The sequence below is a fragment of the Sparus aurata genome, chromosome 13, assembly GCF_900880675.1.
Source record: "Sparus aurata chromosome 13, fSpaAur1.1, whole genome shotgun sequence".
In the NCBI taxonomy this organism is placed as follows: Eukaryota; Metazoa; Chordata; class Actinopteri; order Spariformes; family Sparidae; genus Sparus; species Sparus aurata.
Window position 1 is genome coordinate 30,058,194 of NC_044199.1, and position 51,345 is coordinate 30,109,538.

The 51,345-nt window shown below is 40.9% G+C and overlaps 4 protein-coding genes and 1 long non-coding RNA gene across 5 annotated transcripts; 2 read left to right on the forward strand and 3 right to left on the reverse strand.

Annotated features, from left to right (window-relative positions):
• Positions 1–2,295: 2,295 nt before the first annotated feature.
• On the reverse strand, positions 2,296–2,871 carry LOC115593599 (histone H3). Its single transcript, XM_030437183.1, has one exon. The coding sequence runs from the start codon at positions 2,755–2,757 to the stop codon at positions 2,347–2,349; it is 411 nt and encodes a 136-aa protein (XP_030293043.1). The 5' UTR covers positions 2,758–2,871; the 3' UTR covers positions 2,296–2,346.
• A 5,773-nt stretch (positions 2,872–8,644) lies between these two features.
• On the forward strand, positions 8,645–9,049 carry LOC115593611 (histone H4). Its single transcript, XM_030437199.1, has one exon. The coding sequence runs from the start codon at positions 8,685–8,687 to the stop codon at positions 8,994–8,996; it is 312 nt and encodes a 103-aa protein (XP_030293059.1). The 5' UTR covers positions 8,645–8,684; the 3' UTR covers positions 8,997–9,049.
• A 580-nt stretch (positions 9,050–9,629) lies between these two features.
• On the reverse strand, positions 9,630–10,082 carry LOC115593604 (histone H2B 1/2-like). The gene has a single exon (XM_030437190.1). The coding sequence runs from the start codon at positions 10,041–10,043 to the stop codon at positions 9,675–9,677; it is 369 nt and encodes a 122-aa protein (XP_030293050.1). The 5' UTR covers positions 10,044–10,082; the 3' UTR covers positions 9,630–9,674.
• Positions 10,083–12,394: 2,312 nt separating this feature from the next.
• LOC115593587 (uncharacterized) lies at positions 12,395–18,058 on the forward strand. Its single transcript, XM_030437171.1, has 2 exons — positions 12,395–12,693; positions 13,806–18,058. The coding sequence occupies exon 2, from the start codon at positions 13,884–13,886 to the stop codon at positions 16,539–16,541; it is 2,658 nt and encodes an 885-aa protein (XP_030293031.1). The 5' UTR covers positions 12,395–12,693; positions 13,806–13,883; the 3' UTR covers positions 16,542–18,058.
• A 22,681-nt stretch (positions 18,059–40,739) lies between these two features.
• On the reverse strand, positions 40,740–41,289 carry LOC115593613 (uncharacterized). Its single transcript, XR_003986337.1, has 2 exons — positions 41,165–41,289; positions 40,740–40,906 (listed from the first exon to the last, which is right to left on the reverse strand). It is a non-coding gene; the product is annotated as an uncharacterized LOC115593613 (long non-coding RNA).
• Positions 41,290–51,345: the final 10,056 nt, after the last annotated feature.

The following is a 51,345-nucleotide window of genomic DNA, read 5'->3' on the forward strand; positions in this document are numbered from 1 at the left end:
TAATAACAGAAATAATGTAAGGATTGGCCAGCCTCCGGAGTGGAGAAGAGCCTCTCCATCCTCTCTCTGTCCTAACACCTCATCCATGAGGACAAACCAGGGCCAGGCAGCAGCGCTGGGCCTCCCGCTGACCCCCTCTCCTGTCCCTGGATATTTGCAATCCTAAGGCAGTGGAAATCAATCACATCAGCACTTTTCAGCAAAATATTTATGAACTTGCATGGGTAGGCATGCAGACCCATCTACTCCAGAATTGTTTGAAACACACAGAGAAGCAAGAGAAAAGGTAAACACAAGATCACATTTAAAATCACTTTTAATCAATTCACACCAAGAAAACGTATCGAGTAAACATCCGGTCTGTGTTTTTCAAACATGCCATCAAATGTTGTGTTACTTCTCAACTCTAAAGAGTTAATCAGCTAGATGTGACTGGCTGACAGGCACATTTATCGGGTAAAAACATTCAGAAAGGTCTGTTAGTACTGGTAGTGTAAGTCTCATGTATACACATTGTGAATTAAATTTTGTTTAGCTCCACAATGACATGGTTTTAAATCTCTGAACTATAATGGATCCTGCTCAGATCTGTTAGACATATAGGAGCTCAAATCTGGAACATGGACTGAAGTCAAAAGATCAGCTGTTTCATATTGTGACACCTGCATTGGATTCAGTATTTCAGACGCTTTATTTTAACCTAACATCACTGAGGGTAAAGGACCTTACAGGATACTGGGTCATGTTACATACAATCCATTAAATGAGCATTGACATCACTATGTTACATGAGGTATTTAATATAATCATATTATCTTTATTTACCAAAGCAAACTGAAAATCAGGGGGAACTAAATTTTTTAAGTCTTTTATAAGGTCATGTTGTTATAGACTTAAGCATTATACAAGTAAAGTCATAGTTTTCCTACCAACATATTATTCCCCTTTAGGAAATACATTTCTATATTAACTGCAGTTAAAAGTAAAATGTGTAAAAAATATGTATGTATGTAAATATGTAAAAAAACAAACAACTTCCTTGAGAGGAAAGTTATTGACATACAAACTTGTATCCCACTTTACCTGAGTTCCGCCATCAGACAGCTGCTCCATTTTAGAAGTGATGGCACGCCCCTTCCGGTTTCTCTCATGGGACATTTTCTTTTTTTTATTCATGACCCTCAGCTCAACAACACACAGTGCTTATTAGAATCTAAAATATCTACATTTTCAATGGAAGTCATGATTTAAAAGTTTGACAGGAGGGGCAGTCTTCCATGCCACTTCAATTTATGCATGTAATATTTAGCCCCCCCCCCGCCCCCCCAAGATATATATATATATATATATATATAATAATCAGGGGACAGTTTGGACTCTCAAATATTGTCTTTTACAGGATTGTACCTATGTGCAACTTAAAAACATTTTGATTCTATTCGGAATTCTATACTCATATAAGTATGTAAGCCACCTTTATTTACATAAGATCAAGACGATTTCTAATAAAAATATAAGTGCACTTTCTATCAAGTATAGAAACCCAAACAAAAAACAAACGACAGAATAATGACATAGAGGACAATTGGGAAAATTATCTTTTAAACTGACAAATATCATGCTTGTGATTCATGACATGTCTGTTTCATTTTGTTTAATATTCCTGAAATATTGTCTACAGTGAAGTTAAAGTGTAATAGGCTATAAAGCAAACCTCTTTACATGTCTTTCTGGTAGTATAATTATTGTGTGTATATAAATATCAAAGATTTTATTTATTATTACACTAATATACACTTCACCAAATTACATAGGTATATTGGGTTATTCTTGCTTGTCGCTTGATTTTGTACTGTGTTTTGTGAATATTTTGGTCACCAAAAATAATAATAATGCATATCGATGAACACACACACACCCATATCCCTAGATGGGTAGTGAAGTTATGTATTTTTTCCCAATCATTTTCTGATATGCTTAGCTGTGTTTTGTATTCTGGAGGGTGCAGATGTAATTTAACCAGTTCTTCCTTTGGGATCAATGAAGTTCCTTTTGATGTCTATTAACCACCTCATTAATGTGCTTTGAGTTATGCTAGACTAAAGTCATGCTGTGTTACAGGCTCATTTTAACATACATGTCTTTTATGTAGTTTATAAATTTGGCTGACATGTTGACTCTGTATAAGTAATAAAAAATAAAAATACAGTGAGGGAATCAATACTGCTGATTTATGTTGATTCTGATCGTATCGTTAATGTGGTCGTAAAGGACATGTTACTCTCACAGTGTAAGTGTGTGGCTCTTAAAAGAGCCGTTGTGTTGTTAAACAGATGTGGGGTCAGTTTAAGCTCTCTCTCCACGGATGCGGCGGGCCAGCTGGATGTCTTTGGGCATGATGGTGACCCTCTTGGCGTGGATGGCGCACAGGTTGGTGTCCTCGAACAGGCCGACCAGGTAAGCCTCGCTGGACTCCTGCAGAGCCATGACGGCGGAGCTCTGGAAGCGCAGGTCGGTCTTGAAGTCCTGGGCGATCTCCCTGACCAGGCGCTGGAAAGGCAGCTTGCGGATGAGCAGCTCGGTGGACTTCTGGTAGCGACGGATCTCTCTGAGAGCCACGGTACCGGGCCTGTAACGATGGGGCTTCTTCACTCCGCCGGTGGCCGGGGCGCTCTTACGGGCAGCCTTGGTGGCGAGCTGCTTCCTGGGAGCTTTACCTCCGGTGGATTTACGGGCTGTCTGCTTGGTTCTCGCCATTGTAGCTCAACTGTCTCCTCTGTGTTCACAGATAAAGAATCGATGCTGTCTGACGGCAAACAGCGGCTTTATAAAGACACCGCTGGAGTGACGTCAGCACCGAGAGACTCCCGCGCTGTAAGCTGATCAACTATTGGAGAGAACATTTCAAAGTAACCAATCCTACACAGAGAAAGTTACTCTGTGAGTGAGGACCTAACAGACAGGAAATGATTAACATTTCTGATACCAGTGTTTAAAACAGTTTGTCCGCCATTATCAAATATAAGTCCTGCACATGGTATAAGGCCTGTTTGAAGACAAGTCCACCTACACTACATCACCTAAATCAGAAATGTTAATGAAGTTATCTTTGTATACAACTTCCAGAAACATGTATGTACTGTGGACACTGTATGCTGAAAGTCTTTGCTGCTTATTATATATAAATTTTTTTGCATATTTCTAAAGTGTATATATATAGTATAGATAGTGTATATATCTATTTATTTGCACTAAATTGTCCTGTTCTTGTGCTGTCTTTTGTTGTACTGTTGTTGTTATGTGCGGTGTCCTTGAGTGCTTTGAAAGGTGCCCTAAAAAAAAATGCATTATTATTATTATTATTATATGTTGTTTTTATGTGTTCAGCTTTGTTTTTAGCCAAAAGTTGATTTCCAGATTCCTGAGATTTTTAAAACGTATTTTGTAGTCAATTATGATTCTGATCATGTAATCAAACATTTTTTAAGGGAGTCTCGTTTCCATTTGCCACTGTCTTCCTCCTCCAAAGAGGTAGCCTATATTACTTACTGTTTACTAGATTTGTAAAATTTGACATGTTCACTGTCAATATGCTTTATTCTGTCATACATTTGATGTATGAAAATCATTTGAAAATGTGTGTTCAAACAGCTGCTTGAAGGTAAGGTGCATATCAGACAAGAGCACACAGGATGCACTTTTAAATAGGAAAACAAGACAGGCGTTTACATTGATGCCGCGAAAACTGACCCTTTTTACAAGGATAGGACAATCTTAATGTATTGTACTTAATGCCGAATTTACAAGAAGGCAGCAATGATATAACATTTGCCATTGCTGTTTCACAAAGTTGGTTAAGTTTCTCCTCATGATGCAACGACTCTTAAAATGGCTCGATTTGTAAGTGAGACTGGGATAATGACGTTACAAGACATCACTTTTTTTTCTCTCTCTCATTCTCTCTCTCTCTCTCTCTCTCTCTCACACACACACACACACACAGCAGTATTACCTTTTGCAACAACTGTGTGAAATAGAGGAAACAACAGTTATTTTCATTCATCATTTATAATGTGAAAAGGTGTGAGATATATTTTTTAAGGGAGCCAGAAGTGAGCATTGCCCTGGTTCCTTCAACAAAAATCTTTAAAAAAAAATTAATTGGAGTTTGGAATATTAGAATTGGAATACTCGTGGCAAAGACATGTTTTTGATCATTTTTTTGTTCAGCAGGTTCTCTTCACAGATGAACACCAACTTTGTGATCTTTGAAGTACAAATTCAATCTCTAGCAGTAAAAAGCTATTGTTAGGCTGTAAACATAATGAGAAGTATGAACTTGCTGTTGATCAGTGTTGTCAGAGTGGGACGAGAAAAATACGCAAAGATCCTTGATATTCATGTGCCGTTTACACACAAACACATCTTTATACTATTGGTTGTGCCATTGACTTCACTGGTTGAAGTTCACCAATGTTGAAGTCAGCATAGCCAACACAGCAATTTATTTATCCACTGCACATGTTGAATTTGTGTTTGAGAGAGAGCAAAATAAAATAAAGCGCTCATGTGTATTTAGTGCAGACTTGTATGTCATAAGTGATCTATTCCTGTCATAAGTGACCTATTCATATTTATATGTTCATGTGTCAGTGTGAGTGTTAGATGGTCTGTGTTGTGTGTTTTGTGTTGAGTTACTCGGCCATAGAAGAGAGGGGGATCAGGGGATGGAGAGGGGGGGCTTCAGCTGGAGGATGAATGACAGGGGGGTGTTGACAATTTGTTTGGCTTCTTGGATGGTTCTCTGGAGGGCAGGGTTGTTTATTGCTGTACTTAAATATCTTAGGACTATTACTTGGTGTCTCTGTCTGATGGTCTGGATGCCGGTTATTCTGTGAATGTAGTGGTTGCTGATATAATTTGGGAGACGGTGAGCCAGTTTTAGTGCTTTATTTTGTATGACTTGGAGGCGTTGTATCTGGTTGTCAGTGAGGGTGATCCAGGCGGGGACGGAGTATTCAAACAGGGGTCGGATGTAGGCTAGATAGACTTTGATTATTGTTCAGAGTGATGCGCCATGCTTTCCGCGAGGGCTTTGAGATGGTTCAGTCTGATGTTTCCTTTTTGTTCCAGTTTTGTGATGAATTTGGTCCAGGTCATGTTGCTTTGAAAGGTTACTCCGAGGAAAGTTGCTTCGTTGCTGATGCTGATTTGTTGGTTGAATAATGAGAGGTTGTTGTTGAGCTGTAGGTGTTGATTTTTGGTGAAGATGACACATTGGGTTTTGACAGGGTTAAGTCTGATGCGCCACATGCTTGACCAGGTTTCTATTTCTGTTATGCAATGTTGGAGTTTATTGGCTGCTAGTTGTGGAGATTTTGAGCTGGACCAGTAGCAGAGATCGTCGGCAAACTGAGAAACTTTGGCTATGGTGGCTGGCGGGTAGTAGATGTCTGAGGTATAGATGAGAAACAGAAGTGGACTGAGAACTGCGCCTTGTGGTACTCCTGCTCGGGGGGTGAACGGTGTTGAGATAGCTGAGTTGACTTTGACCTTGATGTGGCGGTTGTTGAGGAAGTTGGAGATGATGGATTGGCAGGGTTTGGGGAGTTTGAGGTTGGTGTCCAGTAATCTGTATATGAGACTGTTATGCCATACTTTGTTAAATGCTTTTTCGATGTCGAAGAATATTGCTAGGGTGATTTGTTTTTTTAAAGCTTCTGTAGATGTCTTCGGATAGACGGAGAATGTTGTCTGTTGTTGCTCTGCCTTTTCTGAAACCTCCCTGATGGATACCGATGAGACCTATTGATTCAATGTGATTGCTGAGTCGGGAGGTGATGATTCTTTCAAAGAGTTTTCCGATGTGGCTGAGGAGGCTAATAGGGCGGTAGCTGGTGACATCGTGGGTTTTTTTTTCCGGGTTTGTGGATCATGGTGACGAGTGCAGTTTTCCAGGGTGAAGGGAAGTGGCCGGTGGTGAGGCAAGTGGTGTAGAGCTGTCCAAGGTGCGGAAGATAGTGATGGTGTCTTCTCCCAGTGCTTTATTTTTCATCAAGTGCAGTTGTATTTCTTTGGTGGTGACAGGCCTTGTGAGGAGGTGGTGCTCTGTGGGGGGGTCGATTCTATTTGTCTGTGATGATTTGTGTTTTGTGATTTCCTTGTCCACCAGGGGCCCGTTGCACAAAAATAGGATTAAGACATCCAGGATAAGTGAGTGAGCTGAGCTCAAGGAATCCAAAACAAGAGCGTCCAGGCTTAATTGGTTGCACAAAGACCAAGCCAGGATGAGCAGACACGGATTCATCAAGCCAGGTGAAACCAATCCTGGATAAGTGCGTGCTCACGGCTCCCTCAAATAGACCCCGCCACCGATCACAGATTCACTGATTCACCATGGCAAGTAGAGCGGCTTACTTTTCCCCGCCAGAGGCAGAAATCCTCATAGAGGCATACGAGGAGGTAAAAGACATAATTAAAAAGAAAGGCAACACCGCCACAGTGATAAAGCAAAGAGAAAAAGCATGGCAAAGTATTGCTGACCACCTGAATGCGTAAGCAGTGCACAATTACACACTCACTGCTCCGCTGAAACATCACAATTACAAAACACAGTTGTATTCTGATTATGAATCAGTTGAATTTTTATTGAAATGGACTGCAGATATGAGTGAAACTGTGTAAATGTAACTCCATCAGACTGTATAACTCTTTGATAAATAGATGAGCTAATAATAATAATAACCACCTCCGGCGCCAAATACAACTGGCAGATATAGATATGCAGTACAAGAAGAAAAAGATGGAAAACCTTGCACTGGAGTCCGAAATAAAAAAGAGGACAATTAGAAAATTAGACCTTAGAATAAAAAAACTTGAGCGGGAGGTGAGTTATGCCTTCAATGCACACTGTATGCTGACTGTAACACACATGTATTAATCATTATTCTCCTTTCCTCCCCCCCAGCTCCAAGAAGATGACACATCTTAAATAAAAAAAATGGAAGGTCAATCCTTGTAAAGTCAAGTGAGCATATAGCCTGTAAGAAGGCCCAACACGTTGTGTTCCTTTCTGCTCTGACAATGGGGAGTGAAGGACCAATATGTGTTGAATTATTTTAGTTAATATGCAGGCTTTAAATTTCAGTTAAATATGTCCTGCAGTGGTAGAGCAATTTGTGTGTTTTTTTTAATTTTATTTGTTTTATTATTAATTTAATTTAAATTGATTTGGCTTCTTATGATGTTTGTGCTGTATACTGAAGCTTGCAGGGAGGCTACTGCATCCATTCATTTGTCTGTTAATTTGATGTGTATGGATTTGTCCTGCATTTATTTCAGTGTGCAGACATGTGGGGTGTATTATATACAGACCTTTGAATGTGTATTTATCCTTGTGTTGTATAATGTGTATTTATCCTTGTGTTGTAAAATATGCTTTGATTCTGTGCTTTCCATCTTGTAGAGTCACTGTGTGACTTCAGTTTTGAAAGGAGCTGATGGTTTACCTGTTTTGCTTTGTCCTTATTCAATAAAGGAACATAATGTTACACATTGATGTGTATTTATATTTATATGGGATGTGTATTTTATACGACAGAGTATTCGGGCCACACTGAGGAAGAAAGAAAAAGTCATACATTTATGAGACTGGTTCTTTCTGCGGAAAAGATGCTTTTCTTTGCATATTCTTTTTAAAGTCCCGATACAATGTGATGCTGATGTGCTCCACAGCCCTCATTTTAACAACTCTCCTCCTCTAAAACAACGGGTTACAATATTATGACTTTATTCTTGTAAATGTATGACTTTATTCTCGAGGGCTGTGATTGTTTTTATTCTTTCTCTGTGGCCCTAATATTCCGTCATTTTATATATAGCTTTATAGTCTATGGGAAACTGTAAATTATCTAATGATAGCAACATCATCTAAAATCATAATTTATCCAAAATGATTGAAATTAATGATCACAAACGTTTAAATAATGACAGTGGGTCTAGTTATATGTGATAACAATGTGTAGTGGGCAGTGGAATAACTATTGGTTTCCATTTGTGGTGACTGCTGACTGAGATAAGGGATAAGATTAAATAGATCCTGGAACTTAGCCTGGTCTGGAGCAGGCTAGCTCCACAGAATAAATCTCCATGGTAACTTATACCATTATCCTACTGCCCCCTATCCCGCTTTTGTGCAACCGGATCACGGATAAATTGAGCCAGGATAACCAAGATATCCCGGCTTAATCCCTTATCCTAGTTTTGTGCAAGGCCCTAGGTCTTTCCATGTGTTGTCGAAGTGAGTGTCTTGGGCATGAGTGGATGTTTTCAAGATGGTTACGGAAGAGTGTGGCCTTTTCTTTATCGTCTGTGATGATTGTGCCAAAGGATTTGAGTGGGGGGGGTGGAGTTACTTCACCTCTAAAGTTACACCCCAAAAACACCGGTGGAGTTTATATGACCTACATTAACTCATTTTCTAAGTATTTAAGTTATAGATATGAAATGTGAGGACGTTCAAAAGGTACTTTCACTTTCAGCTGCTGAGGATGTAGGAAGGACCGTTGAGTCTGGCCCCGCCCACCAAACCTACCCTCCTTCTTCCTTTACGTCCGCAGAAACACTTTAAATACAGAGTGCCTTCAGCCCAGCAGCACATTCGACTTTGTTGAATTCTAGCAAACATGAGCGGAAGAGGAAAGGGAGGCAAAGGACTCGGTAAAGGAGGCGCCAAGCGTCACCGCAAAGTTCTCCGTGATAACATCCAGGGAATCACCAAACCAGCTATCCGCCGTCTGGCTCGCCGCGGTGGAGTGAAGCGTATCTCTGGTCTGATCTACGAGGAGACCCGCGGTGTGCTCAAGGTGTTCCTGGAGAACGTCATCCGTGACGCCGTCACCTACACCGAGCACGCCAAGAGAAAGACCGTGACCGCCATGGACGTGGTGTACGCTCTGAAGAGGCAGGGTCGCACCCTGTACGGCTTCGGAGGTTAAACCTCATCCCGACTAGTGAATCTGAAACCAACGGCTCTTTTAAGAGCCACCCACCCACTCTGAAGAGACTGTTCCCATGTACTAGTTCTCTATGAAAACATGCATGTATTATGTACAGATAGTAGTTGCACACAGTCCATAAAGCAAAACAATACGATATACCATCTTGTGGCAATTAACATATACGAGTCTCTAATGTAGTGTTCTACTGATGTTTGGTTAGTACTTTTCCTCTCCAAGTTGACAAACATGCACCAAGAAACCATCCATGTGAAGTTCTCATTGGCCCTCGTACAGAATCATAACATTCCCCAGAATGTAAAGATGTTGCATTACCTGAACCCACATAAACCAACTTTATTTGTTTTGTGAAATACCCCTAAAATTTGAGTAGGAACCTGATTTCATGTACAATATAAAACAAGAGAACCTTATGGGACATGTTAGGGGTCTTTGAAAGATTCTTTCAAACCAAAACTAGAGTCAGAATGTAGTGTCCCATCGTGTCTGTAGTACTTATTAAGTTGAATCAAGTAGTTTGAGACAGTTAACACTACAGAAATATCTTCTTACACTTGGGTTTGTTAAAACACCTGTGGTCACGTATAATCGGAATGAGGCTCTTAGAGGTTGTGTGTGGCCCTGAAAAGGACCTTTGTGTTGATGGTTTCAGAGGGTTTACTTGGAGCTGGTGTACTTGGTCACAGCCTTGGTGCCCTCAGACACGGCGTGCTTGGCCAGCTCCCCGGGCAGCAGCAGGCGGACGGCGGTCTGGATCTCCCTGGAGGTGATGGTGGAGCGCTTGTTGTAGTGAGCCAGACGGGAGGCTTCACCGGCGATGCGCTCAAAGATGTCGCTCACGAACGAGTTCATGATGCCCATGGCCTTGGAGGAGATCCCGGTGTCGGGGTGGACCTGCTTCAGGACCTTGTACACGTAGATGGCATAGCTCTCCTTCCTAGGTCTCCTCCTCTTCTTGCCGCCCTTGGTGGCCTTAGAAACGGCTTTCTTGGAGCCTTTCTTCGCTGCTTTGGGTGGATCAGGCATGATGTTTTCGTTTGCGCAATGTAAACGAGTATTACTGTACTAGTCCGACCGCTTTATATATCCGTGTCTGATGCAAACACAGCTATGCCGTTGCTCTCACGCGATTGGCTGATTGTTGTGTTCCACACTGAGCATGCGCGGACACGAAACACTCCTGAACTCTTCAGCTTTGACTCAACATCTGTTTCACATGTCAGGCAGAAAGACCAGTTTGTTACGTGACTGTGTGCCAACAAAAAAACTGCAGCTGGTTAAATTACAAAATATTCAAACTTAACGACAATAAATCCCACTATATGTTACCCTTTTTATAGCCTATACGTGTTGAATTAGTTTTACAAATGTCATAGAAATATGCTATTTATTTGCATGAAAGAGGCACTATTCAGTTTCGTAGAAGAATTTCAAACTCTGAATTTTAATATTTACAATAATAATGACACTTAGAAATACACATTTCTCTCCATAAGGGAATAAACAAGCTGTTCCCAGATGAAAATAAAGTCAAACACTGTTTGAAGCTAGAAAGGTGGCAGGGTCTGCCACATATAAACAAAGTTAAACAGTATGAAATTCTGTTGATCTTTAAAGTCAGTTTGTTCATTCAGTTTATGACAAAAGTTGATTTTTTAGTTTCATTCCCTACCTGTCAAATGATGACGCTCTAGGTTTATGACCCGTCCTATAATCACAGTGGATTCGGTTTTGACTTGTTGGCAATGAGACTCAAAAAATCTAATTATTTAACAGAAAGCACCTTTAAAAGTCTGTCCTGATATAACACCACATCAACTGTGGGTATTAGATTAGAGAACCCCTCAGAGACTCTTTAGAGGACAACAATGTACATATGTTAAATAGGAAGGACAGATGGTTTGAAAGAGGAGTGAAGGGGGCTATTTACATCTCAGAGAGGAACCATACCACAACTTAACCCCCGCCGACGGTGCCAACAATGCTGTCCAACGAGTGTGATCACATCAGCCAGGAGGACAAATGATTCTAGTGTATTAGGCCTGAGCTATTTGAAGCACTGCAGGCAAATACATTGTTCTACATCAGGGTGTGGAGGAGTGGAGCTGGTTGAAGACCAGTCAGGCTGCTGGATTGTGGATGAGCTGCAGAGGCCGAATGGTACAAAACCCAACCAGGCAAGTTGAGATGAATCATCGACATGATTTTGTTTTTGAAGATTTACTATTTGAGAAGCCTGGCTTGAACGTAGTAGCCTGGGTTGAAACCCGAACCACTAACGTTGCCCCTGTTATAACACATAAAGCAACCCGACAGCTGTTTTGTGGTCAGAAAAGTTTTAAACATTTCCTAATGACACAAAAATCACTTACAATCTCTGATTGTAAGTGATTTTTGACACAAAAAATCACTTAAAAAATCACTTACAATCACTGATTGTAAGTGATTTTTGTGTCATTGATTGTAAGTGATTTTTGTGTCAATCTCTGATACAGTGAGTGGAGGTTTGCACCTTGAAACCTGGCAGTTAACACAGAGAAGAAGAACAAGAAGAATATGGATTATATCAGTATTGTCTCAAAGGTAATCAATGCATTAGGTCCCTGGTTTGAAACCAGCTGGACATGTTTATTTGCCGTCCCAAAGTGAAATTTATGAACAGGACAAATCTGCCAGATAATGTTATTAGATATATAAATGGCTATACATACACACACACACACACACACACACACACACATATATATGTGTATATATATATATATATATATATATATATATATATGTATATATATATGTATATGTATATGTGTATATATATATATATATATATATATATATATATATATATGTATATATATATGTATATGTATATATGTATATATATATATGTATATGTATATATATATATATATATATGTATATATATATATATATATGTATATATATATATATATATATATATGTATATATATATATATGTATATATGTATATATATATATATATATATATGTATATATATATATATATATGTATATATATATATATATATATATATATATGTATATATATATATATGTATATATATACTGTATATGTCACAGCAACACCATCAAAACATCAGTTTTAATCATGATGGCACTTATCTAAAATTAGACATCCCCCTAATATAGGGATAAGATGCACACTGTTAGTTGCACAGTGTTAAAAGTACCCCAAATATATTTATACTTGAGTAAAAGTATAATGTTTAGATTTTACTCCAAGTCTTTCGATTCCATCAACATCCACCACATGTGCGTGACACTTTCCTATGTGTTCCTGAACACAGCACCGTCACATGATCGGCCCGAGACCAGACATACATGTGTTTCGCTTGTCGCTTTGATTCAATCTAATCCATGAAACAAGTTAAAAGCGCTAAATGAGCTTCATACGTCATTTGCACGTTGCTTCGTGATGCTTTCTGAACAGACCGAGTAACAGCTCATTACTGGTGTCCTCCAACGCTGGGGTTTCCGATGCGTCCCTGAAGGCGGCCTTCAGAGGAAGTTTGGATGTGTTGCAGCGCTGCAGCTTCACATGGCACAAGTTTCTGTCTCTAGAAACATCGAGACAACAAACCTCACCGCAATTCTTCCACCTCCAGATAATGGCTTTATGCTCCGGTCTTTGGTAAGTGCTCAAATGATGACACTCTTTGCTGAATGATTGATTAAACTGATTGATGAACCGCTTCTGTCCACATGCTATCGTTAGCTTTACTTTGAGGGGCTAATGTCAGCCTTAACGCCGATTTCGGTGGGTTTTTTAGTTTTGAAAACACGTGTGCAGCTTCGTTCTCAGCAGACAACACTGTCAGTAGCGAGCGGTGGTCCCGTTTCACGTATTAACCCTCAGGTTTTCATATAAACGGAGTATTTGTGGACTTCAAAACAGAAGTTGTGTTTGCGTGGCGGCCATCTTGTTGCGTCCAGGTCCAGTTGGTAAAAATGCAACTCGCAAACCTTACTGGGAAATAAAGCGTTTTTTAAACTTAAATCTTACTTTTAACAGAAAACATAATGCAAGAGTGTTGAGAGTGCGTGCACTCGTAACTGACTATGTATAGTTGACAATTCGAAATTAATTACTAAATTCAAATAGAGTGAAAGTAAACAAATGGACAAAGAAAAAAATACAATGATACAAAAAATGTATGTGTGCTCTCCAGTCTTGAGTGTTAAACCTCTCTGTCTTGAATAAAAAGTTTGTTATCCAAGTATAACGTTTCTGACACGGTTCATGCATTTTAAATAAGGGTTTAATTCTGTGTAATTCTAATATCAGTATGAATTATCAACGAAAGTGGAGTTTTAGTTCATCTATCTATTGCAAATGCACAATTTTGCTGTAGTAGTTGGCCTGATGGTCAGAAAAAGTGACAAACTGTAGCTTTTTTCACATAAAGTGATCTAATAACCCCAACTCACTCACATAACATATTTGAAATTCCTGTTGATATTGTAAAGGCTAATCTATTAATGGGTCATATGTATGTAAATGTATTGAAGATGCTTGCGGTTTTAACTATTATATATTGATAATAATATATTAATACACCTGAGCAATAGTGAGATGATTGATAAGAAATAATAAAGCTGTGCGACACAAATTTAGTTTTTCATTTCCCAATTTTTTTTTCTAGAATTCCTTCCATGTTGTTATTGTCCATAAGGTTTTAGGATTATAAATACTTCTGCTGTGTTAAATAACTAATTCAAGCTCAATGTTTCTTGTGTACACAGACTGAGAAGATGATGCAGTAACAGTCGCAGTTGCTTGGAGTCTGTTCTGAGGACTTTTGGGGGGATTTAGATATCACCATGGATGGTATGAATGACTACATCTGGCAGCGCCGCATCCAACATGGCGTCAGGTATCAGAAAGGTGTGGTCCCATTTCCGGAGTCGGTTGAAATTGGACTGGAGTTCAACGCGGCACTGGAAAGGAAGGAAAAGTTAGATGAGAGTCTGCTGTCAGCTGGCGTGATGGTGGATATTTGTGACTTTGCCAAAACAGTGACTAAGTCCGAGAAGTACTTCCTATTCGAAATGCTAGAGTTCAACTTCGACCTCGGCGTGGACAAGGACAATGACAAGCAGTGCTATGCATATGCATCAAGAATTCACAATAAAATAAAAATTTTGAAGGATCAAATCAAGTGTAAACCTCGTAGATTTACAGAAACATTTTTGCTGCCTAACCAAAACACTATTATGAGGTTCACTCAGCCAAAGAGTGGGCAAGGCTACTGCCCTAAATGGAACAAAGTTGTAGATGCGTCGGTCCTCACTGACGGCAGCAAGAACGGCCAATCTTCAGAAAATCAGATGGCGGAGAGTAACGGAGCTGTGAGCAGTTTGTGCGTCATAAAGAGACGAGGAGGAACAAAGCTAATCGGAGATGCTTACCCTTTCTGTAAAGAACTTGGTGTCACTCTGATTTTCCAGTCAGATGATCCACTGAGACAGAAACTAGACCGAAGTCTTGTGACCAACGGTGTGATGATGGAGCTTTTAGACTTTTCCAAAGTGCTTTGTGGAACTCACACTGCGATAGTTTGTGACTTGGTCAAGCAAAACTTCGGTCTTGAGATGGATAAAATGCAGTTCCGTATGTGTGTGTCTAAGCTGATGGAGCGACGATACGTCTGCATAAATACCATGTCCAGGGACGCTTTCAGAAAGGAGCCTTTTAAAGTCCCAACGAAGAAACTGGAGCAGAATTGTAGAAAGAGGAAAAAACCTGACACAGACTCTGAAGAAGTAAGAAGACTCACAGAAGCCAGCGAGGGATGGGGAACTCTGACAAACGGGGACGACGATGGTGACCTTTCATACATGTGTCCCGTTGATTTTGAGACAGAAATGCAGTCAGGAACGGAAGCAAAACCAGATAAAATGATGATTGGAAGTTGTTTCACGGGAACAGCTGCAGAACCAGCGTCTGCAGTGGCTTTGGTAAAGGCTGCACAGAAGAGACAAAAGCTTCCTCTTCTTCCTCCTCGTCCAAACAGCCACCACGCTAGTTTATTTAAACCTTGTCCAAAGACCATATCAACCCTGAGAGTCTCAGATCTGATGTCTGAAGATAAAAACGAGGAGAAACGTGTAAAAGATCTGAAACAGAAGCTGTGGATGAGGCGTGCAACTCGCTCGAAACAAATCCTTAAGTCGTGCAGAGTGAACGATTTGTTTTCCAACTGCAGGAAGATCGCTTTGGACTTCAACGTTGGTTCAGGAAACAAACAAAAAGTGGATCTGAACCTGCTCACCAACCACGTGTTGTGGGAGGTTTATAGGTTTGCCAACTCATTGAAAAAAAGTGCACAGAGTTTCTTATTAGAAATTCTGGGCTTGAACTTCAACTTTGTCCCCACAGATGAGATGCAGCAGCGTAATTTAATATCTTACATGATGTCAAAGGAGAAGATTCTTCAGAGCAACCCTGATAGATGGAAAATGGAGTTTCTCAGCAGACCCTTTCGGTTCCCTGAAGTTTACAACATAGTTGACGCGACAAGCGAGTGTCACGCGGGGATGACGCAGGAGCTGGATGTGGAACCACCGGCTTCGGCTACAAACCAGCAGATGGATGTGGAGCCACACCAGTTTTGTAACCAGTTAGGTCTCGACCTTTGGTCGACAGAACAACGTTTGGCGAATCAGAAGCTTGATCTGAATGTCCTGACCTCGGGCGCCGTGTTTGAAATATTCAGCTTTGTCAGAGAGCTTTGTGGAGAAGTCCATGAGATAGTTAATGACATCCTTGAGCACAACTTTGAAGTTGATCTTCGAAGTGGTGGAATGGCAGCTGCAAAGGTGATCCAGAGATGGTGCACAACACATCGATTCTTGATAAAAAATCGCTACAAATCACCAAACGCACAAAGGTGGTTAAACACTGTTGTCCCTCTGAATGGTGATGGGAAGATTGGTCCAAAACCACTGACTCGCAACCACCGGGAGGATCTGGATACAGAAGACGTGAAGCCGAGTAGACAGGCTTTGGATGCAAAGATGCAACAGGTGAAAAAAGTCAACAGCTATTGCATCTGCAAAAAGATTGGACTGGACCTCCAGATCAATAGAAAGTCAGAACCCAAAAAGAAACTCGATTTGCAATTGCTGACGAGAGGAGCCCTCCTGGAGATCCACCAGTACGTAGAACAGAACTCCAAGAGATACGTACCCTCTCTGTACGAGATTCTTGAGTACAACTTCGATCTGAGTCCCCTGAAACATGGGAAGGTGGAGTTTGCCTGGTCCATCGCATCTAAGGCGATCGTTATAGCAGACAAAATCAGCAGAAAGGGAGATTATCTGAACAAAGTATTTGAGTTGCCCTTCGAGGTCTCACAGTGCTCGCAGATCAAAGAGGAACCAGAGGACGAATTCAGCGAGCCGGACCTTCACGATAACTCTGGTGTCATGTTTGTTCGGGAACTGAAGGCTGTTGACATTGAAGTTGAGATTGAGTAAACTTGAAACTCGCCGCTCTGTTGAGAATATCCTGAGATGTTTTCTCTTTTTCCTTGTGGGTCCGCTCTGTCAGGAACATCGGCAAGCACCAGATGTGGGTAGATTTTCTTTGGTTGCACACTGACACATTAATGTTTGTATCAAAACAGTCCTGTAATTACAAAAAAAGTGTTATGGTGCATTCAGGCGCACCTTCTACGATGGATCTACAGGAATTGGCCACATGGGCTGTTAAAAATGAACTTTTTCTTATTTTTCCTTTGTTGAAACACATTGGGTTACATCTGTCACTACTGTTTTAGTGCGGACATTACAGCATTTAAATTTAAAAATGGGATGTTAAATCATCATTGTATCCCCTTTATTTCTCCATATTCAGACTTTAACCATATATCTCAGAAACCAATTCATTTAATTCCTAATGTTAAGGTTAAAGGGCTCCTTTTTACAGTTTTCAACTCTAAGTGTCTGAGAATCTTTCAGATCCAAGCAAAGTTGTAGTTGTAATAAAAAATATCCCAAATAAAGCCAATATTGTACTGAAATGAAATGGAAATCAAATCAATTTTGGGAAATGAATGGGGAAAGGCAGCTCTGATGGAGCTGTAATATGCCAGAAAATCAATCAAAATCCCAAATCTTGTCTTCAAATGATCTGTTTTGTCCAACCATCAGTCCAGAGCAAAGAAAAGCAGCAAATGTTGACATTTGAGAAGCTAGAAATGGATCACGTTTTGAATTTTTGCATTTAAAAATTTGATCTCTATGATTGTTTCAGCGTTGTTTAGCGTTTTTGTTTTTTGTTTATAGTAGTATTGACCTACTAATTGATTTAGATGTAGCAGTATATGATTGTAGCACTAACAGTAGGTGTCAAAACTTCTAAATGTTTCGGTCAGAAGCCAATTTCTGGCCTGTAATGTTCGCAGAGGACTCAAATTGGGGAAAAAGAATAAAATCATAGATGTCATTTTAGCGGCTCAATGCGAACACTACTTTTCCAGCTAATAGCTTGGTTTGGTTTGGTTCCAAATCTGCTTGTCAAACATGAAAAGTGGACGGGAAAGTTCAACGGCATAAACGTGTTGTGTGTTATTTTCTTTCTGTTTCTTTGCCTTAAATCTTCCACGTGTTTGACACTAACAAATTATTTTTAAAAACTAAGTAGGAGCTGGGTTGTTTAATTACATGTTTATCTACAAAAGCAGCTCAATAGAGTCTTGATTGCTGAGCCTTATGTGATGAAGTAAAAAGTGGATCATGCCATGATTTGGGGATGTTTTGTATAAGATAAAAAAGTTGAATATTCCTGAAAAAACAAGCTGCTGAATGTCATTTTCTGGCCAAATGTGTGTGTGTGTGTGTGTGTGTATATATATATATAATCTTTTTTTTTTTCTACAAAAGTGGATACAAGCATTTTTTCCCACCTTGGTTGTACGTTTTTTGTTTTAATTATCATGTTCTGTTGAGACTTTCCTTTCGACTGCAAATTAAAGTGTCTTTAACATTCATTAGATGCTTGTTTGATTTTTCCCATCTTTCTCACTTACTTACCCAGAGAGCATATCGTATGTTCTTTTTACTGTACTGCAAGTTTTTGCAGGTTGTATTTGATTCTCAAACATGTCATTGTTTCAGGTAGCAGTGAAGTCCTTTTTTAAAAGTTTTGTTTTTGATCTGAAGTTGCATTACGAATATTGCAACCTTTAAAAATGTAAAAACTATAAGTTAGCTGTTAGCTATTAGTACAGTAGATTTTTTGGGGGGTGTAACGTTTGATGATGTTTAAATCATCAAAATTAAACCGCGTGAGAAGTTTAAGGGTAGAAATGTCTGATCAGTGGAACTAAAAACTACTCGGTGTCTGAATTATGACAAGAAGATGGTGATTTTTAAGATGTCATAAGACAAAAAGTATGGAACTCAATAACAAAAACAGAAGAGGGATATGACCTTCAATCAATAATCTGTCAATATCACATGAAAAACGACCAAACCTCAGAGCAACTGATGACACTGCTGAAAAGATGCAATTTGTTTCTAGATCATCCCGATCCTTAAATATAAATCAAGCTCATAAAGTACGTCAGAAACTGGGTTTACGTGTTGTACTTGAATAAGTGTACTTGGCTGGTTTCCACGTTTGTTCTGTGTCATGTAAGAAAAGTGTGTAAAATTCAAAAATACCAAATATCTCAAAGGACGTCTGGAATATTTCCACTTGATGTAATGAGATAAAAAAAGATGCTCCTGAACTGCAGCTTCTACTGTGAATCTAACATTAAATGAAAAGAATCAGCAGTGTGCCATCCCATAATAATAATGATAGACTTCACCACTTCATTATATTTGATTACATCACTAATACTGCACATTTAGAGTTAATGAAGCCAGCGTGCATTTAAATGATTCAATTCAAACATTAGCAATAATTACAAGAGACTTTAATGGATAATTGCGTTTCATTAGGCTGAATTTACTTTTTGTCTTCCCATCATGCTCTCTGTCACGACTCGTTTGTCTCCTGCCGGCTGAACCACATTAAACAGGCGTTGATAGTTTCGGTGAGAAGATGTCGCTGGAGCAGAAAACATGATTCTGATTGTCAAGCAAGCTGAAGTAAACTGAAGTTGTTTCTGTTCGGCGGTCACTAGATGGAGCCAGAGTCCGCGCTGACACGGCCGACTGACCCGCAGTCAGGAATCAGATAATCAGACTTTAATCATTCAACACGTTTCACACACATCAGAATGCAATTTAGAGACTTATGCACGCCGATTAGTAGTATCTGATTCTAAAGCACCATCCAAACCCTTCACATTAAAGACACTAAATCTGAACTCATCCTCTTCTCCCGCTCAGTATCAGGGCTCAGTTTGATAATCACCTCCTCGACCATCCACCTCCAACTTAACGCACTCAGCCAGAAATCTTGTTTTATTTTAATCAGATATTAAACTGCAAGTACGAGTAAAAAAAGGTTAAACCATTCTTTAATCAGCTACGTAATATTGCAAAAATCAGGGCATTGCTGTCATTCAGTGATTATTTAATCTCTCCTTCACTACTGTAACTCTCTGTACACGTCATCCAAGTTGTACAAAATACTACAGCTTGACTTTTAACAGGTTAAAAAACAAATGTGACCACGACGCTATTTTAGCATCTTGTTGCTGAACTGTGTCTGTTAGAACTGATTCTAAAACTACAAGCGACTGCGCTTTGGCTGTCAGAGCAGAAGCAGCGCCCCATTTTAAATCACTTATGTTATAAAACATTTATATAAAGTTGCTTTTATGAACTTATTAAGATGATTTTAGATGTTTTTTGTTGATCCAGATTTTACTTATTTTATTTCCCCGTGTTACTGTCGGCTGTTTATCTTTATATTTGCGATTACCACCGCAGTTACAATTATTAACGTTTTATTATTATTAAATGTATAATATGTATCAAAAGTGCAATTAAAAGTAAATTGTACAGATATTTATATGTACACTATGGGTTGTTTAATCATTAGATCTGATATTCAGCATTTTTCTGATCATCTGAAGCAGTTTTTACATCTTTTTTTATCCGAGTATTGAAGAGATAAATACATTCAAATGCAGCATGTAATCTGTAAAGTAACTAGTAACTGAAGCTATCAAATAAATGTAGTGGAGTAAAAAGTGCAAGATTTGCCTCCAGGTTTAGTGGCGTGGAAGTACAACATAGCAGGAAATGGAAATACTCATGTAAAGTACGTGCACTTCTAAATTACACGAGCACAGTATTTGAGTAAATATACTCAGTTACATTTCATCAGTGACTAGTTTAAACTGTCCACCTGCAGCAGCTCCGACAGTAAAATGCTGCTTTTATATTTATGCATCATTTTCAATCTAACAGCAGACATTTTACTGCTCAACCAGTATTTATACATGAAGCTGAGAATACTTGTGTACTTTTACTGCAGTTACTTATAGAGTACATTTACTGCAGAACGTTTGGTTTAACTTTTGATACTTTATATACAGGATACATTGATCCTGATAGTAATTCTGTACTGAAGATTTGAATGCAGGACTGGACCTTTTAATTCAATGCGGCGATGGAATGTAACGAAGTACATTTACTCAAGTACTGTACTTGTACTGCACATTTAAGGTACTGTACTTGAGTGTTTCCATTTTCTGCTACTTTACACTTCCACACCGTGATATTTTAGAGGCAAATGCTGTTCTTTTTACTCCACAATATTTAATTAACAACTATAAGTTACTAGTTACTTTGCAGGTTACACATTTTTTTTTCATGATTCCATCAGCAGTTGGATAAAAACAAATAACAGTGTTTCCACTAAACAAACAAACAACAAAAAGGATATTAGATCCAAAAATCTGTCGACCCATAGTTCACAGATATAAATACATATATACTTTACTTTTACTTTTGATACTTACGTAGATTTAATATCAGATACTTTAAGACTTTAACTCAACTATTAGTCACATGGATGACTTTCACTTTCACCAAAGTAATATTTCAACATGACATCTGTACTTTTAAGTAGGACTTTATGGTACTTAATTAACATCATTGCTTAAATTAAGGATGTAAATACTTCTTCAACTTCAACTTTGTCTCTTCAGGAAGTTATTGATTATTATTGCTGCTGGTTTTATTTCATATCGCCTCCCTCTCAGTCGGCGTCCACACCCGGTGAAGCTGCCAGTGCTCCCAGTTGTAACCCAGTTTGTCTCCCTGTGATGGATCTTGTGTTTCCTCACAGTTTATTATGAGTCTTAACCAAGTTTGTTCCTCTGTATTTTTTACCCTTTCTTCCTGCTCGTTCCCTCCATCCTGGCCTTAATTCGTCCTGCTTCATAGGCAGGATGTTCACTTCAGAAAGCAGAGCAACCAAAGCCTGGAAACACAGGGGGGAACGTATTAAAGCGAAGCCAAATCACGGTAAATACCTGCCTCTCTCTGCCTCCCTCCTCACAGTGAGTCAGCCCACTCAGACTGGCAGAGTGCTGCCCTTGTTATCCCTCTTCACACACTTGTTTAACACACACACACACACACACACACGCACACACAGAGAAGTGACAAACCTCGGCAGGATGAGATGGAGACGAATTGCACCGAGACAGAAACCAATAACAAGGAGTGAGACCGTCAGCCAGACTCACTCTTTATACTGAAACATTTATTTATATGCTCATTTTGAAAAGTCGATCCAGTACAGAGAAGATGTTGGAAACAGATTTTTAAATAAATAATCACATTAAGGCACCTGCTGCACTTCTTCTTCTTCTTCTTCTTCTTCTTCCTCTTCCTTTATTTCCTGCTGTCACCCTCCGTTACGTTCCTCCACTCCACCGGAAGGACCTAAAAATAAAGAATAAAAATAGTGGCTGACAACAGGAGATCCGGTGGTATAACATCACTGTCGTATCACTGCAGGTGGGAAGCAGAAATGAAATGTCACAAGTTTCTTGACTTACTGACTGGAGAAAATGTAAAGATAGAGGAGTAACTGGAGCTCTTTCTGTGGACTGAAATATCTGAAGAAATGACGACATGTTATACAGATACTCATGATCCGCAGGGGATGAATCTCTCTGTCTGTGATGATCGGATACATCCTGCCATTAAATAAAGGATGCATTAGCGTATCATTGCCACGATTACTTCGTCACATTTTAAAGTCCCGTTGAATTAAGTTTTAACCTGCCATCTTTTTAGGAATGTATCAACCTATTTTCAGTGCAACTCCCTGTTTTAGACACATAATCAACTTTTTTTTTTATATAATTCTTGTGCCGTATTCACGATCATCAACAGAATGTGGATAAGCAGCAGGTTTTACCTTAATATATCTGTGTATTGTGCTGAGAGTTATCTACGAAAGTTAGCATGCTAGCCGGTATAGCGTCTGGGTGACCTGAGGCTGATCGGTGCCCAGTTCTCAGGTGCAGAACACCTGTCCATCTGTCTCTGGTGAGCGGCAGTTACTTAATAGGTGTATTGCAATGAATGGATCAAAAGGACGCCGAAACAACATCATCATAATGGCGCCTAGTAAAAAGCCCGAATTCATGCTTTGTCAGGTCTTTGTCAGTTTTTTTGATGTTTAGAGCTATGCTGTGCTGAGACATATTTTCATGACTTACCAGGTTGTCCACCTTCCTTGCTCACTTTCTTCCACGCCAGCTCCTTTTTTGTCCTGTCTCGGTAGGAGTACATGTGTTATCATAAAGCTCTGGGTGTCTGCAAACAACTTACAGATTATTATCCTCTCCTCCGTTATGGAAGTTAGCGTCATAACGTCAGCATAAATGACAGCGCTGATAGACTTTCACTTTACAGCATGACGAGAAGTCCTCACTTGAGTTTTTCAATATTTTTTATCTATATCCATTCACGTCTTGTCATTGACTTTCTATGTCGGTAAATAAAGAGGAAACTGATGAATGACAGTATAGCCAGCATTTCAGGTGCAAATTCAGGAGGCTTATCTTGCTTTTGATTGGCTGCTGTTATAAACTGGGGTCAGGCGATGAAGCACAAGTTGCCTTTTGCTTGCATTTGGAGATAATTCTCCGGGATCTGAACCTGTAAATGTGAGTGAAGTGAAGACACGGCGGAGTGAATCTTTAAATCCCACAAAGCTCTACATGCAGGTAGCGGTGAAGCAGAGAGAGCCGCGCAGCCTCCGAGACGAATAAAGGTTTTTTAAATATTCGGACGTGCCGCAGTGACAGACATTGCTCCCAATGGATTATGTCGGAGCTCTGCGGTGAGACGGGAGAGTCTCTGAGCAGATTATGAATCAGGGTGAAAAAGAGTGGGAGAGCAGCTGGAGAGGTGCTGTGAGTGTGTGTGTGTGTGTGTGTGTGTGTCCATATGTCAGTGCAGATGAGGCACTCTGGGGACTGAGTGTGTCGTGCCCGGGGAGTTGAATTTTCCGTGTGTCGGTTTGTACTGTACATCAAATAGATTATATTTATCACACATGCACACACACACCCACACACACACACATGCAGTGACCTCATCACATGTAGGCATACAGGTGAGGTGAAGAGAGGTCATATCAAAGATCCGGTGTTAAGTATCAGTTATGGAAGAAATATTCATTTGTGTAAAAGCACTAAAAGGTCAGCGTAGCAATATTTTATTTAAAAATCACTTATAAGCAGAAGTTCTGTATATATGCAGCACGTATACTCATATATTCATAAAGGTCTTGTAGCGGTACGGTGCCACCACACCTGGTTGTTGTTCTTCACACTCTGGCACAAATCTTAACAAAACTCCCAAAGTTGTCATTTTACTATTTTTCCTTCAATTCAGGTTAAAGGAGAACTTCGGTCGATTGAGCTTCATTGCTCAAGCTACCCTTGACTTGCCAGTACCGAAGATGCGAACAAATTTGGTCCAGCCATTACAGAGCTCCGTGAACAGAGACTTAGCATTGACAGCTAACAGCATGGGGTCAGAACTTTGCACTGTGTTTTAAGCGTCTTAACATGCTCCACATCTCACACCAAAAGTTATGCAACATCAGCAGACACCTTAGCACACAGAACTGTAGCGTATATGACTCAAAATGAATAAAAAAGTAGTTAAAACAGTGTGTTTGTGCAAGGAGCTACTTACCTGTTTGTTGACATCCGTGTCTTCCGGTAGCTAGACCAAACTAGTCAATCCGTCGAGCGTGCACTTACTCCCTCACTGGCGGAGACGGAAACGTAATCCAGCATTTTCATGTTTATGTTCATAATGTACATGTCCATGTTACAACCTGTCATGAGCCATGAGCCTTACAATAGCCTGTTAAGCCTGTTAAGTGCACACTCGATGGATATGCTAGTTTGGTCTAGCTACCGGAACACACGGATGTCAACAAACAGGTAAGTAGCTCCTTGCACAAACACACTATTTTAACTACTTTTTTATTCATTTTGAGTCATACACGCTACAGTGCTGTGTGCTAAGGTGTCTGCTGATGTTACATAACTTTTGGTGTGAGATGTGGAGCATGTTAAGACGCTTAAAACACAGTGTAAAGTTCTGACCCCATGCTGTTAGCGTTCAATGCTAAGTCTCCGTTCACGGAGCTCTGTAATGGTTGGACCAAATGTGTTCGCGTCTTCGGTACTGGCAAGTCAAGGGTAGCTTGAGCAATGAAGCTGCATGTTTAAATCGACCGAAGTTCTCCTTTAAACAAACGAGACATGATGGCAGAGATATATAAGGCTCAGTCTAAGTTAACAACGACACAGTGGTACTTTGTTTTTTTAACTGTTATACACAAATGACAACACAATTGTGATATTATCCTCCATTTCTTCCTAAAATCATTCTAAATGTCGCAAACGAGATCAAATCGAATTGGATCTGAAACCCAAAGATTTCAGTTTAGTGTCATACGTGTTAAAAAAATGCGGCCAATCCTCAAATTTGCTCAGCTCTATTAGATATTATATATGCCATTTCATTGTCTTATTACTACCGATGCATTAACACATGATCAGCATTTTGTAGCTGATTGTCAGAGGTAATTTTAATCTATTTAATTTATACATATTGTAAGGTCGTTTTTGATGTACATTGATGCATCACAGCTTCATGGGCTGTATCGTAAATCTTCTCACAGTGACCAGTAAAAGTTTTTCCCCTGAAATGAACTATAACAGTTATATAAAGAAGAATGAATGGAAATATCAAAGTAAAGTCAATTCTTCTTCAGAACAGTGCACGCTGCGGACTACAGTCATGACAGATTAAAAACAGACGACCTCTGGAGAGAAATCACAGCAGTCCGACTCATACCGGTCCGCTGAGAAAAAGGCTTTTCTAATATCCACAGTGACATGAAAGGAGTTTGCGCGGGCTTCGTTTCCTCCGTCGGCAACATGGCGAGCAGCCTGTAAGGAGGTCAGGAGTCAGAGTCTGTCACAGCATCTCCACAACATCCCTTAAAATGATCAGAGGATCATTTCACAGAGGAACTGCACGAAGAAAGAAAGAGACAGCTGAGTCAAATGTTTTTCTTCTGAAGGTCCGACTCATTAAATCTGTGTTTCAGTGTCCTCAGGCTGCTAGTTACTGTGGTTAGGGCTAGTTGGCTGATGTTTTTCTTTTCTCATCTAGTAATCTGAATTCCTTGGCTTTGTTGCAGTCATTGAAACTGGACTTCAGGCAAAAAGAAAAAAAGAAAAAAAACAAGAAGAAAATCTTTCATCTGGAGCTCGCAGTGTTAAAGGCACAGTCCAACATTTTGTGGAATCGGCTTGTTAGCCGCCTGCCCAAGAGCCCGGAGAGAAGATCAGTTTAGTCTGAGCGTATGCATGAAAAATGAGTTTAGCCTAGCTTAGCACGATGACTGGAGGCAGGGGGAAACTGTTAGCCTGCTGCTATCTTCCAACAACTCCAAACTGTCGGAGTTCCACATTAAATCTTTTTCGTTGGTTTATTAACTGAAATTATTTGAGCTAAAAAGGAACAAGATATATCTGTTAGGCAGTTGCCATGTTCCTCAACATCAATGAGGTTTTTTCTGGTTTTTCCTGTGGATTTTTAAAAAAAAATTCTAAGGTTTGTTTTGATCCCCTCACAAAATAACACACAAACACAAGAAAACTGACTCAATCCAACAGAACATATGGATATGCAGGAAGACAAAAGGAACAAATATAGCTGAAAGCAGCAAGGACGAGGCATAGTTTTAGAGAAGAAAGCTTAAAGGAGTTTGATCACACCAAATATATTTATCATTTTCTCCCGCCTGATTTTTTTAATTCAAACATAAGCCTGCAGATGAGCTGTAAATGCCACTATTTGCTGGAAAACACAATGTGTACCCATCATATAGTCTTACATGGTCCAAGTTCAAATGTGAGCACAATATTCCTGAGAATCAACACTTTTTTGTTCTGATTAAATATTCAAGTGCTTGGCACGGACATGCCACTTTGTGACCAGAGAATACCCCTGCATGAGAGGAGCAGGAGCATTAAACCAATGATTAGTTCTTCATGTCCTTATTCACACTAACTTTGTGCATTTTTCATAGTCAAGAACAAGACTGAGTTGGAAAAACAACCATTTCAAAGAGCAAAGCACACAAAACCAACTGTATGTAATTTCCAAGTTTAGGCTTAGAATAAACGAGTTTAGGTTTATTACTGGACTTGAAATCTCATTGGCTACACGATCTGTTTGCTGGCATGGAAGTGTCTCAGAAGAGGGTAGAAAGAGGAGAGAGTGGGTCCAACCTGCTCAAATTTAATAACAACTTCACTGGAAATAAACACATACCAGGACATATCCAGGTATTGGCAGACAAAAAAGCCTTTTTGTGAAATAAAAAAAAATCCCTGATTGAGAGGTAACAGCAGTAACAACTCATCATAGTTCTTTATTTCCTGAATAACACTAACTTTATAGATTTGTACATGCATTTGAAAAACAACCGATTTTAAGAGCAAAAAGCGTGAAACTACATAAACATAACACATACACACAGACATATTACCGGATTTGAAGCGTCATTGGCTACATGATGTGTCAATCATCCAGCTGCTGGGATGTCAGTGGTTCAGAAAAGAGGAGAAAAAGAGAGAGTGGGTCACTTGTTTACACAACCACTCATTGGCTGTTGTAGGCGCTAGGCCAGGCGTAGAAGCGCCTAACTGGTCATATGATGTGTCAATCAAATCACAGCCATCTTAGGGCCTGTCCCAATTCAAACCCTAGCCCTTGATTTGAGCCCTTGCCCTAGATTTTGCGCGTTCCCGTGAGAGGGTAGGGTGTCCCAATACTTTAGGGAGCAAGGGGAAGTGCCTATCCTCCCCTAAAAATGCCCCTCGCCACCAAGTCAGCTCTGGACCAGGCTTGCGGGCAAGGGAGTATCCCATGATGCCTTGCGCACTCAGCCAACAACAATTTTCTGGAGCAAGATGGCGGCTACCGGTGCAAACGACAACTACAAATGTAAGTATATATTCGCAAATACCACTGTAAAAAAATCTGAAACGTGTTGGAATATGTTAGTTAGATGTATATGCAATGGACTGTTAAGTTATAGTTTGAAAATCGTTATTTGACGACGTTCGTAAATATGCCGAGTGAAATCAGACACGTCGATGATGCGCGTGACGTAGGGAACACGTTCGCTACGTCAGTTTGCATACTAGTGGTGTCCCATTTCTTAGGGGAAAATCTTCCCTTGCACTTCCCTCATTGAGGGGACTTTACTGTGGAGGGAACTCATAGCAAGTGTTCTCAGAGCAAGTGAGAGAATTGGGACAGGCCCTTAGCATCACCCTTATTACTGAATTATGGCCTTATGGAGTGTAATGCAAGGAGTTTTTGTATTGTATTTGTATTGTTTGTGTCTGTAAGGTAAAGTCAATTTTGTGAATTGTGAATGAAAAGTGAAGGTTTGAGGTGACAAACGACAGAAAGAAGCAGCGGTATCTTATCAGCTGGACTGTGTTGTGCCGCCTCAGTCAGCAGAATGTGATCACCTGTGTGCATCTGCATTTTTTTTCCACCTTCAGCTCTACTGAGTGCTGCCCTCAGCAGGGATAATCACAACCTTTGGATCCAGAAGAGGCTTTGAGTCCCCGGAGAGGCTGACATACTGACTGCACCACTTGGGATTTACGGTCTCCCACACACCCACGGACAACGTGAGGCCATGACACCACATGTGCCAGACAGGGTTATTTTTGTCTGTTTAAAATGGGAACATAGCAGTGAAAAGGTTGGTGATACAATTCTGAGAGAAGTCACACATTTGCTAGTTTTGGCCGTATTTGGGCCCCAAATATGCTAAAAACTAGCAAATGTGTGATTTTATATTGAATATCATTAAAAAACATTTGAAACACTAATGTCTGTGTCGGGTGTTTTCTTAGAACTCTTTATTGAATTGACCAAAAGTTGCAGGGAGGCAAACATTTGTCACAGTTTAGTGGATATGCCTATTAAATTAAATACGGTGGTCCTGAAGGTCAAAACACAAAAACATTTCAGAAAACACAACAGCTCACATTCCTAGAATGTTATTGTGTTTTCCAAGATGTAATAATTTGACCCTCATGGCCACAACCCGGTTTGGATCAATTAAACTGTGTTTGGACCAGTTCATCTCAGTTTGGACCAGTTCATCTCAGGTTGGACCAGTTCATCTCAGGTTGGATCAGTTCATCTCAGGTTGGACCAGTTTATCTCAGGTTGGATCAGTTTATCTCAGGTTGGATCAGTTTATCTCAGGTTGGATCAGTTTATCTCCATGTGTACCAGCTCATCTCACTGCAGTCTAACTTACTGTCAGACCAAACAACCAGTCGTACTCAGTCTGGACAAGTTTGACTTGTGCCGAGGCTTTACGTTATCTTTACTTCGTCTTTCAGCAGCCAATTAACAGGAGGGAAGGGAGGGGAAGCTGTTGTCATGGAGACAGAGTTTTAAAAAAGTGTCTGTGTGTGTGTGTGTGTGTGTGTGTGTGTGTGGGAGAGAGAGAGAGAGAGAGAAAGAGAGACTCTTTTCCTCATGTCTTTTCTGTCCTCTTCTCTGCGGTTGTCTCCTCCGGTTTCCTTTGCTTCCATGTCTTCTGTCCTCCTCCATCTTACGTCCTCACCTCAATTTCCTTCTCTTAATCTCTTATCCTCTTTTCTTTAAATTAATTCTCCTCTCCTCCCTTGTCTTCTCTCTTGTTCCCTCTTGTGTTTCCTTCCTTCCCCTCCCTTGTCTCCTCTCTTGTCTCCTTCCCTCTACTCTCTTGTATCCTCTTGTGTTTCCTTCCATCTCCTCTCTTTCCTTCCCTCTTCTCTCTTGTCTCCTCTTGTCTGTCCTTCCTTCTCCTCCCTTGTCTCCTCTCTTGTCTCCTTCCCTCTCCTCTCTTGTCTCCTCTTGTCTGTCCTTCCTTCTCCTCCCTTGTCTCCTCTCTTGTCTCCTTCCCTCTACTCTCTTGTATCCTCTTGTGTTTCCTTCCATCTCCTCTCTTTCCTTCCCTCTCCTCTATTGTCTCCTCTTGTCTTCGCTTCCTTCTCCTCCCTTTGTCTCCTCCCTCGTCTCCTCTCTCGTTTCCTTCCCTCTCCTCTCTTGTCTCCTCTTGTGTTTCCTTCCATCTCCTCCCTTGTCCTCTCATGTTTCCTTCCCTCTCCTCTCGCTGTCTCTCCTGTCTCATTTCCTTCCCTCTCCTCTCTTGTGTCCTCTTGTGTTTCCTTCCCTCTCCTCTCTTGTCTCCTCTCTCGATTCCTTCCCTCTCCTCTCTTGTCTCCTCTTGTGTTTCCTTCCATCTCCTCTCTTGTCTCCTCTTGTGTTTCCTTCCATCTCCTCTCTTGTCTCCTCTTGTGTTTCCTTCCCTCTCCTCTCGCTGTCTCTCCTGTCTCATTTCCTTCCATCTCCTCTCTTGTATCCTCTTGTGTTTCCTTCCCTCTCCTCTCTTGTGTCCTCTTGTGTTTCCTTCCCTCTCCTCTCTTGTCTCCTCTCTCGATTCCTTCCCTCTCCTCTCTTGTCTCCTCTTGTGTTTCCTTCCATCTCCTCTCTTGTCTCCTCTTGTGTTTCCTTCCCTCTCCTCTCGCTGTCTCTCCTCTCTCATTTCCTTCCGTCTCCTCTCTTGTGTCCTCTTGTGTTTCCTTCCCTCTCCTCTCTTGTCTCCTCTCTCGATTCCTTCCCTCTCCTCTCTTGTCTCCTCTTGTGTTTCCTTCCCTCTCCTCTCTTGTCTCCTCTCTCGATTCCTTCCCTCTCCTCTCTTGTCTCCTCTTGTGTTTCCTTCCATCTCCTCTCTTGTCTCCTCTTGTGTTTCCTTCCATCTCCTCTCTTGTCTCCTCTTGTGTTTCCTTCCCTCTCCTCTCGCTGTCTCTCCTGTCTCATTTCCTTCCCTCTCCTCTCTTGTATCCTCTTGTGTTTCCTTCCCTCTCCTCTCTTGTCTCCTCTTGTGTTTCCTACCTTCTTTTCCCTTGTCTCCTGTTGTTTTTCTTTCCCTCTCCTCTCGCTTCCCCTCCTCTCCTGTCTTCTGTCTTGTTTCCTTCCCTCCCATCCCTTGTCTCCTCTCCTGTTTCCTCTCTCCTCCTCTCTTGTCTCCTCTCTCCTCTCCCCCTGTTATATAAATCCTCCTGTCCTGTGGAGGCGTCTTATATAAGCACAGAGGTTTAATTCTTCTCTATTGAGACTGCGGACAACAGTATAGTGCAGTGTGTGTGTGTGTAAACTCACCTGTTTCCTACTTCCTTTTCTTTTCTCTGCTTTTCTTTTCTTCCTTCCTTCCTTCCTTCCTTCCTTCATTTCTTTCTTTCGACCTTCCTTCTTTCCCTCCTTCCTCCCTCCCTCCTATCTTCCTTCCTTCTTTTTTAATCCTTCTTACTGTAAACTTACATTTTAAAATTATATAATTAATTTCACTCCTCTTTTTTCTCTCCATCCTTATCTTGTTGTCCTTCGTCTCATCCTCTATGTCCAACTCTCATTTTGTCTCTATGCCTCCGATTTTCTTCTTCTCCTTCCTTGTCCCAACCCAATAAGTACATTATAGCAAAACCACAGCTGAACGTTTCATTATGTTACAACTACATTTTCTTCTTCTTTCATTTTAGTTTTAGCCACAAAGCCTCTTGGTTACGGTTAGGAAAACATCACGGTTTGGCTAAAACAAAATGTTTTGGTTGCCACAAACACAGATGGAGACGATCCAACTTCCTGTGAGAAACACCGGTTTTGTCCCCCAAAAAACAGCTGGAAATGACAGCAGTTCTCCTCAAAACACCCCCGTTTTTTACATCGCAAAAAAAAGGAGAGAAATGTCTCCAGGTGTCCTTAAAAATATCCAGCCGTGTCACTCAAACTGCACTCGTCTGTTTGACAGCCTTGTGTAATAACTCCACCACAGTCCTCTAAGTATAACCTAACTGAACTCTATACTGGCGATATCACTCCTTGGTTCGGCTGCACAGAATTGAGTCGAATCAGCTCAAATAAATCCAAAAAATGTAAGTTAAATATGTGAGTACACCTGAAATCAAAATAATTACACGTTGCTCCTTTTCAGTTACAGTTAACTTCTCCAGCACCTGTGCAGGTTTCACAGCCTCAGGTGAGATGACGGCTCACTGAGATGATTGACAGCTGCAGGAGCTGACGGTGAAACCAACTGAGGTGAGAAGAACACCAGCTGAGGGAGAAAAACATGCCTTTATTAAATCTGGTACACTCCCCAGGACGGATAAAAGGTGGCGTGGGTTAAAACTTTAATTTACTTTAACTGAGAGCAGCCACAAAGCATCAGTTACCGCCTTAATCTATGCTTGAACGACTCGCTCGTGAACTGTTTCCTATCGAGAAGTCAGATCTCGTGGACATTCGCCGTTACACCTACGAGGAAAGGGCTTAAATTTCAAATTCGGTCTTAATTCTGTTTTGTAACACACCTGCTCACTGACCCAGATTACCTTCAGGTCACAGTGTCTCAGCTGAGCATCCCGCTGAGAAATAAACCATTATGGTGTTTTTTAAGTAGAGACAGAAAGTCTTTGAGTGAGAAAGACTGGCTCTGGTGTGTGTGTGTGTGTGTGTGTGTGTGTGTGTGTGTGTGTGTTTGTTGGTGAATGGAGTTACCAGGTTGTTCCCATATTCCTGTGTGTGTGTGTGTGTGTGTATGTGTGTGTGTGTGTTAGATGGTTGGAGGGGTGTTGAATGATGCGTAAAGCAAATGTGCTCTGGGAACCAAAAACACACCACAACACACACTGGAGGATAGAACGTGTGTGTGTGTGTGTGTGTGTGTTTGTGTGTGTGAGGCAGGGGAATCCAGTGTGTTGGAAAGTTGAAAGATTTCCCTGTGGAAGGTCACACACGCACACACTCAGAGTAAAGAAAAATAACCTTTTTTCCACATGGGTGAGCCTGAGGATGGTGATGTCGTTCTGCCTCTCCAACGCTTTCGATGAATTCTGACGCTTCTTGCAGAAAATCCAAGACCTCAGTCAAGACAAAAAAAAAGAAGAAAACATTTGTGTCGTCACGACGGGTTGTCTAGTTTGAAGTTTTCCACGCCCTGTGTTGCAGTGATGGAGCTAGAGGGGGTGGTCGGGGTAGCACTGACCACATCTGGAACCTGATTGGACACCTCAGGTGCGACCCCAGTTGACTGACGGGTCACTGCACATCTCGTTGAGCGAAGTAAGGCAAACACAAGAGGCAGAATAAACTTCTTTCAAGTCACTGGGATAGATCGAGAGGATCTACTTTCAGTAAATACATCATTCTGAAGTAAGTTTTAAAGTGGTTTCCTGATGAGTAATGGTTTTAAAACTATTGACAATTTGACTGCACATTTAGAGAAAAGAATTTGTCCCCAATAATTTGACTCTGCGGAGCGAGAGAGAAACTCTTTTCCTTGTGTCTTTTCTGTGCAGAGAAGGCATCTTCCATAGGTACCAGGTTAGAGTAACACAATATTTTCCTTTATTAGTATATGGACCCCCTGATAAAGCCTTGCCTCCACTCTGGCCGCCCCTTGTATTAAAAGTCTAGTTCTGCCCCTGGTGTGTTGATGATCTTGTGACCCCAGGACAGGTCAGACCTGACTTTAGACTGTCAGGAAATAGCTGAAGGAAAAGCTGCTGAGATCTCGCAGAAGCAGTGTTATAGTTTGTGTTAAAAGTAAAGATATCATGTTAGAATATTACTTTGGTAGAAGTTAAAGTCACCCATAGGAGACCGTAGTCTCAAAGTATCTGATTGTCAGGGACTGAGCTGGTAGGCAAGAGAGACGCGGGTGTTTTGATGAAAAATATTTGTCTTTTTATTCACAAATAGCAAAAAATTAATAACAAAAGTACTGAAGAATAATTCTGGGCCCATAAAGAGGTCAACTAAAATGAGCAGACTTCACAGTGAATTTTTTTTAAAACTGTTTTTAGATGCTGGTGTTTTCGAGCTTTTGGTCTGTTTCAGGATGAAATTGTGTTGATGGTGGAAACACTGACAGACAGACGCCTGTCAGTTTCATGCTCGCCATATTGTTCATATCATAAGCATACACATATTTCACTGATCAGCGCCTTTCTGCTCCACATTCAGCCCCATCTTCTCTGAGGCTTCAACACACACACACACACACACACACACACCACCTGTCTCGTATTTTCTAAATCTGCCCAAGTCATCTGGAGTCACAGCTAAACCTCCTACAGGGTTCTGTGTGTGTGTGTCTGTGTGTGTGTGTGTTAGATTGGATTAGTTCCAGTTTGGTTAAATGGATGGATGGATGGAATAAAGGAAGGAGGATCCAGGTCTGAAGAGAAGTTGGTCCAAAGCTCCTGCGGTAGTGGTTTAAACGCCAACACTCCTCTGATCCCCGAGCTCCCAGTGTAGATCGCTAGCTGCACAGCTAACTGAGCTAGCTAGCTTATGGCAGCTTCAAGGCCCCCACACACCGCCCAGGCTCAAACCAACAGCCAACTGCCTTAACCGACCACTCCGTTGCCTCTCGTCTGACCCGTTCGGCAGAAAGGTTGCGTTGAAACGTACCGCCCCGCCGGCAGCGTGTACGTTCTGCGATTGCGTGGGATGCAATAATTCTCCTTAACATCGGGTGGCACCAGTAATCCAAAACATCAAAACAGGAAATGACGGAACGGAGTGCATAGAGAAACAATGCGCACACCATAGAGTTCAGCAGCGCACACAGAACTCCGCCCCTCCCACACACCGTGCTGATTCGCTAACGCTCCACCAATCAGAATGGTCATACAGCTAGCACACAACCAATCAGAGTATCCAATGGCTCAGACGGCCAACAGCCAACGTTCTCTTAGAATAAACATGGTTTATATAACAATAAAATGGCCCCTCGTCTCATCATATGGTTTGACACACTCAGTTCATCACAATTAACTATTATTCTGTTGTAATCTGTGATGAAAGCTGGTGTCACACCGTCGCTCGTTTCATCTCATGTAGTGAGTCGCTGTGGATGCCCACCGACACCACGTCTGGTACACCTGATGATGATCGAACGTCACAGTTATTTCTTTTTTCTTTAATTCATTGTTTCAGCTCAAGAACAAAACTATTTTGATTGAAATTGGCCAAATGAGAACCTCTCTACCTCTACCTGCGAGTCATGGTTTTATAAGAAGTCAAAGTCAAAAATTGGATTGAGAGGAGAAGATTTAGAGAGCGGGATCAGGAATGGAGGGAAAGTGAAGGTGCAGGTGTGTATGCTGCTGTTATCTAACTGGATGTGTGTGTGTGTGTGTGTGTGTGTGTGTGTGTTGCGTTGGCTGGTAAAGAGCTTAGTGAGCATGAAGCAGCTGGACAGACCTGATAACTGGTCCACTACCTGCCAAACACACACACATACACACATTTAGTGTACCGACTCTATATGTTAACACATAACACAAACATATAAACAGACTCAAACACAGTCGCTCGTCATCATGTACATGCAAACACAGAGAGGAGCAACAGGAAGGGCTCCATGTGTGAGAGAAGGAAATGAAAAGAACAGCAAAGGAAATGAAAAAGGAAGGCGAGCAAAGTGAGGGAAACGAAAAGAAAAGACAGCAGAGGAATGGGAAGGAAAATCAAAGAGATGAATGGATTGGGAGAAAATGAAGAGAAGGAAAGGATAACATGAAGGAATGAAAGGAAAAGAAAGGAGGGAAATTAGAGGAAAAGTATAGAAAATAAGGGGATGGGTAAACAAAAAGGAAGGAGAGGAATGACAGAGAGGAAAAAAATCAAGTCAAAGGGAAGCAAGAGGAAACACAGGAACAAAAGATCATAATGAAAGAGGGTAGGAGAGGAGAGGGAAAGAATGAATTGATAAGAAAGAAAGAAACAAAAGGAAAAATGAGAGGAATAAAGTAAATGGGATGGAGACGTGGAAAGAAAGCTCAAAAGACAGACAAAGGTACATTTTAGCTTTTGTCCAAATGTGACTTACAGTACATTCATACACTGATGGCGGTGGCTGCCATGCAAAGTGCTGACCAGCACATCAGGAGCAGTTTGGGGTTCAGTATCTCGCCCAAGGACACTTCGACATGCAGACAAAGAGAAGGAAAGGAAAGGAAAGGAAAGGAAAGGAAAACAAATGGGGAAGGAAAACAAATGAGAGAAACAGGACAGGAAATTAATTGATAGGAAAATAAAAAATAAGCAAAGGGGAGAAAGAAAATCAAAATCAAATGAAAAACAATGGATAGGAAAGAGAAAGGAAGGCTGAGAACAATGAGAAGGGAATAGGAAGGGGAGGAAAGGAAAGAAATAAGTAATTAAGGAAAATTAACAGAAAAGGAAAGAAGAAAAGCTAAACCATGACCGTAGACTCTTAAGCCCCATTCGCACAGTCTAGCATTACCTGTTTACCTCTAGTAATTTGTAATAATTGTGGAGGAAGTCTGTGATCTTAATCCTGTGCCAATCCGCCATGTTTGTAATTTGTAAAGTAAAAATTAAACTGCATTTTACTGACAATCAATCACAGAGGTGCTGTGAAGATATCTGTCTGGTTAACGTTGGTGTTACACGGAGCCTTGACGTCAAATCCAGGAGATAAGTTCAGTAAATAGGCCAAAAGTAAAATACAGACTTTATTTATCCTGCGAACACGAAACGAAATCGTGAGCCGGTAGTTTCTAAATCACATGACGTCACCTGTTGAGATTAGTTCTCTGTGGATCGGCTTTATTCTGGTTTCTCTGTGTGCGAATGTCCTGAAAGCTGCAGAAAACTGGAGTGAAATTCCTTGTATGTATCAACAAACGTTGTCAATAAAGTAAATTCTGAGTCTGATTCAAAACGACATTCATGTGTCTGTGTCTGTTCACAGCAGAGTCAGATTTCACTGCTGTGTGTCTCACACATTGACCTCACTGTCAGTGTCAAGCATGACTGAAGATCAGGACGAGATGACAGACAGATAAAAAAAAAAAAAAAAAAATCAACGTCTAAAGTTTCCAAACAAACACATCCAGCGTTTCTCTTCGCTTCCTCGCTGCCATTTTTCGTGTGGATGCAGTTTTTCCTGTCTTGTGTTTTTTTCCTCCGTCTCTCCTCAGAGTCGGTATTTTGCCAAAAGCAACAGTGTGAATTAACAGGCGACTCTAATCCAGACAGACGTGAGCCGGTGGATCCTGTCGTCCACAGGTTAGCTGAAGGCTAATCAGTAAATTCAAACTGACTGCCGAGGAGAGAGAGACACAGAGACACAGAGAGAGAGAGAGAGAGAGAGACACTTCTTTTAGCCACCTTGTTACCAGATAGATGATGATGGAGAAATTATTACTTACCACAACGGAAAAATGCTTTAATTCAAGGAGAAACCCCGCATTGAAAGCGTTGTTTAAGTAAATGGAAGTGTAATCAGGAAAATGTACCTTCAAATATTAAAAGTGAAAAAACTATACTATAACATTATTAGATTATTATGGCTCAGTCATGAATGTAGAACCAGGATTTTGCCGTTGTCGTCGGTTGAGGTGGAGCTCATTTTGAACTATTTTGTATGCAGCGATGTGTATTTTTGTCGCTAACCCAGAAGTTAGCATCGCCCTGGTTCTCTCCACAAAAAGCCTAGGGGAGTTTTGAATCTGATTTTTTATTACGAAATGATTAATACGTTTATGAAACTTCCAGGTTTTGTTCAGTAAAATGATCTTCACAGATGAACACCACTGTTGTGATTGATGAAGCGTAAATTACATCTCTAGCAGTGAAAAGCTAATGTTAGATTATAAACAGACGACATCACGGTCACATGACTTAAACATCACCACCAATAAGAGTCTTACTGCACAATTGCTATACCGGTTTTATAAACTGATCAATGTACAAGTTGTGAGGTTAAGTATTAGAATAGTTTGGAACTAAAGTGGGCCTGTAAAGACGGACTAGTGAGCAGACGAGTCTCCGTGTTCGCTGTGAGGACGTTTCATGTCCCCGACAACCTCTAAACTTGCAAATATCTTAATCCTGTTATAATAACAGACATATTATAACAAATTGTATATAGAGTAAAATATCATCTAGCTTCCTTTTTAATGTGCTCAGTGAACTAAATCATCTCACTCAACACACGTCAACAACTCCTCCACATTGAGCCCCAATGTTCTTGTTTGTGTCTTTTAATCCGGCCGTTACAACTGAACATTTGTGTCAGAAGGTTAAATGTAACATTAACTAAGAATTTCCCGGAATAACAAATGTACAGAATTGCGTAACGCAGCCCGTTTCTCCGATTGTCAGTGGGAGGATCCATGTCAGCTTTCAGAGGCTGACTTCGTCCTGACAGCTCAACGTGGTCCTCTCTGTTCTTTTTCCTGAATTTGAGGGACATAAAAACAAATGTAGCCTTTTTTTTTTTGTTTTAAACTTCAAATCCACCGTGTGCATCTGTTAAGACTGATACCATGTGTCTGTCCTGAATATGTGCTTGTTGCTTTTTGTGTATTTGGTGGTTGTTTCCTTCATAATGATCAGTGACTGGAGGTCAGCGAGCTTCTTTAATTCACAGCTGCGTGGCCCCCGGGGCGGCGAGGGCGGCGAGCAGGATGAAGATGTGGAGGTTCGTAAAACAGAAAGCGATGGCTGGAATAACTGCAGAACACATGTGACCTCAGGGGAGAGAGGAAGAACGGATTAGCTGAAAAAGATCGACGGAGGAGCAGAGGATGAAAGACGGGAGGAGAGAGCGGAGGAATAAAACGAAGTGGGGATGAAAGAAGAGCAGAGTTGGAGTCCAGCTGAACTCGCTTCATTAATCCAGATGATCTAAACGCACCACCTGAGGACATACAGAGCAGTGTGAGTGTGGTGTGTGTGTGTGTGTGTTATTGTGATTTATGTTATTCGAGGAATAATCTGTTACATTTTTGTGCTCGTACAAACTAAGTGTATTTCCAACACAACTATCAGAATAAATGTCGGCAAAAGATATGAATTATAGTTTAAATCCTACTTTATATTGAGACAACTCCGTGCTTCTGCTCTGATTAGGTTTAGGCACAAAAACCACTTGGTTAGTGTTAGAAAAACACCATGGTTTGGTTTAAAATACCTGTTTTGGTTGCCACAATCACAGATGGAGACAGTCCAACTTCCTGGGGAAAATATCCGGTTTCGTTTGCCACATAAACTGCTGGAAATGTCCACAGGTCTGCTTACAAAAACACCTGCTGAAACATCTGGACAAATATCCAGGTTTCCATAAAAATATCCAGTGATATGACTCGAACCTTGATCTGTTTAGCAGCCTCGCTGGCTGTAACATACACTGTCATCACCTCCATCTACACCTCCTGACGTAACAGGCAGCTAATGAGCACATAATGTGAGCGTGATATGCCACTTTGGTGCAAATGTCAACCTCAGACATATCTGTGGCTTGCAGGAATGTTATCTGTTGCTCCACACTAAACTTGTAGACATAAAAGTGGCAACAAAAGCAAATGAGCAGAGTTCCTAAAATCATCAAATCATTTTTGGGCTCTCAGAATTACAGCTTTACAGTTTTGGTTCACTTTCACCACACTTGTGTCGTTTTAAGAAAAAGAGGCTGTATTACCTCATAGCCCACCCATCAGCAAACTGCAGACAGACACAGTTTGAAAGGTGCTTTTTGTAAGAAAGGTTGATTTTTTTATCTCAATCCCAACTCGTGTGACACTTTTGGATAGTAAGACGGGTCAGCCTCCATCTCAAAGCAACATTGGATGCTTTAAGGTCCGAGTCCAAGCATTATTTTTAGGCAGAAAAGCGCTGCGTGGTCATCTTGTCCATGAAAACAATATCTTGACAACCACGGCTGTATGTTAGACACTTTTTTTTTTTATTTTTTTGAAACATTACATCATAATAAAAAGACGCTGGAGCTCAGAAAAATAAAACACTATGTGGACAGGGGGCCTCAGAGATTAGCTGCTGAACACAGTAAGATGGAGCGTTCAGTAGCTAAATAGTCAGATGTTTTCCTCGGGAGGTGGCGGGGACCAAAAACAGAGCAAAAAGTAACAGAATATTGGATTATCATGTATCAGAAATACATAAACACAACTCCAAACAACTGCTTCATGATAAAAGTCAGCATTACGTTGATGATGTTTGACTGTTTGCATCTCGTTTTGCTGCCTCCAAGTGGACAAAATGGAATTTAATATGTAGAAAACAACATTGCCAGAGGCTTGAAAGCATCGCTTATGTGAACATGATATTAGCAATGTAAAATTCCTCTGAGGTGACAGCTGCATGACTGGTGTTGGAGTCGCTGTGTCGGGACACTGCAGGGGGTCATTACGAGGGGACGACTCAGAAAAATGTGCTTTTCACCAACGTTGTGTAGTACAACAGAAACTCAGGACATCCAGCCATCTGACCTAGTTAGAGTGTTTAAATTCAGTTTCTCCAGCCCGTTCCTTCACACTTCCTCTTCCCTCCTCCCGGCTATACTTAGCGTTCCTCGTCTATGTTTGTAAACTGCCACAGATCCAAACAGGGATTTAGCAGCAGACAGTTTTTCGGTGTGTCACTTCCTTCCCGTCCCCTGCAGATCTATTTCCTTTTTTTATAATTTTTTTTATTTGCCCAATTATCAGCGGAGGATCGAGAAGCTGGTCGGGCCTAACAGCGCTGCCCACTGGAGCGTTGGAGCCAGACGGACAGATTGGACACAACGGGAGAGAAATGAGCAGGGACTCGTGGGTAATTTGGCGTGATGATATGATTCGATGCAACGTCTCAGACCGTTTTTTGAAAAGCTGATTCTCCGTCTTTATCCGTACTGTAACCGACGGATGGGTAAATGATGGATGGACGAAAGACTGCTCAGATGAACAGATAGCGGGATGGACGAACAAACAGCGAGCGGATAGATGGAGGGATTAGTCACTCCGAGGCGTAACCTCCTCGCGCAGAGGGAGACACAAACCCTGAGGGGTTTCCAAAAATATTTGACCCAGAGTGAAACAAAAACTCAAATTATTCCAGACTGGATTCTGAGGAGAAATGTGGGAAAACATGAAAAGTACAGGAGTCTAACTGAAGTAGGCACGCTGTCACAAGCATGTGTGAGAGTGTGTTTATCCAAAAGGAGTGAACGTCGTGTTGTGATTATTCATTCTGCCTTCAGGGGGCCGTGATCGCTCTGAGATATTTTTTTAAACAGAGGCCAAAAGAGATAAATTCTGTTGATTGGAGGCGTCACTCTGCGTTTATTCATCTGTTTCCTCTGAGTGCACTTATGGAGGCAGCGTTGTTCTGTTTGTGTTTAAATTGTTCCTCGATTTTACTCCCAGGGTTCAGCGAGTCCTCGACTGAAACAGGTGTCATGTGGTGGCAGTGATGGAATGCAACTGGTGTTCAAAGCAGATGAAATGTTTAGTAAATTTTACTTAAACAGCTGTCATATAAAATAAAGAAAAGCCAGTAAGAATCGAATGGAAATCAGTGAGTTTCCGTTATTAGATGCAAACGTTGTCCAAATAAAAATTACCGGTCAAATTTAAGACAAAGACAGACAATTGCAAGTAAAGTTGACTTCAGTACTTTTGATCAGAACAATCCTTAACTGCAAGTGGAGTTTACTCTAGAATAACCTTTGTGATACTTACAAAGACTTTCTGTGTGGAAAATAATACCGAGCTTATTAAGGTGTAAGTATATGTGGATGAGTCTGTGTTCGCTGTGAGGACGTTTAATGTCCCCGACACCCTCTGTAGTCTCATTTAGATGGAAGAGGATTAGGGCCACATGTGAATTTTTTTGTTTTGTTCTGACTTTAAAGTCAGAATTCTGAGAAACAAGTCAGAATTCTGAGAATAAAAGTAAGAATTCTGAGATTGAAGTCAGAAATCTGAATTCTGAATTAAGTCTTCTGAAGTCAGAATTCTGAGAAAAAAGTCAGAATTCTGAGAAAAAAGTCAGAAGTCTGCACATGTGAATGTTTTTTTAGTTCTGACTTTAAAGTCAGAATTGAAAAAAAAAATCACATGTGGCCCTAATCCTCTTCCGTACATTTAGACACTTGTTAGCAACCATCATTTTTTAATACACGTCAGAGCTTTATACTTAAACTGTGGGACATTTAATGATGTATTTTGTGTCGTAGAACAAAGCGTGTAAATATCTTCAGCCTGTGGTAACAACACAACTTAATTCCGACATTTAAATGAAAACCAATTTAAAAAACGCATACGAGGGGAACAGATGTGCAATAAAGCAAACTGATTTCCTTGCTTTAGGACTCACTACTTTGACACTCTCTAAGGACTGTTTAGTTTCGCCCAGGGATGCAAATTTTAAGCATTTTATTCTCATCAAAGCCCAAAAAACTCACTCTTTATGTTCCTCCAGGTTGTCGAGCTGTTCTCTGATTAACAACCCTGCTGTCGCCGAAAGCTTCCAGCGACTCAAAAACACACCGCTCTGTGCAAATCAAGGCAGGAAATGTTGGTTCAGTTGTGGTTATTTTTCAGGCCAAAGCTTTCAAATGATTCATGGTTTATTCTGTTTGTGAGATTCTGCTGGCAAACCCTCTGTTCTCCTTTGCCAGAACCGCCTGATGTTGTTTTTTTTCTCTTTTTAACACATTAAGCCAACAAGCCAGCGGCATTCTAACACGAAGCCTTTGGCACGACTGCTCGTAAATATTCTGGATGTATAAACGTGGTTCTGGACAGTGTTGTTGTTAGAAATGCTTCCCACAGTGCTGCAAGGGGGAAAAAAAAGAAATGTTATGATGCTGAACTCAGGCGATGAGCATAATACCTGCCTCGCATTTGTTGTCACTGCGAGCATGTTAGTGCGCAGATTTTAGCATTTAGCTTAAAGCACCACTGCCTCAGTACTGAGCCGCTAGCATGGGCGGAGACGCTTCATCTTGTCTTCTTCATTGCCTTTTCTTAATGGAGAAAATGGAGACAACTGAACTTTGAGCTCATCTGAATGTGCGAACATATGAAATGTATCCACAGACAATCAATCATACGTAGAGGAAATGATCTGTAGAAATTCTTCATACATATTTGTTTTCAACAGCTGTCTCAGAACTTCGTGTGTGTTTTCGTACCATATATTATTCTTTGAAGGACTGCGAGACGCGGACACCTTCCTGCAGTTACCCGTCGTCGCCATGCGTGGTCGCCGACGCGCGAGCGTTTCCCACAGCTGATGTAATGCAACTCTCCGGCGTAGCTTCCGTTTGATTTTCCTTCACTTACTTCAAAGCCAAAAGTCCTTTTTACAAGAGAGAAGGAGAAACCACCTGCAGGGCTTTCTCACCCTGAAAAGTGTGTGTGTGTTCAATGAGTGTGTCTGAAAAGGAAGTGCGTGAGAGTGTATAAATTCATATTAGTGTGAGTTTGAGACAGTAAGTGTGTGTGTGTGTGTGTGTGTGTGTGTGTGTGTGTGGAAACTCTCGCTCCTCATCTCTGACATTTCCAGGTCAGTCAGTTATAAAATGGCTTCTCTTCCTCCCGCCCCCTCTCTTCCTCTTTTACCCTCTCCTTCCTCCCCCTCCGCTCTTCTGTTTTTACCTCTCACCATCTCTCAGCGGCAGGCAGGGGGGGAGAAAGAGGGAGAGAGAGGTGGATAAAAAAAAAAAAAAAACAAGATAAAGAGGCAGAAGAAGGAATAGAGACAGGATAGAGTTTTCTGTAGACGTGTCATCAGAGGAAGTCTGGTGTCTCATCTTCACCTCAGAACTAATTTCACTCCATTCCTTTTACTTCACTTGGTTCGAAATTAAAGTGAAAATATGAAAGAGTTCAGCATTAAAACGTCTTAAAACAACAAGACCCTTGTTCCATATTTTATTGATTTGCGTACTTGTGCTATCCTTTGCATTTCCAATGTTCCGTCCAGAGAAATCTGCAGTTTCATTCAAGTTAATGATGTGTTTCATTTGATCAGAGAGAGTCAGAGAGAGAGAGGGCAAGGAAGTCAGCGTACGAGACTGAAACTAAAATAAGAATAAACTTTAAACATCACCTCAACTTTGAACATTAGACATAGATTTTGGTTGTTTAACAATGAAGACAACAACTCCCATGATCCCACACTACTTGTTTTGACTGACAGAGTGACCGAAATTGCACGCTGCACGTTTAAGTCTTAAGACTATTTTTTTGTATTTTAGTTGAATTTTTAAAACAGTACACAAACCATGCAGCCACACATTTACAAATAAAAAAAGCAAAAACACAAACGTCTGAAAAACAAATCAGCAGACAATAAAAATAATTACTGATGTAGCAATTAAAACAAAAACTTCAGTACTATGAGTAGGTAAAAAAGAGTAAGCTCTACTATAAAATTAGACTTTAAAAACACCAAGACACACAGAATCATTTTAAAAAGGTACATCACACCATTTTAACACTTATTTGATGCTTTAGCCTGAAGTGTCTCAAGTCCAATAAAGTCACAACTTATGCTATAGAGAGCCGTAGTCACGGCAGCATGGGACCTTATTACAAATCATTTATTGATCCCGTTTGAATAGTGTCATGAATCACACATTCTGCTTGTCGATTTAAAAGATAACTTTTCAAGTCTATAAAAGTCTCAGTTGTGTCCAGATTTAAATGTAACCTCCTTGGATAAATCTCGCCGTAATGTAACCTGTAAGCAAACAAAATAATGTAGTGCAGGCGTTGGAGTGCTGTTTGTTTTCCTCACAACAGCGTGCTACCGTAGTATGCTAGTTAGCAAAGCATGCCAACGTTTGAAGCTTACGTTAAAGCAGAAAAACAGGCATGTATTCCTCAGACACGTGCGCTTGTCTTTTGGAATTTTTGTCGGCTAGCGTTGTTATCACCAAACTGACCCCCCAGTTCATCTTCTTCTGTTCACTTTAAAGCAAACTAAACTTTGACTTAACGCAACATTGACTGTTAACACATTCAGGGAAACAGGTTGAGGATCACTGTCGTTGTTGCATCAACAGAATATTCAAAAACAGACAAAGCTGTTGCTGGTTTTTGTGGATTTTGAACAGTAAGTGAAAACATAACATACAGCCCGAGAGCTTTACATTACGCACAAACACATTTCTATTGAGGGAAAGTCAGAAAGAGTGTGCGTCAGGGAAACCAGTTGGAGGAGGGGGAATACACAATTTGTTGTGCTTCGAGCTGAGATGCTGAAATCAGCGAAAACATTTTGCATCAGAAGATTTTTGCTCCCATATACGGCTGCTTTCACTGCACATTCCCTCTGAAACAGCTGAGATGGACGCAGGCGAGAGTGGGGCAGCTGTAATTGGTTTGCTTCACCTGCTGACACACACACACACACGCACACACACACACACACACACACACTCAGGTGACAGGTAAACAAAGCTGTCATGACGATGGGGAGAGCCTGTTTAAGCAGCAGAGTCAAGCTCTCTGGGCTTTATGGAGACTCCGGAGGGGTGAAGGTGATGAAATGTTCAGCCACGCTGCTTTTTGGCTCAATAACAAGAGGTTGTTTGTAGTACCGTCTTTGTTTCAACCCTCACGAGTTTCAGGAAGTGACCTCAAGAATTTATTTGTGGGGGGATGTGGGGTCCATTCTGCAAAGCACAGCTGTGATTTGAGCTAAATGCTGACATCAGCATGCTAACATGCTCACAATGTAAACATGCTGATGTTTAACAGGTTCAGCATTCTGTAATATTCACCGTCTTAGCTTTGCACCTCAGCATCCCAGAAGAAGCCAGTTTTCACTAAAACATACATTCAAGGTTGATGGGATGTCTTTAGTTTTGCAGATATTTCAAACTTAACTTAACAGCAGCCATCACCAGCCGTTTTTATAGCAACCAAGGTGTTTTTTTTATTTATTTATTTATTTTTTTTAAGGAGACTTCCCTCTGTTATCGTGGGAACTAAAAAATGTATTTTAAGCCAAACCATGATGTTTTCCTAACCCTAACCAGTAGTTTTTGGGCCTGAACTAAAGCAAACCATAAGCACAGCGTTGTGGCAAAAGAGAAACAGATGTTTCAAACTAAACAAACATAAAGTTACAACACAAACAGACGTTCAGTTTCAATGTATCTGTGGTTTTGCAGGAAGGTACTTAGTTAACATTTATTCTGCAGATTGGGATCCGGAAGTCTCTCACTCACTGGTCTCAAACTTCTTTTTTACTCTCTAAAAATGCCTCATTTTCTTGATCCGTGCGGTGACAAACTTCATCATATAAATAAAATGTTATGGCGACCTCTGAAGGCATTCACTACGTGACGTCATCTGTCTTTCAGCGCTCGTCAGCTCCTCTGAGGCCGAAAACAGATCAGATGACACTTGCGGACACAGGAAGTGCATAATGAAGCCCGACACATCTTGAAAGGTTTTTTAATAGCCTGAAAGACATTGATCTGTGTGCTAATAAAACAGTCTGCTTATATTGCCCCTGTGAGTCCAATATTCAGCTGCAATAATAAAGCCAGTTTCACAGGGATGTAGGGGGATCTTATTTTCTAATGCAACCCTGTTTAAGGTCAAACCAGCTGTACTGCTTACTGTACATGTGTGTCTCGTTGATTTAATGGTTTAATTATGATCTTAATAACAGTGCTCTGAGAGCAGCTGGCGTCATTAGTCGTGCCCAAAACTCCCCCAAACTTTACAAATGAACTGGCCATTTATAACACGTGACCTTTCAAAAAAACAAATGCTTCCACTTTCCAGAGTTGAAACTTATTTTCTCAGATAAAATAAGCAACATTTTCAAACTGGATTTTTAAAGATGATTTTGATTATCGTTCGCATCTCCGACTGCGAGGACTTTCTTTCCTCCGGCCGCGTTTGAAGCCATCGTTAAAAATTGAACAGACGCTGAAACTCTTACTCACAGTTTGCCGCCTGCACTCGCCCCTCAGACCACATCCAAACCCCACAGTGTCTGATCCAGAGCCCCCCAGGACGAATCAGGGAGCGTTTGTTAACAGCTCACATGTCAGCAGCGTTCGGCTAAAACGAACAGAATCCTTCACATGAAGATCTTTGTTTGACGTCTTCAGCTGTTTTCCCGTGTTGTGAAATGCTTGACAAACACACATTACGTCCAATTTGTTCAGCCCTGTTAACTGTCATTGGATTTATCCAACCCAGCATCTTGCTTTAGAGGCTTTCTGGGCACGCTGAACTGGTAGAAGACCCCTGGGTAGATACAGAACACCCTGGAGGGATTATATTTCTCATCTGGTCCAGGATTGGTGCTGGAAAACATTGCTGAGGAGAGATATCAGGACTACTTTGTGAAACCTGCTGCCACCGTGACACCACCCCTGGATAAACGGCAGAAAATGGATGGATTGGTGATTGAATTTATGGATTAAAAGAAGGGAGTGAGGGGGGGGAGCGAACAAAAGTCCTTCACCAACAGGACATTATTCTATTCTGTTGACACGGCAATAAAACACAGAGTAGATTTAAACCTGCTTTGCCACACAAAAAAAACATTCATATTTTCCTATTGTGTACTGCAAGTTAATATTTCATCATCAGAGGAAGTCCCAGCGGCTCCGTGAATCTTTAAACACGACGTTCATAATTCATATCGCCGATCAATAAACCATAACAGCTTTATATGGATCAAATCAGCCGTTTATTCAAAGCGGAGCCGGGAATTCAGGAGTGGCGGCTGACCACACACACACACACACACACACACACGAACACACGCGGACATGCTGACTTGTACAGAATCACACAATAGCATGGATGTGTGTTTGTGCTTGAATAGTTTATAGGCGGGGGTAAAAGCTGGCACAATGTTATTAGCATTAAAGTTACAAACACATCCAGATACACACACACACACACACACACACACACACATATTAATGCACATACATGTGTGCGGTTGAATGATGGTAATCCACATTAATCACGAGAAAGTGAACACACACTTTACAAAAACACTCATAAATAAATCTCCCATACTGTACCAGTGTGCAAATACACACACAGGTGAAAAAACAAACACACACCCCCCCACACACACACATACATAGTGCACACACACACACACACACTCCCAGTAGTGTCTGTGATGTTTTGTGTGTGTTTAAGCAGCTGCGTGTTTCGTCCTGCATTATAGATGACTGACGCAGCGCACATATCATATCTGAACCTCAGCACTCAAAATTCCTGCTGATTCCCGTGTTTCCTCCTCCACCACGACAAAACATGTTCACGACCTCCTCGGTTCTGTCTCAGGAAGACTCCCGCATGGTTTTGTACAGTAAATTCTGAAATGTTGAGTTCTTGTAGGTCAGATTGAGACTTTAAGATGTGATTTTTTTTTCTTCAATCCTGTAAATACATTGCTTCAGCCCTATGGCATTTTATTTTAAATTCTATGAGAGATTTTTTAAAAAGTTTCCGAAGATTTCTAGTGAGGCTGAATCTTAAATCTCTTGAATATTATAAAGTTAGGGAGTAAAATATATAATCTGCAATAAAAATATTTTATATAACATATATCCGGCCTTGGGTGCAAAAATCATTGCCCATTCACTTCCAAGCCCCAAGGTAGAGAGTCAGGCTTGAAGCTGTAGGCTAACATCTCCCTTAGCTTTGGGCTAACATCTCCCTTAGCTTTGGGCTAACATCTCCCTTAGCTTTGGGCTAACATCTCCCTTAGCTTTGGGCTAACAGCCCCCTTAGCTATGGGGTAAAGGCTCCCTTACCTTTGGCTAAAAGCCCCTTTAGCTTTGGCCAACAGTTCCCCTAGCTTTAGGGTAACAGCTCCCTTAGCTTTGGGCTAACAACTCCCTTAGCTTTGGCCTTACAGCTCCCTACACTTTGGGGTAAAGGCTCCCTTAGCTTTGATCTAAAACCTCCCTTAGTTTTGGGGTAACGGGTCCCATAGCTTTGGCTAACAGCTCTCTTAGCTTTGGACTAGCATTTCCCTTAGTTTTAGGGTAACAGCTTCCTTAGCTTTGGCCTTACAGCTCCTTTAGCTTTGGGCTTATAGCTCCCTTAGCTTTGGGCTTATAGCTCCCTTAGCTTTGGGCTTATAGCTCCCTTAGCTTTGGGCTTATAGCCCCCTTAGCTTTGGCCTTACAGCTCCCTTAGCTTTGGGCTTATAGCTCCCTTAGCTTTGGGCTAATAGCTCCCTTAGTTTTGGCCCTGCTGGAAAAACCAGGGTAGACCAGCACCAAAACACAACATATGCTGGTCTTGCTGGTGACTGGTGACTGGTATATCCTGCTTTGGGCTAAGTGCAGTGTGAGGATGTCCTAAAATGTCTACCAAACAACAACATAATAACATGACCTTTCCATCATGTTCATCCAATATCACATTTGTGGCCCCAGCGGTGGTAAAGAACGAAAGTGAAGTTGTCTCTGATTGGATTGAATTGAATTGAATTTTCTGCTGTATGAGGAACATTTGAGCCTCACTGGGACTATAAACTATATTGAGTCCACAGATTTATCTCTTGTTTACTGGAATTATTCTACATAACCTTTTGTTTTCTGTGATAGAAGAAGCTGCTTTTGTGCTTCAAAGGTGTGAGAATGTTGTTTACTTCAGTCATTGGAGTCGACTTCTGATTCTCTGCTGCTGCTGCCGTTGTAGCAAAGTTTAAAGTAGGCCAGCTAAAAGGCAGAACAAAGCACACAGAACGCCTGGGTAACTTTTCCTTTAAAAATACATGAGGCAGCGCCCGCCACTCCCCACCTATCAAACATTAAGGAGCAATGGAAAAGACGTTTAACACACACACGCGCGCGCTCACACACTCATAAGCACCTGAAAGACACCCTGCTGTAAATATGTAAAATATGTTTCATTTATAGTTAATACATGTTCGTACAAATATACAGAACTAAACCTCAACAGTCCTTTAAAGTCTGAAGTCGTTGTTCCGGGCTGTCAGCTGCCTAATCACCCTTAAAGAGTCTTAACGAGTCCATTAGGAATTGATGTCAGATCACACTGTACTTTAGGGCTAATCAGCTGTAGTTGTCAGCAACTGGTGTTTATTCTTTTTAGACGAAAACAATTTAAAATATGGATGACATGCATTAAAGTCAGAATTTTAAAGAGCGATGTCTCTGGAGGAAGCGAGGTTTTTGCGTTACTTTTAGAGCAGAAAGTCCCGAAAGACACAGGTAAATTAAAAAAAAATGTGTTTAACAAGGCTTCATAAGATATGTAGTCTCTGCTTCTGGTATGGCAACCTTAAAATGCAAGAATTTTGAACTAAGTTTAGTGGATTTCTCTTCTAAGAGGAAGAAGTGAATCAGGATTACTGTTGCAATAATTGTCAATGTTTAATGACACTGAGAAGTAATAATAATGTTTTAAAAAGTGTTGCCTGTTTATCCTTTTAATCAACTAAGTGGACATTTATATATATTTTTTTCTTGATAAAAACAGCCCTGATTTGTAAGGTACAACCACAAAATCACTGTCTAGGAGGTTTAATAATATCACACTGTATTTTGGGGCTAGTTGTCTGCATTATCTTTATGTTATTTTTGGGTACAAATGGCACAGTAACACCTAATGATGACAGAAGGAAAGGCATTAATCAGACCTTTGACGATCGATGAAAAACTTTGTGTGTTATATTCAGCGCCGACATTAAATTGCAAGATTTCTTAACCAAGTTTGGTGCATTTCTCTCCTGAATCAGGATTACGGTTTTATGAGACAAAACATGCTTGATAACGATGCTTTTTGACCTTTTGAATCACCTTAGTGTGAATGGAAAGTTAAATCAGTTGAAATAAACACTGGTTTGCAAGAACCAACCAATTTTGTAATTTACGAGTTCATGAAAACCTCAGTAATTATGTCCGAGCTTTCAGCAGGGATTCAGCCTGACCGAGCCTGTTGCATGTCATGAAGCTAACATGATCCCTGCTGTGTCACTGAAACATTCCCCTCAGGCAACATGAGACTTAAAGCTCAGGAGAAATTCACAGTCATATGGTCTAAGTGCTGCTCCTCGGGGCGGAGAGGGGAAGTTTCTGCAGTGAGAGCGCCGACGTTGAGCCGGCATAAGTTCGGCAGGAAGTGGATTTTCATGTAAACCACATGGTGTATCAGTACGAGCGAGGACTCCTTCGCAGTGGTTGCAGAGCAGTTTGTGAATCTGGTTTGACGGCAGTAGAACTGTGGTTAACAGACTAAACAGCACTCAGGAAACCACTTGCTTTGAGGACCTGCTTCATGTATTCACCCGTGTTTTAAGTGCTCTGTCATGCATTTATCCCGCAGCTGTCTGGCGGAAGTAGTGGGGAACATTCTTACTTAATGAATGAATAATGAATGAATTATATTTTAATACAGACCTCGTGAGCCGACCCCTTTCTTCTAACCTCACACAGCAGAAAACAGCAAAGCTTACTTTTTTTTTTAACATGCATTAGGAAAACAGTTCCCTCTGTGGGGGCTGAAAGATTTTTGTTATATTTGTTTTCTTCTACGATGCTGTAACCGTTGTGTGCATTTTAACTCTGTTAGCAGCTGCATGCTTTGGATGGCAGCCTGCTTGGTCGACCGACGTACATGGTCCTCAAAAAGCTGATGCCTCATGACTTCCAAAAATCATTAAAATCTCTATGTGCTGTTTTCTGTTTTGTTATTTTCCAAAAACTCAGCTGGTGTTGGAAAAGGCAAAATTGAGCTGAGCTGTGCCACCAATGGACCTGCTCCGGACCGCCTCCTCCTCAAATCGTTACTGAGCTCATGTCTGTGCAGGAAACCTGGGAAGTAAGATGTTTTTTTAAAAGTCAGTGCGCTCAGCTCTCAGTACTTTTGGAGCTTCTAGCTGAACT

Bases quoted from the DNA above. Each gene is read 5' to 3' on its own strand.
- LOC115593599 (XM_030437183.1), bottom strand. From the start codon at position 2,757: ATGGCGAGAACCAAGCAGACAGCCCGTAAATCCACCGGAGGTAAAGCT.
- LOC115593611 (XM_030437199.1), top strand. From the start codon at position 8,685: ATGAGCGGAAGAGGAAAGGGAGGCAAAGGACTCGGTAAAGGAGGCGCC.
- LOC115593604 (XM_030437190.1), bottom strand. From the start codon at position 10,043: ATGCCTGATCCACCCAAAGCAGCGAAGAAAGGCTCCAAGAAAGCCGTT.
- LOC115593587 (XM_030437171.1), top strand. From the start codon at position 13,884: ATGGATGGTATGAATGACTACATCTGGCAGCGCCGCATCCAACATGGC.